At 41.8% G+C, this 69,094-nt stretch overlaps 3 protein-coding genes across 7 annotated transcripts; 2 read left to right on the top strand and 1 right to left on the bottom strand.

Annotated features, from left to right (window-relative positions):
• Window positions 1-15,421: 15,421 nt before the first annotated feature.
• On the bottom strand, window positions 15,422-25,341 carry exd1 (exonuclease 3'-5' domain containing 1). 2 transcript variants are annotated; one of them, XM_063908481.1, is made up of 11 exons: window positions 23,463-25,341; window positions 18,897-18,962; window positions 18,713-18,746; window positions 18,537-18,613; window positions 18,335-18,399; window positions 18,131-18,217; window positions 17,905-18,009; window positions 17,740-17,820; window positions 17,507-17,650; window positions 17,182-17,373; window positions 15,422-16,417 (listed from the first exon to the last, which is right to left on the bottom strand). In XM_063908481.1, the coding sequence occupies exons 1-11, from the start codon at window positions 23,473-23,475 to the stop codon at window positions 15,764-15,766; spliced, it is 1,518 nt and encodes a 505-aa protein (XP_063764551.1). In that variant the 5' UTR covers window positions 23,476-25,341; the 3' UTR covers window positions 15,422-15,763. The 2 variants fall into 2 exon arrangements, with proteins under 2 accessions (XP_063764551.1, XP_063764550.1); XM_063908480.1 differs by lacking the exon at window positions 23,463-25,341 and adding an exon at window positions 19,111-19,504.
• On the top strand, window positions 22,479-37,493 carry LOC134881266 (RAS guanyl-releasing protein 1-like). Of its 4 annotated transcripts, none has more exons than XM_063908477.1 (17): window positions 22,479-22,978; window positions 23,541-23,716; window positions 27,694-27,799; window positions 29,775-29,837; window positions 29,928-30,059; window positions 30,701-30,851; window positions 31,016-31,189; window positions 32,003-32,119; window positions 32,202-32,477; window positions 32,856-32,936; window positions 33,595-33,699; window positions 33,855-33,964; window positions 34,410-34,554; window positions 34,708-34,744; window positions 35,137-35,268; window positions 35,984-36,309; window positions 36,411-37,493. In XM_063908477.1, exons 1-17 carry the CDS (start codon window positions 22,866-22,868, stop codon window positions 36,543-36,545), a joined length of 2,379 nt encoding a protein of 792 aa, XP_063764547.1. In that variant the 5' UTR covers window positions 22,479-22,865; the 3' UTR covers window positions 36,546-37,493. The 4 variants fall into 4 exon arrangements, with proteins under 4 accessions (XP_063764547.1, XP_063764546.1, XP_063764549.1 ...); XM_063908476.1 differs by having other exon boundaries at window positions 22,481-22,978; window positions 30,698-30,851; XM_063908479.1 differs by lacking the exon at window positions 23,541-23,716 and having other exon boundaries at window positions 22,818-22,978; window positions 30,698-30,851.
• Window positions 37,494-56,311: 18,818 nt separating this feature from the next.
• On the top strand, window positions 56,312-64,605 carry LOC134881722 (synapse differentiation-inducing gene protein 1-like). Its single transcript, XM_063909247.1, has 4 exons — window positions 56,312-56,721; window positions 58,518-59,009; window positions 62,891-63,028; window positions 63,703-64,605. The coding sequence occupies exons 2-4, from the start codon at window positions 58,584-58,586 to the stop codon at window positions 63,859-63,861; spliced, it is 723 nt and encodes a 240-aa protein (XP_063765317.1). The 5' UTR covers window positions 56,312-56,721; window positions 58,518-58,583; the 3' UTR covers window positions 63,862-64,605.
• Window positions 64,606-69,094: the final 4,489 nt, after the last annotated feature.

Raw genomic sequence — 69,094 nt, forward strand, 5'->3', positions numbered from 1 at the left:
ATGTATACGTTTCCACCGCCAGTGTTCCTGCGGCCAACGAGAAAGTGGGCTTCATGCCATGTTCACTTAGGCTGCTGTCCATGCATACCCAGCATCGCACTGCGACAACTAGGGCTGACTGCATGTGGTGTGATTAATTCTCTCAGTTGGGAGTCTGGTGGGTGCAACCTGTTTGTCTAGTAAAGGCTCATTGAGGATGGATCTTCACTGGAGTGATGTGTCGCAGGGCTCCGTGTTTACAGGGATGAACATGTTCTCAGAGTTTGACTAGCGGACGGCAGCGGTGATGCATTCAGCCGGATTTCTGAAGTGGGCCCTGAAGCCCAGAAGGAGTTTGCTGGCTGCCAGGCCTCATGGCCGAGGAGTGTTGTTCCAACTTGACCCCACAAGTCCCAAGTTGCCCCAATTTGTACCCCTATGACTTGGCTCTCATGGGCAATTTTCATGTCTCTGTCTAATATTTGACATCTCTCAAGAACTCTGTGCTCTCCAAATCATGCTCATAGACTGGATGTCATAGTTTTAATATTCCCTCATTTCAGAAATGCATCACCCTGCACAGAGTTCACAACCAATTTTTCCTTATGAGGAAAAAAGTGTGGAAAATTAATTTGTAAAAGGAGTGATTCCTCATAGCCGCGCAATGCGTAGTGACATAATAATGCCCGTTATATTTTATGTTTTCTTTAAAGCTGAAGCATTTCTAATGGATTTAGATGAATAGTTAAGTGCCCCATGCAGATTAATCTTTCTGTTCAGCGTTTGTGTTCTCATACACCCCATGATGATTTATTAGCCAGGATGATGAATGATGCCGATAGTAAGGGTGCAGGCCCAGCACATTTTAACAGGGGTAATTTGTTTATCTTGCAGCCCTACACTGTAGAAAAAAAAGTCAGTGCAGTGCAATAATGTGAAGCCAAGCACATTATATAGAACGGTTAGACTTTTGAAGTCTACATGGGAGCTCCAAAAGCAGAAAGTAATGTTTTGCAATGAAGGAAAAACTGTTAATATTGTCAGATTTTCTGTACCTGCAGGGATAGTTAATAATTATGCTATATTTAAACATTATTTAAGAAAAAAATACTTTTGGATCAGTCTCTGCAGGGGCTTTCAAGTTGAGTCAAGCTTCTCAACAAAAATGAACCTGTAGTCTGCATAAAACAAGGCAAGATCATTGTTTTACTTTACTTAATGTGATAAGTGTCTTGAATCTACGCATGTATTATCTTTCCAGTAAATTAACAGCAATCTACCAACTCAGGTTGTCTTATGACACGAACAAAAAATAAGAAAAAAACATGAACTTCAATTATTTTAAAGAATATGCAAACAAAGCATCAAAGTATCAACAAAACTGCAGCAGGAATATAATCCATAAACTAACAGGCTAAGGGACAACACAATCAAGTCCTCAGGTCCCTTCAGCTGAATGTTCGACAAAAATGTTCACTAAGCCTTTCATGTGTGTGGTCACCCTGCCTTTATTCTAAATGCTCAGCTCTGCTTAAGTTTTATGTTGTTTGTAAAGGCTAGGTTGGAAATAAAATGATTGTGTTTATTTTGTTGTTTGTGACTTTAATTTCCCTGGTTGTGATAGTGACAAGTGTCCAGTGGTCACTCTGTGTCACCCGCTCTGCTAACAGCCGTTACCCTCCGCCCTCCACCTCCCGCCCTCTCACCCTCGCCCCATCCTCGGCCTTACCCCGAGCCTGGGAGCGGAATTCTGGGAACATTTTTCCATGTGAAATGCCGAGGTCCAGTCGAGGGGTGTGACGCCAGTGCATTGTTCCAGCGGCAAAAAAAGGAACCGCTTGTGATGAGGCCAATTCCTGTTGGTCCCAAAAAAACAGGCACTTTCTCACACCGACTTCCTTCCTCATTGGACAGCACAAAACAATCCCAGACCAACCAGCAATGCGAAGAGAAAGAAAGAGAAGGGAAAAGAGCAGTTGGAGAGGCGAGCTTGGATTTGAAAGGATATTCTCAGTCGGTGCAGGTTGTGTATCTGCAGCTGGGAACACAGATTGCGTGCAATCTCTAGCTTTCACCTGACTGCCCCTTTCAAATAGGTAAAGGTCCTTTATCTGCAGAGACAGACCCCTGCAAAACCTGCTTCCCCTTATGCACTGTATGCTCTCCCAGTGACAGCAAGCTGCTCTTATCTTTACTGCCTGTACGATCATCACTTCAGTGGTTCTCAAAGCACTCTACTATTTACTGTCTTTGCATGTTTGCTTTTGGCTACAGTGTGAAGACAACAGGCAGTGATTATGTTTTAAACCTATCATGAATTCAAGTTTTAGGTAGACCATTTTGCAGCACATTGAGAAAACCGAGAAAGACTGAGGAAAGCAAGCGAGGAGGGCAGCAAGGCTTTACTGATTGAGCGAGCAGGACTCAGGAAGCACCTGCCTGTGCGGAGTGCTGAGCATTTATCTGACCCCGCTCACATCAGGTGGTTTCCTTGTTTACGTTATCTCCCTGCAGCTCCTGTGGCCCTCGCCACTATTGGCTGCCCTGTGCCACTCCTTTTTTCCACCACATTCATTGATCTGAAGAGGATTCGCCACTTCACCTTTTCTTCTTTCCCATCAGAATGACCTTTTAGGGGAGAAACCTACCAGTAGCTCACTGAAGGATCCCTTTAATAAGCGAAAAACTCAAAGCTCTGATGACCTCTCACCTCTGTCCTAACAACACAAACATGGCAGCCTTGAAGACTGCCTTCCTTTTCCTCCTCATGCCTATACTTGGGCTCAGTGAAAACAAGTAGGCTCATCAATTATCCTGACTGATAACCTTGATCCTGCTGTCCTATGTGTCACCTGTATTGCTCAACCCCAACCCAGCTGGCAAGATTTCAACACAGATCTGCCTGGGGGTCAGGGTCTTCAAATGTTTTCATGTAACAGCTTCTGAAAGTTCCTTATTCCAGGAATCCTGTTGTGCTTTTCCTCTCTACGCAGCAGTATTTTTAATATGAAGTTATTGAGTTGTGCTGCTGCACATGTTTCCTTTTCCCCCTGTTGTTATAATTACGGTGAGATTGCTGCTCTGTGCTAATGACTGCAGGTGGGCCATGCACAGGTGCTGCCTGTAATTACAGAGCACAAGAGATCCAGAAATGATTATCTAGGCTAAATACATGTAATCAACCTCAGCAGATGTGCGTCTAAACTGTTTGATCAAATGTTTATTTTCACCAGGAGGCTCGGCTGAGCATTGTGTGTGTGCATCAGAGACAGAGTGTGTACACATGCACTCGTATGGCTCTCTGATTGGCTGCAGGGGTCGTGGCCTAGCTGCCCCATCATGTTGGAGGAGATGTATTTGTCCTGGCAAGGCTTTAGCCAGTCGGATGTCAGTCTCTGATGTCAGGGAAGTGACTCTGCTGAAGAGAAGCTCGCTTTGTACAACAATTTCTAGAATTTAATAACTCAACCAGGTCAGCTGTGACTCTAAAACTGTATTTCAGAACCAAAGACTATTGGCTTTAACATTGTTCATACAGTTTAAATAAAGGAAATGAGAAGAACATCTGCATGTGATGCTCAGTTTTAGCATTCAGTTTAAAGCGATACCCTCTTCCTCCTCTCCGCATGCCCTTTCGGTGGCCCTGCTTTCCTTACTATCTTGTTATCTCAGCGAGTGTTTCCTGAGAGCACCTCTCTCTTCTCTGGGACATGTGCTACAGCCTGCGGCGTGTTTAGTCCACGGGGTATTGTTCTGCCTCAGTTCTACCACCGTAAATTAGCTGGAAACGATTTGTCAGACATGAAAAGGGGGGGGGGGGGGGGGGGGGGGGGGTTGGGGGAGCCAGGAAAGGGAGAAAAACAACAACAAAATCAGAGCCCTGATGTGGCCCCAGCACTGAACCGTACACTAAACAGATACGTTAATGGTCTCTGTAATTGCTGCAATTCATACTATTTAAAAAGTATTATCCAGAGCGCTTAACTACCGGCTAACTGGAAGACATTTTCTAATTTTACGCTTTGCTCATAATGCTTGATGCTTTGTCAACTCCATGACATTTCCATATTTATCACTTTGTGTCAACATGTACGGTCAAAGTTTTTATATGTACAGTATGAACAGACTACAGTATATGGACTAAATTAAACATACACCAAAAGCAAAGGGGCATAAATTGCCATGTAATGGGAAGGAAACGATGCAAGTATTTGGGCTTCTACAAAGGAAATGTTAAGACATGCGAGTGTGTGACAAACACTTCCATGTTGACTAAATGACAAGTATGTTTATTTGAAGTTGCAGGAGGAACCACCCCTGTTTATTCCGCAGGCTGATTCTACTGACCATCAAAATGACCCACATTAATGAGGGAATTCCTGAACATCAGAGGATGTCTCACGCACATCCTGGCCCTTAATCAGACTTCTCGCTCTCACCTATATCATCAACAGTGACCTATCCCGACACATCCTTCTACCCCTACGTCTCCCGGAAGGAGCACGTGGCCTGTCTGTACAGTGAGCCCAGGCTGGCTGAGAGTCGAGTTTTTAAGAAATGCTTCCCCCTGTAACCTCACAACGCCTCGGTTTGGCTGCAGAAGAGATTTTCTGAACTACAAAACTATGCTTTGCTTTTTCTGTCAAGAATTTCCCTGTACCATCCCCTCCAGGGATCCTGCTGTCACAACCAATGTTCCCATGGATGGGAATGACCCCCGGGGATGCACGGATTGACAGTGAGTGGGACCAGGAATTGAAGGTCTTTCAAGAGTCCAGAGGCTTGCCCGAGGACTACAAAATAAAAACATGCAGTAGAGTAGGTCTACAACATCAGCATGATCTCAGCTGTGACATGGGAACCCCCCCCCCCCACCTCAAACTATTCGTGTACTCATTCCCCCCTGGACAGTGGGGGCAGGTCACACATGTTCGCAGCTGGGACGCGCCCTGCTACCTCATGCCAGGCTGATCTATGCTGGGAACCAAGTATGTTAAGCTCACAACCTTGAGATCAGCCCCCCCGATAAACACAGAACCTCACACGGCTTTTGATATAAAGCCAAATAAGTAACCGTTTTGCAAAACTGCTTTGATAAGGAAATGTTGCACGGCGAGGGAAAAAGGGACCCTGGCAGTCATCAGGAGCGTGAAAAATGACTGCAATTCCGTACAAAAACAACTTCCCCCGCTGTAAAATAACAGTATTCCTGCAAGTGTAGGGGAAACAGAAGAAGGTTCCTCCCTTATAAGAGAGAGGATTGTTCTCCGGTTTTGATTGTTTATGCTAAGCTAAGCATGTTTGCTTTAAATTATGTCACAATGTTTCTGCTTCCAGTTTTGTACAGGAACAAATATGTCAGGCATCATTTGGAATACGTGTGCAATTGTTTAGTCCTCATCTCTAGATTTCCTTATCAGTTATAATGAAGCCGTGGGGACAAATTAAAGCTGATCAACAGTGAGAATACTAGGATCAATTGACTTTTGATCAATACATTTTTGGATCTTTTCTGATCTACTTCTTGCTTTTTATTATTTGGGTGTTTGGCTAGCAGTCTACACAATTTAACCTCAGCGCTCTCATGATGCATGTCACCCTCCTACTGTCAAGTTAATGCAAAATGAAAATTCAGTAAAAATAACTCACAATTTGTGACCTTGTCCTGGAAGTCCCCATGTTTCTTCTCTATATGAAATGGAAATAGTCCAGACTAACCTACCATAGAAGCTGGAATGTCTCCTGTGAGTCTTGATGGCAGAAGGTGGACACACTGGGCCCTCCAGCCAGGCCATTTTTGTCCCATCATCAATCTCATCCTCCTCTTGGCACCCAGTATTCTGCAGGGGAAGATGAAAGGTTGACAACGTTGAAGCTGGTGTAGTTTTGGGGGGAATTCTGGTTAACACTGGAAGCCTCAAAATAACACGTGTTGGGTCACTTTGCTCTAATTGTGTTGGGCTGAGAGCTCTTTGAATATCCCAAGCGTCTGCCGTTAGACATATTGTAAGTTTTAGATCAGGCTGGAAATCAGATGCACTGCACAAGGATGTTGATAAATGATAAAAAAAAAATTGAAAGTTAAATGATCATTTGGGAAGGAGCTGGAGGGAGTAGAGAGTTAAATGACATCGATACAACTTTTGTGCCCATGTGAAGCATACAAAGCTTTTGTGTGCAGTTTAAAAAGAGTATAATGTGTGAGTTAGTGAGCTTGAATGGTGCTGAAAGGCATATGTTGTTAGCTTTGGAAAAAGCCAGGCTACTTGTTTCCGCTTTTTCCCAGTCTAAATGCTAAGCTTACCTACCTGTAGCCTACTGCTTCATATTTATCATAAGGGCAACCAAATCCTCAAATCTAAGTCTGCAGGAAAGCAATAAAAAGAACAAATTCCCTACCAATTTTAGTTCCTGCATAGGCTTTATACAGTCTAATTCAAAGGACTTTCAAAATAGCATAGTGGCATTAATTTCCAGAGCAGTCGTGTGAGAAACAGATAAGCATCGGGGCCACATTCAGGCTGGTTCCTGTTTGTCCTATGTGAGAGAGTGAGTCTTTATTCTATGCTGCTGCTGGTAAACCTATCAGGGCACAAAGGAAAACAGGACCCTCTGTAGACAACGTGGCTCCTCCTCGGACAATAAGGCGGGGGACAACGTGGGAATCCTGCTGGAGGACCCCACCTTGCCTGCTGAGTATGCTGAATTGAAGTTTACACTAGAGTGTTAAATGCACTCCTTCGGGAGATGGTTAGGCCATTAATTTTTCTACAGTATATTGTTTAGCGTTAGGACACCAACAAATAAAAGACCTGAGATAAGGGCAGTACAAATGTATGGTGTAATGACGCCGTTAAAACCGGCTGACATGAAACTTACTGAAAACTCAGAAACCCGGCTGTTGTTTCTCCTGTTACACAACGAAATTTAGACATTGTGTCATTTCCCTTCCTAATCTACACCCATTTCCCCCCATAAACGGGTGTCATCCCCCCGCGTAACTCATAGAATTGCAGGGCTTTGCCACTGTCAGACATCACAATGGTTATTGTTCTAATGGTTGCTTCTTGTAGACAACCTGAGAATAATGAATGAAAGACTGTTGATAAACTGAAAATCTTTATAGGTTAATATGTCCAGTTACTCACAAATACAGTGAATGTGTGATCGTGTGTGTGTGTGTGCGTGTGCAGGACGAGGCAGTGGAGAGCTTTTTTTATGTTTTGAGTCATGTCATTGTGACCCACTTTGTCCTGGTTTCCCAAGTCTGTCTTTGTGGTTGGAGGCGCTACCTGTGGCCGAGACCCTAACCTCCCTTCACCTCTCTCTCTTCAGATTTAACTGAAACCTGGAAACAATTTTCCTATCATTCTTCTCTGGAGCCCTCATAATGACAGAAAAGTGCTCTGGCTCTGCTGCCACAGAGCGCAAAAGCACAGACTTGATGGGAAACTGTGCAAAAATGTCTCCTTTTAGGGCTCTGTTACAGCAACAATCTCCAACCATACATTTTAAAGATGAAATAGAATGTGGCTCTTATCTTATTCTTATTTACACGATATAAAGTTGTTTTATTCTACGTAAGAGAGAATTAAATAAATGACCTCTGCAGTCACAAAGCCCTAACTTATCATTGAGAAAGATAGCTTAATTTAGTTCTGTGATTTCACTATTAAAAAAAAGGGTTTCACGAGGGGTGGAAAGAGTACTCCTTTACTTACGTCAAAGTAGAAACGCCACAGTCTGAATATTCTAAAAACAAGAAAAGTCCTGAACTCAAAATGTTATATACGTGAAAGCATGAATGCATAAACATCAAAATGAACTCAAAGTATCAAAAGTAAAAGTACTCATTATGCAGAATGCTGCTTTTACGTTGTTCTATTCTGGGGGGTTTTATCATCAAAACCTACTTAGTAAGAGCATTTTATTATTGCAGTTCATCAATGTGGAGCCAATTTCAGTAATGCATTATATGAAATAAGCACATGATGTGTTTTTAACTGTCAAATACATACAGTGAGTGAAAAGTATTATATTTGGCAATGCATGGATTAGAAGAGGAAACTGTATAAATGGTAGTACTAGGGTAAAGTTCAAATATATCAGAATTGAGTAGTTGTAAGTATAACTTAAATAAATGTACTTGGTTACATTCCCTCACTGGTCTTCACTTTTAAATAACACATTCCAGTGGAGAAGTTCCTGGTTTTGTAGGTTTATCATGTGCAGACACACTACATGATTTTAAGACGTGTTAATGTTAGTCAAATAAATGATTGTAATTTATGAAATTTTAAAACTGCGTGCCGTCTAAACTGTTTATTTTTCTTATTCTTATTTGCAGTGTCTCCCATGACTCTACACTTAAAATCTCCTACAAGATCATTAAGATGCTCCCTTTGTTTATAAATGAACAGTTTACATGTTGCTTTCTTCAAGGGCAATCACCGCCATCTTGATTCTGCCCGGTCATCAGTACAGCAATCACTACAGCTTGTTGCTGATGAGGAGTGTGTTGCCTATTAAAGGATAGGAACCACTCTGTAATCAGCCAATATTCAATCATGTCCTGGAAAATGCAGCTCCTTATCAGGGGTCATTACAGAGCGATTACACAGGAATGATGTAATGCATCACGGATCGTAAACGAAATTAAGTTTTCTGGATAACGCATTCATATGATCGACGACTAGCAGCAGTGAAATAGTGGTTCACTCAAAGGAGTGGTGGAAAGTACAATTTTGAGGTGCTTGTACTTCATTGTTTTAATGTAATTCTATTTCTGACTATACTACTCCACTACATCTCAGGAGGCTGATCTGATAGCTGGAGTTACAAATTACTTTGCAAAATCATCTTTAAAAAGTACACAAAATGCAATCAATTGTTAAGTGTATGAAAAAAGGGGAATACAAATTATTGATTGCAGTCAATAATAAAATATTTTGAAACATACAAAAAACTCAAGAGCCCATAGTGACTACTTCTACTTTTAGACTTTAAGACCATTTTATATTTTCAATGCAAGACTTGCTTTTTAAATGGTAGTATTAGTACGTTTACCTTTCTATATCTATACTAAAATATCTTATGACTTCTTTAACCACTGCTCAGAAGCATGGAAGTTAATTTAGGGCAGTATCTATTTCTGATGTGCTTTAAAGACACTTGACAGATCCAGCTGTGGGTGAGTAGAGGACACTGGGTATAATGAGAGAGGAACACCCACAGACTACTTCCTCCATAAATTACCAAGACATCCACCAGACAAATATGGCTGCCGTAAAGATGCCCACCGGTGAGAATGACAGCTTTTGCGACCTGTGGGTTTTACAGCCTGCTGCTGTTGTGTCAGCCTGCTGCTGGTTCTCAGGGTCGGCAGGAGGCCAGGCAGCAGATAAGGCTGCATCACACCTGCCTGAGCAAACAAGCTGTACAGCCTGATGCTTTACTATCCTGGGATGGATTAACATACAGTAGACCGCTCATTGAGGTGATAAGAAATCCTTTCAGTTTCTTTTTGCTAATGTATCTCACATTTGTGAAGTGATTCAGAGAAAACAGTTTGGATTCCCAATTATGGTGATTTATAAAATGCTGAAGAATAACGTTTTGTAGCGGAAATAAAATAAAGCTTGTCTGGCTCTGATACCTTCGAATGGTTCCAATAATTAGCTGCCCCACTCCATCCTCATTATACCAGCAGCACCAAAACACTCTGCTCTCATTAGGACCGAGCCATTGTCCGACAGCAGTTAGCAACCATTTTGCCTTCCCCATTATCACACAAAGAGAGGGGAGGTAAAACAGTTTACCCACAAATCTCCCTCTGTGTGCCTACTGGTTCACTCCACCTATTCAGGCAGGGAAGTAAAGACCATCTGCTCATTTTATACAACTCCAGTCTCAAAACACTCACTAATACACATTCACAGAATCTTTTGCTGTCAGCCAGCAGATTATTTGACCACAACCGACCAACTCGCTCCAAAACACATCTCAAAGAAGGCCAAGGTTGACCAAGCCAAGGCTGTGGAAGGCGGCCATTGATTTCAATGTGAGTGTTCGTCTCCTACTGGCGTGAGATGAATGGCATCATCCAAAGGAGATGTTGGACTGAGGCATTACAGCCAAAAGAGTAGCCATGGGTAAAAAAGACGGGCAGCTGCTGTGCGGTTCTCTTATCGCCAGACATAAAATGGCCAAAATATAAACATGATAATGAGCCAACATGCCACGGTAGATAAAATCTGTTTTTGAATTTGATAAACTCATTGCTTTGTAGCCGTATGGGTCGGCTCAGCCCTGATCCATGCTTTTATGGGAACCACCCCACATATTTAACCCCTCTACCCTGGCCCACTCGCTCAGGCAGATGTTAGATTCAGGGATCGTTGGACTTTTCCGTTTTGCCTGCGGTGGGCACACCTATATGACTTCTTTGGTCACTTTCACACTTTGGCGTGTTGGACAGCACACCATGTGGGGCCAAACAAGCACACTTTAATCTGTGCTTTGTATGAATATTCAGATACAGCTGTCTGTCACACAGAGATAGCAGCTGGTGCGTTTGGGCCCCTCAGATACCCCCGTGCCATGCCTGGACAGAAGCCTCTGCATCTGGGCCAAGACAGGCCCAGACGGCCCTGAACATCCCCAAATCCCACCAGTGAGGCCCTCCACACAAGGGTCGTCTATGACTCAATAAACACCTTTAGCAGCCTGCAGCACACATGACACTTTCAGCATGTCACTATAACACTGATATAGTGCGATAAATGGCTTTATTCAAATATGCCAAGCATGCCACCTTAGATTCAACATTGATACAGATTGGATGTTGGATTTGGTTCATTACATCATTTTATCAGGCTTCATTTTTGTAAATCGCTAAAATGGGTACTGTGTACTGGGTTTTATATAACTGCAGTAACAAGTATGTGTTAAAACAGATGGCATTGCTTTGTGTATTGCATTTAACTAACCAATTAGGGCTTTTGTTGAGCACTTCACAAAGCAGTTTACATTTAATTGAATTGCACCTAAGTGAATAACACAGAATTTACGTCAGCCAATCACGGGGCACAGTGCAGTGAACGTGACACCTGACTGTTTTGGCATGCTGCTTAAAACAGCTTAATGGTCACATTTTTCATTATGGTTAAATGTCATAACCGGCTTAGGATGACATTTACATTTTCCCCTGTGACATGATTGTAATTTACCCTTTTTAATTACTCAATATAATCTCATACTAATCCAATGATATTGCCATAACAAGTAACGCAAGTATGGCTGGAAGACAAAGCCTTATATGCTGAGAGGGTTTGTGTTTGGTGGGCCTGGTGTTACCGCCTCCCTAACAGTCTGCTGGTTGGCCCTGACAACCCTTTGCCACGGTGCCAGGCTGACAGCGTGCCAGGCACAGAGAGCAGCTGCCAGGCCAAACCAGCGAGCACTAATTCAGCCAGCCACAGGGAGCCCCCGCCATGCCTTTTTCTTCCAGGCCCGCCCTGTGGCTACAACTACCCCCTCGTCTGTGCGTGCACACCCACACACCTTACACAAGGCTGGCTTTAATTATGACAAACTTGCCAAAAGCTAATCTCCCATCCGTTTTAATCGAAGGCATTTGTAGCTGAGGGGGTTGCCAGTATTCTAATAACTAATAACTAATTACTAAAATTTCTGGTGAATAAACACCTTTCCCTTTGACCAACAATGGCCTTCTCAATCAAGCCAAGCTTGAAATCTCTCAAAGCCACTGATGAAGTAAAATCTGAAAAATAGTCATAGCTACATTGGGATTTTTAGATTTGTCCAAGTGAGCAGGTTTACAACATGTTAATACCCTTATTTAATCAAAATTAAGAATACATTATTTCTGAACATTAAAAGCTTTAAAGGGGGACTTGCGCCATTAATTTGCATGCTTGTCATTGGCACCATGTTCATTGCACAAATCATTAACATCCCGCTTGTTTTGTCTTACTCTCAGTGCAGTCACTGAGCCCCGGGGACTGTGGACAGGCCAGCGTCTCTGTGGTTGGTTAAGTGACGGCCAGACTGCTCAGGAGCGTTCAGCTGCTCTTCTGATGTTTGTTGTTGAATCCTGCTGTTTCCAGAGCCTCTCCCCCCAAAGCTAGGCTTATGGTTGAGAGCACTAACTTTTTTCTCTACATAGTAAAAGTGGTGCTATGAGCTTACTGCTAACAGCGTGCTAACATGCTCACACTGACATTCAGACAGTAATATCGACCTTGTTCACCCATATTAGTTTAGTAGGATAACATTGTAAAAGTATAGCTATGTCTGAAGATAAGGGTATCTTATCAAGGAAAATATTGGACAATTTGGAATTTGGCCTGATTAATATGTTCGATTAAGTTTTAGGGGGTCATTATTTATCCTCTGAGGACCATGAAAGTCCAAATACAATTTCATGGCAATCCATTCACAAGTTCAAATTATTCAGTAACAAAGTGGAGGGACAACCAACTTTTCCATCCATAGAGTGACGCTCCTCCCCAATACAGTTTTGATATGTAGTTATGCGTGCACAGCGAGACCAGCTGAAGTCTGACATTCCTACGGCCCGCTTTCTCAGCATCAAACACATTCTCCTCTGCGCCCTCACCTGTCACTCTATCTGAGCTCTTCTGCCCCAGCTGAAGGTCACAGTATGGCTGGATCCTTTGGAGAGGCCCTTAAGGTCCCGATGCTCCATGCTGCCAGAGTAAACAAAGCGCAGCGGTTTATAAAGATGCATATTGTGTGCCTCCATCTGTTTATAAATGTGTTTGAATGAATGTGTTCATATTGAGGGTGTCTTCCTGAGTTGGGTTTCCTGGCGGCGGGGATACATACTCACTGTAAAGCGGTCTGAAATATTGATGTTGTGTTTTGTTCCTATTTTTGCTGTACTTGAGCGGCCATATGGATAGGTCAGCCTTTCTCACGTAAAATATTAATTCTACCATTGAATACGATCAGGGGAGAGTAAAAGAGGGTCATTTTGTAATGTGAGAAAGAACGAGGGAGAGGTGGTGGTTAGGGGGTGAGGGAGGGGGTGGCTCAGGATTCAACAATAGGTTTTTCCTAACAGATGGAAGATTGGCTACAGGGATATAGTTCAGTGTCATTGTGGAACCTGATATCTGATTATATTCCTCGCGGCTCACGCACACAAAGGGATTACATGTGGTTACATGAATAATGAAATTGAGATTATTTTGTTGACACGCTTCTAATTTGTTGTGCCACAGCAGTAGGGATCTGCTGAATACGGCCCATCAGTCTCTCCCTTTGTGCTGCATTACTCACGTAAGACCTCACAGACAGAGTTTTTCCAACAAGCCAATCAAAGAAGTCTCTTCTGGCCAAGTCTGCCACCTAAACAACTACCAGGTTAAATGAAGCTAGTCATTAGAGAGAACTGTCCATGTGGCAGGATTTAATCATGAGTAAACATTTAAAACGCTCACAAACAATCTGATTAATGACAGTCCAGTGGTCCAAACTGTGTGTTCAGCAAGAGAAATGCACCGTAATCTGAAAGTGCACTTAGTCAGCAGCGATGTATTTTAATTCGGAGTGCTAACCACAAAACAACACAACCATCCAAACACGGTGCAGTTTGAGGGTGTGCTAGTGATAAATTATCCGTTTGTTCTTAATAATTAACAAAAACCTATTAATTATGAACAAATCTGTAGCCTAACACTCAAAGAGGAGGGATGGTTGCCTAGGAGCATTAGGGCTGTTTTGAACACCTTGTTGCTTTGGGTGTCTTGTAACTGCAGCCCTGTGAGTATGACAGTAATATGGTGGAAAGTAAATAACGTGGTGGTGTATGGGGGGGGGGGGGGGACACAATACCTTTTTTTGGAGGTTCAATAATGCAGTTTGGTACATGTCCCAGTGGCCTTGATGACTGTTGATACTGTGTAGTGGGAAAAGTACAGAAATATAAAATACAGTTAAGAGTAACCGGTGTCTTCCTTTAAAGTGATAAATATTGTTTATGACCTATTTCCATTACACCTTGAGCAAAACCACAGGCCTGCAGGTTCCCACTGTTCAGTCAAAACAATAATGGGCCTTACACAGTTGAGCAACCATTTTCGGATGCTAAATCAACACAGCTGGACATCCTAAAGGTTGTGTTTATGTCTGTGCACTACCTTTCCGACTGGAGTCCAAATATAGCTCTGCAGCATCCTGCTGTGATGCTGGAGGTGCAGTCATCTTTCCCCTCTGAAGGACACAACACTGTCTGAAGTTTGGGAGCAGGGGGAGTGGGGGAGGGAGGGGAGGAAGCGGTGACTACCGTGTGACAAGCGCCCTGTTCCTTCCTCCCAAGCTTGAGAAACAGGAAGTGCTGCACATAAGGCATTATTGTGACGGAGAGGAAATGCAATGTCCTCTAAAATAAGAGCCCCAATCTGGTTGTCAATGACAGGAGCCTGTCCTCCAGAGAGACCCCCAACACACACACATTACCCCCCTTCACAACTTCACTGTTGAGTGACGCACGTGTATAAAACAAGCTCCTACTCTGTAACTGTACAAGACTCCCAAATGAAATGCATACTCCACAGAGTCATCAGAAGGAATTAACTTTTGGAGGACTTTAGTGCAGCAGCTTAAAGATAACATCAAGTGAATCAGCTTTAGGATGATGTCTTTCCTCCCATACTGAACCCAACCACGTACAGATTGAGCAACAGCAGCATTTCAAAGGGTTAAAGGTGGCATATGGGTAGGATCCATCCTGTTTGTGTTTAGCAGAAACTGAGGAGGATCTGGTTGCTAAGAGAGATGCAAGGCTTTGTGCTGGGCTGTTTCCCAGTTAATTAAAATCCTACCTTATCCTTTTCACGCTTTCAATTAGAAAGCTTTGGAAAGGGTCCAAGCCTCTGCAGGAAGATAACCATTGCAATAAGATGTGATTAATACGGGGGGGGGGGCATTTGCGCAGAGGCAAGGCCCTGCTGTTGTGTCCATGCCTTGTTTTGATCCCAGGCACCGACCTCTGATGATCCAGGCAAAAATGGCTGAACGGTGCCTCTGCAAAGTCTGCATGGCACCTCCAGCAGCAAATTAAATGGATAAGATCTGCTTTTGTAGAACATGGCAGGTGATGGCCACCTGTGATCATGTACATCTGAACTGCAGAGTCTCACGGTTAGGTCTGTGCCAAGACTAATGGTTTTTCTTGTGTTAGCTAACAATGTTTTTGCTCAATCGCTGCTTTTTCACAAACAATTCATTTTAACACAGAAGACAAGCTGTACCAGCAATAAATCACACTAAGCGCACGCTCGTATGGTTCAATGGGCATGTGGAGCAGTTTTTGGTTGTAGTTTTAGTTACAACAGCCAAGGCTATTATTTTTGTTGTCATTTTCTCCAAGATAAAAATAAACAATAATAAATACTTGACTTTTACAGATTTTTTATACATTACAGTCAACAGTGCAATCAATTATCACTAATTCAAAAATAAACTGAGAAGGATTTAGGGGCTAAACCCTTATAAAATACAACACAAAAGAAACTTACGTTCTGTCACAAACAATACAAACATGTTTGAATGAACTGACATGCAACTTCCAAACTAAATAGTTGTGTCTTTTTTTCTAAAGACTTTTAACAACATCACCTGGCATCAGACAAACCTGTCCAAAAACTAATATTTACTGCCACCTACTGGTCTCTTTAAGAAACAACAAACAATGGAACTAAACTTCTCTGAAACATGTCCTTATAGGGCTTCCGGGTTATGATCTGAACGACCGGAAGGACTGCAAGAGTGAAGGTGAGAGGGACTTGGGTGTAAGATGTTCTCCAAAAGTGTTCTCTGGCTGCCAAGCACTGTGGCCCGGCAGGGGCATCACCTCTTGGTTGGGGCACAAAGGAGCCGTCACCGTCCAACCAGGCGTTACGTTGCTCTTTCTGGGGGATTGATCTCGTGCCATTTGAAGAAGTAAGCCTCTTCCTATGGCAGGTAAAGCTGGGATGGATGACTGCTCTTTTCCAAATGGCATTCCTCTACCCATTGTGTCCATCGGCACATCCATTCGCCCTCTGCCCACACCGAGGGACAGGGGACTGTTGACAGACATTTGTTTATTTATGTCTGGAGCCTGAGCTGAGTCAGCGGAAACACTGTCCACTATCGGAGGGCTCTTGGGTGGCTCGTGAAGGAGAGGATCAGCTTGTGGAGGTGACTCCTCAGCTTCGGGTTCAAAGGAATCTGCCTGTTTCTGCCCATGCTCCTCCGCTGCAGGTGAGGTCTGGGATGGAGTTTGAGGGTTGAAGCGAGCCAGCAGTCCCTGCTCTGTGGTGGGGAAACGGTCTGCAGCCCACTTCTGTCGCTCAATACGCATTTGCTCTAGCTGTCTGAGCTCTTTAGGCAGCTCCAACGCACTCTCCTGAGGATGCAAAAGGGTAGACTTAAGACTAGTGTTTTTTCTAAGGCTGGATTCAGATTTTCTTCCAAGTGTGAAACAATCCAAACAGGGAAAAAAGTTCTGGTTGCTGTTTTTTTTTTTTTACTTACAACATTTCAATGCAAAAGATGTGGGGCAAAATCAAGAGTCCTCATTCATTGGATAAATAAAAACTAAAAATGTGAGACACAAGCACTCAAATCACACAAGGAAGTGTTCTGTGGACAGCCAGTAGCGAGGGACGATAACAGTGACACAATGTAATTTTTGGCATGTGAACATTTGCTTTGATAAACTTGAAAACTCTGCATGATGTCTTTTGTCTTTTAAATTTGCTTTTTTTATGAAAGCATCATTTTTTACCATCCTGCAACAGCCACACATAGCAGAATTTTGTCTTTCTTTTGTCAGGGAATTTCATTTATTTATCATTCTCTGGATGTGAAGAGTATTTTAACAATTGTAACAAAAATCTCATTATTATTGTGAGACATAATTTGGATGATATTTTTCAAAAACTGAAGACAATTTTCCCCTCACTACTCGTGTCTGATATAGTGCCTGTGTTGCTTGATCAGGCACGCCCATACATAGGAATATTTCTCCAGATGTTTGGCAGCATGCTCTCATTGTTTTGAAACAGGATCATTCAAAGTCTACGGCAGGTCTTAAAGGAGAAGTCGGCAGCAGACGCTTATGAATAACTCTGTATGCACTGGACAAGTTCTCATCTGTGAACTACCCACCATGCTGACATGCTCCAGTTCATCGGGCTGGTATTGGCTGCTGCTCAGGTAGGAATCCACCAGGGTCATGTAGTCCGTCATGAGAGTATCCAGCAGCAAGAATCTGAGAGTCTGGAGGTGGATCACTGACAGAGCCATCACCTTGAGCAGGGGAACAGGACAGGGCCGCTTGTACCACATCTCCCTTTCTTCCTGTAGAGAAGAAACACACACCAGTGATTACAGTACATACAGATGCAGCTTATATATTTGGAAAAATATCTAATTATGATTATTTTTTAATGATATCGAAATTGTGATGTCAGAGGGGATTGGGTTACTGTGCCTTTGTGAGCTGTGACATCATCTGAAGGGACAGGAGTTGGTAGGACGGCACCTTCAGGTGGAGACTAACCACCTCCTGCAGGGTACTGACTCTGTTCGGGAGAAGACCTCCTGTGTTGGAGTAGAAGCACATGACATCTGCTACCTAAACACAAACAGGAAAAGAGCTGGTTAAAAGCAAGGTACATTAAACATACAGAAGAGAAAGTAGGCCATTGTACACTGCACATGTACCTGCGTATCAAATACGTTGGTAAGCTTTACCCCAAACTGAGCAATCAGACATCCAGCAAGGGCTCTGCAATCATGAATGACCTGTACAAAATGCACGCCATAAATGTAATGTTAATAATTAGAACTTTAACTGAATAGTATATCTAGCGTGTTTATAATGATTACCTTCAGCGTGTGCTTCTTTTCGAGGATCATGGCAAGACCGTTCTTAAAGGCCCGAGGTCCCAGTACCAATATATCGAACAGGTACACCTTGCTTTTAGTGGCAATCTAAATGAATAAAGACGCGTTCAGTTTAAAATATTCATATTTATTATTTTCAAGGAGAGAAAACAAAGCAGCTAGGGACAGAGGGAAGGATTAAAAAAAGCAGGAATGCAGAACTTCTCACCTGCAGCCAACACAGTCTCCCGTGTTCAAATACCCCGACTCCATTAGCTCCCACACCTATCACATGCTGCGCCTTGATGTCCATCACCTGACAGATAGGGACATGTAAAGATATGCCTTGAAGATTTGCTCTCAACGACTTGGAAGGGGGAATGTGCAGTTTAAGTTATCTTTGCAACAGAAAATGAACCTAAAATCAACTTACAGCAGACAGAAACTTCTCATGAAACTCATCTATGACTACAAAGTTTATAAACTCCTCTTCATCATCTGTAAAAAGGAAAGGATCAAAATCAGATTGAAGTTTATTGCCAGGTACGTTTACACATACAAGGAATTTGATTAGGATTCACTCAATAGCTTTAGCAAAAAACACCATCTGTACGCCAAATTATTTGGATACTCACCCAATGTGATAGTCTTCCTGTATGGTTGAAACTTTTCCACATTCAAATGCTCTTCACAGCTGGACTGTTGGACATTGCTGTGCAACACCATCACCACATTGCATGTTACTGTTAAATAGCCAGTTAAAGCCAGCACAGAGTGTTTTCACCATAGACTGTATGACACGATTACATACCCGCTGCCAGTGTTTGCGCCATCGGTCAATTCCACTGTTAATTAAATTATACAAAGACACCATGTTAGATGTCAAAACTTTAAGACATTTCTTATTCGTAATATGTTAAGTTCAGCTTTCTACGGTGGCCCTGAGTACGTAGCTTTCCCTTTCCAGATATCAACGTTTTCCAGAGTGAACTCACCATTCAAAATCTCATGGCCGAAGAACACTTTAGAGCCAGGGATTTTACAGCCATTACTGCCACGAACTGAAACGACACACACAAGTTAACCAAGAGTTATTTATTTGCCATCATACAGCGAATACATTTAAAACTGAAATAATTATTCAGTCTAATCCTCAACAATATTGTGCTGACTTCACAAAATAAACCTAATAAAAACATTTTTACCGACCGTCGGCCAAAACCAACGTTTTGTTGGGGTTTATGCGCTGGATGACGCCGAGGAAAGTTGAGTTCCTGAGGGTCAGTTTGACGCGTTTTCCTTGGATATTCAACCGCTGGATGTAGTCAATGACCATTTTGAAGTCACCTAGGTTATGAATTGTTTCAAGCAGTAACAAACAACGAAGCTGCTACTTGAGAAAGCCGGTGTAACATTAGCCAGCTAGCAACATTGTGGTTTAACTTCACTGCGCTAGCTAGCCTGTCAGAGCTAACCTTACATCCACCAGGCGGGGAGCGACCTCTGAGGTCAATGCTGCGTTCGAAAGCTTCACGTGAATTTCGACATCGATTTCCTCGTCCTTCACTAACACTAGCATATACAAGGTTTTATCAGCGATATATAATATCAGGGTGCGATTTGACAAAAAAACAGAGGGGGGGATGTTTTTTTTAAATTTATTCATAGACAAGAACATTGGACTTTTAACTTGCATAACTAGGGAGAAAAAAACGCAAAAAGTAGACAGGCCCTTTTTTCGGGTCCGTGGATTAGTCCCCATCACAACATGGCAAAACTTTTAATAACCCATACATGTTTCTATTCAACGTCACAAAAACATGCGTACGCACTAACAGGCAGAAAGCACCATAGAACAGCATCAATGCTCTCCATGAAAAGACCCTCCAATTAACTTAAATCAAACACTCAAAATAATTCACTAAATAGCACAACGTGCTGTCAACACTCAGGGACAGGTCTGGAAAACTAGACAAAGTAAACAGTCGGCTCTGGTGACAAATTTGTGGTGGCTTTTTCGTTTTTCCTATCGGGGCATTGTCTGCAGCATTTCGGCCCTCTTCTATCCACAATTCTGCAAATGGGTCCTGTAAAGTAAGATGATATGCTGCTCTGAACGCGTTTCATGTTTGGTTCAGCGCTGTTTTTCCTGCGAAGTTCCCGCACAAAAATGTTACAATGTTTTTGTGTTCGATGACGTTCAGAAATATGCACCGTCTGCCAGAAGGCTGCTGAATAGCCTACTCTGATGTAAAGACACTGAAGATCGTTAGATTTCAAGAGTTTAAGTAGGCTAGCAGTTAAGTTGCATTCATCGCTATCAAGGGGGGGAAATCCTTGTCCCCACCGGAGATAAAAATAATTTAGCAGAGGTAGGGATAGGAAAACCAGAGGGGGGGAAATCCTCACCATCCCCCCCTACAAATCGCACCCTGTATAATATGTATCATTATATACTTGCCGCTATATAAACACCATATCTCTTTTTTTATGTACCTCTCTGTTTTATGAAGTAATATGAAAATGTGTGGCTGTGGTGCTCCCCAGTGAAACAAAAAGCGACTGTCATATGGGGGGGGGGGGGGGGGAAAGATAAATGGTATTAACAAGGCTATATCAGCAATTATATATAAAGCAGAAATACTTTCTGCTTTACAATTTGTAAAGCAGAAAGTATTTGTATAACAAACAAGCTGATATCAATATGTTTGTAAATTACAAACATATTGATATCAGCTTGTTTGTTTTTTAAAGTATATTATATAAAAATGTGAAGCTTTGGTGCCCCCAAAGATTAGAGATTAGAGATTTTGGCAGACAGTAATGTATTTTGCTTAGTGTAGAATTGTCAGTGTTGTAGTGGAACAACAACAACAACAACAACAACAACAACAACAACATGTAGAGCTTATACATTATGTAATATTTACACTTTAAACATGATCACATATTTGTAAAGTATTTCTTTATAAAATGCAGCAATTCTTTCTCAATAACCACAGAAGGTCAGTATACTCAAAATATCCACCAGGGGGTGGAATGAGTCCAACACTTTGTTTCTTAATATCAAGATCATTTTCAATCTGATAAAAAACACTAAACATAAAAGCAGCCCCAATCCCTATGCTTCTGCTGTAACTGAATGAAAATTAATATTTCAGCAAAGTCTGACCACAAGGTTGATGTCTTAACTGGTACTGCTCATCTGATCTGCATCCATGTGTGCATCACCTGATATCATAATAGAAAATGCAAATCAACATACTAATATAAAGCTAATGCACGCATATTAGTTTTAAACACGTGCAAAATGACAAGAAACGTAAAATGAGCAACCCAAACGTCACTGACTCATGTTTACAATTTTTAAAGAGATTATAACTTCAAATATCATATCATACGTCAAATGGGTTTAACTTGAATCAAGTCCCCACTGTTTTGGAGGTGCATGTCTTAAAGTGTTTCTTTTTTTCTTTTTCTTTTTAACCAATATGTGTTTGCTGTTTGTCTAAGGTTGGGTGAGGACCATGGACTATTTAGTGGAGACACACCAAGAGGCAACAGTCGTGTATGCTGCTTTACTTGTTCCTAGAAAAAGAAAAAGAAAATCATTACAAATAGGCCAGTTGTTATTTTTGTATCATTTCATTTCTGTCAGCAGAACTGGGTTCAATGTCATGACAAAACATTAACATCAGATTTATGTATACCTATAGACACATAAGGGCAGGCTACAGGTATCACTGATAACATCATTGACACAATGGGTGCAGACAATCTATCTTATCAGAAGCAGCCAGCTGCGAATACACAGCGTCTCACAATTTCACTCTGTCTGTGAAAACATGTGAACTCATACTGCTCGTCTGTGGACAGCACGAAGAGAGGCACCACGTCAAAGGGAGGACACTCACTATATGCACCTTAAAAGGATTTGTGCTGTGTTGTTCCTCCTGCGCTCAGTTAAAGTGAAGTGCATAAGGGGCAAACGCAAAGCTTCAGCGCTAATTAAACAGCTTCCCATTTGCTTAAACTGGATGTTTAAAGAAGTGCTTTGATTAATTGCTTTTCCAATTATATCCTAAGGTTCTCACATGATCTCTGCTCATACTCTGGTGTGTTTGCATGCCATTTCACTTGTGGAAAGACCTTTAAATACACAAGAACTCGTTTTAAATCATTGTAATGTGCAAATGTTCAGAATAATCATGTTAAATCCCTTAAATCAAATGTCCAATGGCCATTTGATGTCAGAGTTATCAAATGTCAGCACACGCTGTTATTCTTAATATCTATGAATCAATTCTGAGCTCTGTTCTCCATCCAAAAAAGTGTGATAAGACTCTTCTTAAAGTTAAAAGAAGTCAGGAAACACTCTCTGGACCACCTACATAAATGTACAACCACATTATCACCCCTTATAAGCCTAATGGAAGCTACGGTTATCTTTAGAGGAAGGTCCACCCTGTTCCTGTTCGGCAGTCTGAATAAACAAAAAGGTTCCAGTAAACTAGAAGACATCCCTTTTCACAGATTTTCCAAAACGAATTAATGTCAAGGACGCCCAAAAGATTATCTGTATTAAGTTTTGGGGCTGAAATAGGATCAACATAGGAACTTTTGAAAGTTTCAAATGAGTAAAATCACAAAAAAATGTATTAACTGCCTCTAATTTAGTTGGATTGTATATTAAAAGAGATCCTTTACCAGCCAAACTAATTCTTTATTTAAAGTTGTAAAGTGAAAAACCTGTAGGATCACGACTTTTTACGCAAGTGGTCACGCCTGGTGAAGCTCAGAGGCTGCTGTGAGTGAGTGACTGACAGCCCGGCTCCACGGCCGCCCACTCACACACAGGCTGGGTGACTCTTAATTGTGTAACGTTCATTGACGAGTCAGCACAATGCTGCCGAGACCGCGGAGCCCAGCAGAGCGATGAGATACTCCCATCGAGGAGAACACAGATGGACAGCCTAGTTCAGCCGCTCGTCGCCCAGTACCTCGCCATGGGATGTCAATCAAAAGAAAACAGCCAAAACGAAAGTATAACGTCGGACGAAAAGGGAAAGGACGATGCGTAAGTCTGATAATCTTGTCGTGGTTTTTAAACAGAGGACTTTCTGGCGTGGCTTTGCCAAAACTGTGCGCATATGTTCAACAGTTTCTTAATTATTTGCAGTTATCGGAGTTGTGTGACTGTTCTTTGTTGTTAATAAACGGGCGGCTGTTTATTTTCGTGCGTAAAACTAAATTGATGCTACCCAATTATTTTACGCACAGGTTCTATCAATTGTTGTTAGTTTGTCACCTGCTGCATTTAAAACGGACATTTTCTTACACATTGTTTTTTACTGGTAACACAACAGTTTAAACTGGATGTCCGCAATCAACCGGTATTTCCCCAAGTTAAAGGAAGGAAATGAGAACAATGAAAAGCTAAATTCCAGGAGGGGGTTCTTAAATTCAAACAATGGGTCCAATTTCTTGTGATAATTATGCAGATCGTAATGTGTCATAACCTGTGGTCTCAGAAGATTATGGTTTGAAACTGCTGCACATACCATACGTCCTCATAGGCAAAAAGAGAAAGGCCCACTTTCATTACAACAAGCTCTCCTGTTGTGTTGGTGTTTCTTAAGGAGGGCGACTCCAGGATGCAGCTCCAGGTCTAGAGTTTCTCCTCCGGGCCGACCTCACAGGTTTCACAAACCCAGCCCGGCCCAGCCTGTGCCCAGTAAATCAATGGTGTCCCTGGGTCCCCTCACCAAAGGGGGGAGCTGGGAGGAGCTCATCCAGGCCTGTCTGCAGTCCTTCGGTAAGTCGTTCTGACCTGACTTGGCACTTGTGTTGACTTTTGGCTCACAGGTGTTTGTGCTCCATGTTTATGCAACACCAAAATCTCCTTAGCCTTTGGTATGTTCTGTTTGACTCATGCTTTCCTGGAGTACTTGACTCTGTTATTAAGAAACAATAAGATAATAAGCCCTAATTTACGTGAGAACACATTTTGTTGTGGTTTCCCAGGAGACTCTGTTTTCCCCACTACTTTTCTTATATACCTTCAACAAGTTTGGGCAGGCCTCTAAAGAAAAGGAGTGGGAAGCTTTGAATCTGAAAATGAAATAGGATTCCTTAGAACTGCTGAATTTATTTGTGTATATGTAGGATTTTATGTTTTGAAGATCTTACTCATGCTTGTCAGTCAGATTTAGTTTTATTTTACTTATAACATATCAAGGAAAACAGCATTTGATTATGATATAATTTCCTATGTTTACAGTCACTGTATTATGATGATAAAAGTATCATTGATTTATTGTAAGCAAATGATATGGAGGTTTCTTTAAATGAGAAAAACAGTGATTGAGTAGGCTGTAGATGGATCAATCAAGCAATGATCATTGGCTTCATCAAGTTGACTAGAGTGCTCTCAGAGTTATGGTGATTGCATCTCTGAAGAGACAAGCTTTCAAATTGCCGTTGCCTGGATACACAAATGGAACAGGAGCAATGGAGAGGCGTTACAATGGGCTGCGCATAAAACGACATCCCGTGACTGCATTTATCTGTGAAGCGGTAAACCCAGTAGCAATGACAGCCGGATGCTCATTTCAGATTCACGAAGGGAAGAGAGTTAATCAGAGGTAGAAGACTTAAAATCCAGGATCAGTGTCAAAGCATATTGATGCTTCAATAAGTGATTTCAGTGCCACTGCAAAATGTGAAATCCACACACACATGATGGTATCTGCTGAGTACAGTGTGTGTTGACTGGGGATGTCCTTGAACAGCTTCTCCTGATAAAATAGAACATAACCTCGCTTCTCTTGGCCCACATCACAGGCGAACCCCTAAGGTCCGCGAGTCCTGATGCCACCTTTTCAAATGTGAGAGTGCACGTAAGAGCTATTTGAAGGATTACCTGATGGCAGCTTCAAGCCTCGCTAAGCCAAAAGGTCACTCCCCTAACAGTGGTCCTCAGATGCTGACCAGCCTTTGAAATGCACAGCGCTATGAGGTGCGGATCAATAGCAGTTGACATCATCACCATCGCACCTCCCAGACCCCACTGCACCGCTGCACGCTCTGAACAGGCAGTGTTGACCCAATGTATGTTTATATGTATTCAATTCCTTTGTATTCATGAAGTTTTTCTTTTTTTTTAGATGACATTTTTCATACATGAAACATATCATGTTCATTTAAAGTGTTTCTGCGTTGAATAATATTGATGATGACAATAGAATAAATTAATCTAAAATTAAATTCAGGCCATGATTGGTATTAAAATATCATAAATCAATCTTTTGACAGTCTTGAAAATGCCAACACAAGAGAAGAAACTTGAACATTCTGACATTTTGATTTACAATCTCAAATTAATAGGTCACATCTATTTTATAACTGAAAGCTTTTAGCATTATCGTCAAACAGATAAACCACTACGAAGCTAGCAATGATACATTTTTTAATTTAATTTTGGTTTACGTGTAGTATTCTTGAATGTCATTACCAATGGCATTAAAAAATGTCATAAAATCTTAAATCTAACTTGCCTCAAGCTGTAGGAACCCTGCTTCTATCTGTCATGTAGCAAAAAAGTTAGCTATTAGTTAATTTTTTGCTTGCTTTTTTAACTAGTTTTCAAATACTTCTTCATGTCGTGTCAAGGTGTCGTAGGCCACTTGAATAGTGGATACATTTCTCAAATCAAATCATGAATTCCTGTTTTATAAAATAATTCAGGATTCTCCACAATCCACAACAACGCTCTAAAGTATAAATTCAATCAAAAGTCTGAATATTATAGAGACGTTTTTACAGAGAACCCAGAGATAACCATCATTCTCTATCTGACTTGGATTCCCTCTGAAACAAAGAGACCATCCAGTCTGTTAGGCTCTGTCAAAACAAGGAAAAGAGACACAGGGCTTGGATAGGGTGATAAATGTCCAAGATAACCTTAGAAGTGGGCCGGGTGCTGCGTGCCCTGGCTGTGTTTATCACCAGAGAGTATCACACAGATCCAGTGAAGCGGTGGAAGCTTTCCTAATTTTCCAGTCAGGAACAGACAGTCCGGAGGGGATTTCCTCCTGCAATTAACCCTGCGCAGAGAGGGTTAGTGGTCGGAAAGTTGTGAAAAAAAGGATGAAGCAATTGTTTACCTGATGGAGAGTCATGACTTCCTGTTGTGCATTTGCCATAGGATTGACTTTGAACTGAGGAGTGTAAGTTCATAATTTAGGTAAAACAGCCTTATGGCCGAGCCCACCACAAATGTGAAGATGAAGAGAGTATTGCTTTATATACATATTTCTTCACTGCATCAAAGCATTACCAACCATGTTATTTTAACTGCTAGAAATTGTTTCACTTCCTTCTCGTTTACTCTCTTAATGACTTGACGGGTGAGGTAATGATATCTACTGGGTTTGTCTGGTAGTGGCTGTGTGTTACAAACAAAAACACACCCCATGCAGGCTATGATGGCTGGATTAGTCAGCTGCGGCTGGAGTGGTGAGTTGCTTACAGATAACAAAGATTAGAAAACATGTTGCCATGGTGTCCGAGGTATTTCCAAGGTGATATGGTTTAAAAGTGGGTCCATAGACGCCTGATGTCCTTGATGGTGTCAAGATACTGCTAAAGCTTAAAGGAAAACAATTCTCAGCTGGAGAAAAACTCACAAATGTTTCTTGGGCTTTCAATTTTCAGCACAGTGTGTTCTCTATATATTGTAGGATTAATATGTTAACAGGAATCATTTCCCATGATGTACAAACAATATTTTCAAAGATTTAAATCCAGTGCTCTTCCTTTTTATGTCAGCAACTAATTCACTGCACGTAGCTGTGGTTTTAAGTTTACTGGAAGAGAAGTGGCCCTGTTACTTCGCTTATGCGGGAAGGCAAATGCTTTTTGCTGCAACTAAAGGTCAGACCTGACATTGTGATGTTAAGTAATATTTTGAACACATGTAAGCTCATTTTTTAATGGTCAACAGGGAAGTTTCTTTCTCTGTGAGTCTCAAGATGTCAGTTGTTCAGTAAAATAAACTTATCGAGATAAGAAAAGGTGGTCTGGTTACAAAGAGAGGAAGTGAGACATATGCAAGGAAAAAGGAAGCAAGAAAGGTGGTGAGACGAGCAAGCTGCAGAGGTTCACACAATCAGAGGAAAAGGGGTCTATGGATAGTATGATGAAGTGTGTTAGAGTATTCATCATGCATTCATAACCATGTGTTATCCATTGATGGAAATGTTTACGTTGTGGTTTTCACAGGTTATAGTTGTGACACATAATACGTTTTAATCAGCGTGGAACGTCATATAGAAGAACAATTATTACTTTCATTAGGTGTCCTCTACCTGACCCACATTTTAAAATAAAATAATCTATTATGTAATCCAAAAAAAATCTAAAATGATCTTTAACAATCTCCAATCCATAGGTTTATTTGCAAAGAGTGGTTTACCCATCAATTTATCACAAAAAAGTAATTCATCATAAAAATAATCCTGAACAAAAGCACCTTTTTTTCCTGTTTTGGGAAAAGAAATCTACTAGTACTACTGGTAGTACTGAAAACTACAGCGGCTAGCCGTTTGAGAATATTATTTAGCCTGTTTTCTTTAAAATAAGTTAGATGCCACGGATTCTGGTTCCATAAACAACTGAATTACCTTTAATGCAACATTTATATTAGGTGGATGCATTGTGTGACTCGTGTTGCAGTTGTTTCCTTATTGGAGCAATGAGGGTAAATTTAGGTGTGTGCATTTTGTCTTGCAGACTCGGACGGTTGTGTGTGTGGGAGCAGCCACCTGTTGAACATCACCCTGACCATGCACCGTATCCACATCTCCTCCAGTGACCTGCTGGACAAGCTCACTACTCGATATCCTTTCAGCATTCCAACATAAGGCTAAAACTGCTTTCTATTTCATTAAAATCAATCTTAATATACAACTTTTACTACATAATATGCAGAATTCCCCAAAAATGAGAAAGGCTGTTTAAGAAGTTGTCCTCTAGAAAAGCCTACATGCCTCCATCACCACATTGCTTATAATGCCAATCTTTTGGGCACAAAATCCAACATTGGATCTTTTTTGTGCTGCTTTTCTTTGGTTGTCAACAGCAACGGGCAATCAAGCTTGTACTTGGCTCACAATGCAGCCTTTAGCTGTCAGTATAAATGTGATAGGCAAGTGGCAGCTCATGTTTACTCCTGCTCTCAGTCGCTGTAGACCATTTACATCTCTCTCTTTATAAATTCCCTCTACCCTCTGCCCTGTATACCATGCACTTAATAATAGTCTATTATCATAATGTCAATCTACATTTACATATCTTGGATTCATTTGCATAATTTATAGGAAAAGGGATTTTCGATCGGAAATGTTCTAGTTCAAGTTTGTAGTCTGAGTTGTATTGAGATTTGTATTTGAGTAGGCTTTGGTTGATTGCATGTAAACTGTCAGTGTGGAGAGCAAAAGAGGCAGAATTCACAGACCATGCAATCTCTAGACCTATTGCCTGTCGTCTGACAATGGACCACCTCTCTATTAGCTTAACAAATCGTAAGTATAATTATCAGCATAGGAATAGGAAGCCTCGGTCCAGATATCTGCTGGCTACACCTGAACACCAAACATATTATTCACCCTTAAGGTTGAAATGACGTCAGCCCAATAGTGGATGGCTTCCAAGAAAGGCCTTTGTGTACTAGGACTCTTTCAAAATGTTCGATTCTGTCCCTTTCATTTCCCCCTATTCACACCCAGAAAATGTTTTCCTTTTGTTGGCCTTGTGACTTGAGTTAAGTGCCTGTAATCTAGTCTTCCATTAAGGAAACAGCAGTGGCGTCACAAAGCCTCTCAGAGGAGCCTACTGGCCCCGGTGATCAACCTTGGCGTTTCAGGTGTTAATTACCTCTGCCTCGTCACATACAGGTCCACTTCAGCTATATATAAACCCTGACCCTCTATTGCTTAAAGAGGCCCTTGCTCACACAAACCCACTTCAGAGCATGCAACGCAGAATGCCCCTTGCTATTTTTAACCCTCTCTTTCTGAACCGAAGACCCAAAAGGACATCAAATAAATTCATTGAGTGGGTTAGGATGAGGGAAGAGACACGGGGACCATTAACAGCCTTCTTCACAGTCTGGCTTTGGGATTGCGTGGGCAGTTCTTCTGCTCCCATGACGCAATTAGCCTTTTTATGTGCATCACTACTGATTTCTGCCAATTGAGATCTAAAGTGTCAGTCTGCTTCGTATCATAAGGACATGCGTTTGTGTGTACTGTCTATAGATTGGTACGGCACGGGTGTTTTTGTGGCAATATGTATGGCAGTGCCACCATATGAGTGAATATTATTGTTCTGCGCTGACGACATTGATAAAGGCATCTCCCACCTCCAAACAATGCACATTAATCAACAGTTGTTCCCCTGTATACAAGGCATTGATTGTGTCTTCTCTTTGTACATTTTGTTTTTCACTTTCTCCTGTATGCCAGAATGATTCATTCTGTGATGCTCATCAGAGTTTTTTTTCCATGCAGTCGCCTCCTCCCACATCACCAAATGCCACTTCTGTTCGCCTTTTAGTTTAGTTGCTGTATTTTTTTTATTAATGAGCTGTTTGTACAAAAGAAGCCCTGCAGTCGAATAACCCATATGTTAATTATGTTCTGCCCTTAACAATGTCAGGGATCAGCAGATACAATTTTCTATTTTCTTCTCAAAAAGTGTTGCTGACTCCTGATGTAAATCCTAGCCTTACCTAACAGACACTATAAAAACATAGTTTTCTCAGATAATAATCACAATCAGTCAACATCAGATTCTTAACCAAAAGCCCTCACATTTAAAACAGCGATGGACAATGAGCAGCCGATGGAGTGCCAAAGGATATGCTACCTTATCAGGTCAGTATAACGGACTGAGTCATTGTAAGACTCTAACTGTAGTTGTATGTTCAGAGTCACTCACATAATGGTATCCTCTCTGACCTCCAGGCATTGGATCCAGGAATTCTGGATGATGTTCCGGTTAAACCACAGCTTGTCCGACAGCCTGGATGAGTTCCGTGAGATGATCCGAGAGCAGGGCCAAGAGCATCTTTGCTCACTCCTAGAGACCAAATGGATGTAAGTGTTAATCTCTGACCAGCTGGCAACTGCGAAATAAGGCCTACACGACACTCACGGAAAATACTGGAGTCAGTCACGATCAAGAGTACAGACTTTGAACTGTGCACTGTATAACTTCAAGGCTGCTAATGTAGCTTCGAGTTAGATCAAATATAACTGTATGTTTGTTTTTCATGGTTTTAAAAGTCAAAAACACAGTAGATGTGTCTCCAACAACACTTGACAGCTTGGCTACGTGTGCTGTACCCATTGACTGTAGATCAGTTATCAGTTAATCTGTCCATTTTTTTCTCAATGAATAAATTGATTGCTCAGTCTAGAAAATGAAACAAAAAAGTCCATCACAAATTCTAAGAGTAAATGTCTTGTGTTCTCTGACCAATGGCCTATAACCAAAAATATATTCAACTCACTGTAAAAGATAAAGTCTAAAAGTCTGAAAATATTCACTTTTGAGATGTTGGAATGTTTTTTGTCGTATTGTTGGAGATGTTTTCTTTTTGACGAAAAGCTTGAAATAATGAGAAAAGTCAGGCCACATTACCATTTCAATTCTGATAACTAAAACTATAATTATCCAATTTAAGAAGTCATGCTATCCTTTGCTGATAGTAATGTTCAATGATGTGTACTAGAAGTGAGCGGGACTGGTCGTGGAAGGCTAGCCAGAAGATCAAAGCTATCAGCAGCAAAAAGAGGAAGGTCTCTCTTCTTTTTGATCACCTGGAGCCCATCGAGCTGGCTGAGCATCTCACCTTCCTGGAATTCAAGTCATTCTGCAGGATATCAGTGAGTATATTCCAGTGTATATAGATTGTCTTTTGCACATTGATGATTTGTTTATTTGTCATGCATCTCTTTGATCTCAAAACCGTAGTTATTTCCTCCCCACGGGAAATACCTTGCAGTTTCCGTGCAGCAGTTAATGCTCCTCTCTCTGCTCTCTCTGCCAGTTTATAGACTATCAGAACTACATTCGAAGCTGCTGCATGAAGGACATCCCTGTGATGGAGCGTTCCATCGCCCTGTGTAATGGTGTCTCCCAGTGGGTTCAGCTGATGGTGCTGAGCAGGCCGACCGCTCAGCTGAGAGCTGAGGTTTTCACCAAGTTTATCCACGTAGCACAGGTAGTGGTTTTATCAAGCCCTCAATGCTACTCTTACACTTTCTGTTCCTGGTTTAACAACAAAATGGAACTCGGTTTGACACGTTTCCTCTTTGCTAGCATCTACGTGCTATTGTTCACACACCTTATCTAACTAATGACAGTCTATTGTCACACTCTGAACAGCGCTATAGATGCTACATAATTGGCAGTTGCATCATGAATATTCACAGAGCTGGTGATGATTCTCAAGAGCTCTGAAGCAGGCTTTTAGCAAACCCAAAGATTTTTCCAATAGAAAAATATTAACTGAATGCAGGCTAATGGAGTCATCAAGTGGAACACACTTAGATGGCGAAGAGTTTGAGGAAGTGGGAAAAAAAGACATGACTCGTGAGTGCAGACCCAGCTTGTTAAAACCATTTCATTGTAAAGCTGCATGCAGCCTGCTGGGGAGAGGTGCACCGGCTTCAGGGAGCCGTTAAGCAGGCTTGTACTCTGAAGGACCTATTGCACTGTTACACTAATGCACCAGTCTGCTGCTGCTCACTGCTGTCAACCATAAAACCCAAGGGTGTGGAAAAAGAATTTCACACCATAATGCTCCAGTGACAGCACGAATTAGAGAACTGAAAAGAGAGGGGAAAGCACTTCCAAAAAGAGTGAGATATCAGAGCGCAGTAAGAAAAAGCCAACAATGTAAGTGGCTTATGTAACCGCAATGAGGTGGATTATATAACCAGGCCTACCTGGAACAAGTTTAATTGTGCGTGTTTATGTGAGTGCGCAGATAGACTGATATATGTGTGCTCTTTTTTTTGTGTGCATCCACTAGAGTCTACATCTTATGCACAATTACAACACACTAATGGCAGTAGTGGGAGGGCTTTGTCACAGCTCGATATCCAGACTGAAGGACACCACCTCACATGTATCCAGTGAGGTCACCAAGGTAAAGTGAAACCAACTAACATAAAATCCAGCTGATAACAGAGCCAAACCATTTTAACAAAAACAATATTTTCACTCCCCAGGAATTGAATGAGATGACAGACCTGCTATCCTCTTGCAGAAACTATGACAACTACCGACAAGCTTACAACAGGTGTACAGGTTTTAAAATCCCTATACTAGGGGTCCACCTCAAAGATCTGATTTCAGTCAATGAAGCCATGTCAGACTATGTGGAAGACAACAAGGTGAATGTCCAGAAACTCCAGGCACTCTACAGCCACATTAATGAGCTGATCCAGCTCCAGCAAATCCCTCCCAGGTTGGATGCTAACAAGGACCTAGTCCACCTGTTGACGGTAATGCAACATTTCTTTAAGATTCCATAAAAAAATCTATTTAGCTTCATGTAATTCACTAGATTGTATTGAATGCAAGCACAGATGCAAATGAGTGCATTACAGCATGTGGATTGTCCCTGCTCCTGTGGGTGTGATGAGAGTCTATGATCTATGAGTGTGTGGGTGATGAACTGAGTGTGATTGAGAGCGAGTTCAAATTGTTATATTGTTGTTCTATCTGTGTGCAGGTGCTTTAGCTGTAACAGAATGCCCATGAAAAGACAATCGTTAAACTGTGACCTAATATTGCACTCATCAAAACATGTTTCAAGGTTAATAATTTACAAAAAAACTTTACTTCCAAAGTGCTTACATGTGTCCTTTCCTTCCCTGCAGCTGTCCTTGGACCTTTACTACACTGAGGATGAGATCTATGAACTGTCTTACACCAGGGAACCCAAGAACAGTAAAGCACCTGTGAGTTATAGAAGCAGAGACATTCAAATTAACAACCAACTGAGAGTTAGATGGATAGACCAGTACCACTTTCATGTTAATATGTTGTTAATGTATGTGTAGCCGACAGCCGGTTAGTTTAGCTTAAGACTGGAAACTGGGGGAAACAGCTAGCCTGTCAACTACCTAGAAGTCAAATTAAATCACCCCCCAAAAGCTTAATGCTTAACTGAATACATGTGGGGAAACTTTTCTCCTCCTTTCTGTCAGTTAGTTAAGAATTAGATAATAAGATGATACCGCTCTCATGTCTGTATGCTAAATAAGAAGCTAACAGCCTGTTTGCCAAGCTTAAAGACAGGAAATGGGAAAACAAAGCAAAGTTAGCTTTTACCCCGTTTTCCATTCATTCTGCTAAGCTAAGCTAACCGGCTTCTGGTTCCACCTTAAAAATCATTTTAATTTAATCCTCATTTTACTCTCTGCCGGATATAAAATAAGCCAAAATAAACAAAAAACATTTATGTCATGAGTCAGCTTTTCTAATTTATTATAAAATGCTAGTATTGTGTCTGAAAGCCTTTCTTAGATTTGGAGTAACAGAGCTGCTCACATACCATTTTTCATGTTTATGTGCCTACTCAGGCTTGTTTTTTAATGACAAATTCATTTCTATCAGCCAGCCACCCCTTCAAGACCTCCAGTGGGTGTGGACTGGGCATCAGGAGTGGCTCCTAAACCCGACCCACGAACCATCAGCAAACATGTGCAGAGAATGGTGGACGTAAGTGCTTCCTATTTTCAAGTGTAGTCTTCACATAGCTACTAAGCAAGGCTGTTTTATAACAACTATCATTTATTCTAACCATTCTTCTAGATGCTGCCATTTTGTCAGCCTGCTCTTGCACCTATTGTACATTTGCCTCTTGTCTTTCACAGTCCGTGTTTAAGAACTACGATCACGATGAGAACGGCTTCATATCTCATGTGGAATTTGAGAAAATTGCTGCTAGCTTTCCGTTTTCCTTCTGTGTCATGGACAAAGAGAAGTAAGTTTTCTTCTGACAGGTCGAGCATGCACACTCTCAGCTCATTTATGACTTCAGAGGAGGGGAAGGTATTTGTAGTGATGAGTGTAGCACAGGAAACATAAAATAGCTGCAGATCTAACCATAAACCTCACCTTCATATTTCCCGTCTTATTTCTCACGTACATCCAATGGTACATGACTCTCACAAGCCACAGAAGAACATGTGATCCGTCAAGTAAACCTTAATATGAGAACCACTATAGTTGATACTGTTTTGCATTACACAAAGACAGATAACTATGGTGTTTACCCATGTGGCATGAGAGTGAAATCAGGTCAGACATGACCAAACATCAAACTGTGAAGTTAAGATATGAAAGTGTTTATTTCCTATTCATTCTGTATCATTTACAGCTCAATTTATTCTGTTAAGTTATAATGTGTATGTGTTGTGGTTGTTCAGGGAAGGCCTTATCAGCAGAGAGGAGATCACGGCATATTTCATGCGGGCCAGTGTCATCTGCTCCAAACTGGGTCTTGGCTTTGTCCACAACTTCCAGGAGACCACTTACATGAAACCCACTTTCTGTGACAACTGCTCAGGATTTGTAAGTCAGCATACACATTTGGTGTATGATTATATATAGAAACTGCTTAACAAGCTATATCAAAATCTAAAGCTCTTCAACAACATGTGACCTTGTTCTTTAGTTGTGCTTAGGCTTCAATGATGCAAATACAGTTATCTTTTTTCTTCACAGTTGTGGGGTGTTATCAAGCAAGGCTACAGATGCAAAGGTGATCATTTCATTCTACATTGTGCAACTTAAGCACCTCTATCTTTGGCCACATGTCAGTGTAATGTGTAAAAATGAGTAGAGGTACACACAGTGTCTCGTGGCAAGCAGGTAATGTGAAGCTATCTGAAGAAGGTGTAGTGTGGTTTTCTTTGTTGCACACAGCTAGCTGAACTTGCAGCAAATGAAAAAAAGAGAGGCTGCAGCCTGAACCACAGTGTTTCCCCCTCCCCCACCCCTCAAAAGATCTGAAAGTTGTTTGTTTGCCTGACAGTTATCATGCAGAGGTCTAAGATTTGCATTTTATAGAAGAGAGAGTGTTCACAGAAAAGTCAGTTTGTCAAAGTTAGACTAACGCTAGTTCCTGCTCTGACATGTTGTGTGCTTTCTCAGACTGCGGGATGAACTGCCATAAGCTGTGCAAGGACCAGGTGGCGTTTGAGTGCAAGAAAAATGCCAAAATGACCAACGCCATGGACAGTCCGACACCAAGCTCCACGCCTGTCACCATGGGCCCCTCAGAGGGTGGGTTGAGTGATGGGGTTCATTACCGGCATTACCAGTCGTATTGAAACACACACACACACACACACACACACACACACACACACACACACACACACACACACACACACACACACACACACACACACACACACACACACACACACACACACACACACACACACACACACACACACCCCAATCAGTAAGTCCTTATAACAGGTGCCACCTGGCAGTTTTATTTCTTGTAATCACTGCCTGCCACTTTGCAATGAAAACAATATAAGTCATAATTTACCGGATTTCTCTTCAGTTTTCTGCAGTCTAGGACACAGGGTCTATTGTCAGGGTGATTTCCCTTCAGCTGTCAGAAGGAACCGTTTCACTTACAGTAAAACTGAAGCTACCCACCTGCCATGAGAAACCTGCTCTATCAGAACAGAAAAACTTTCGATTTTACTTTTGAATTTATACGCCGATACATAACTGAAAAACATGGGGGCTATATTAGCCCAGCCCCTCTTTAAATGAGTCTGTGTGACATGCTAATCCTCATATGATTTATTTGACCTTTCACATGAGACTGAGTTGAGTCATTTTGTTTTGTGGTTGTTGATTGTATAACTCTAGTGAGCTTATTCTCCTTCAATAAAGGGTTCCAAAAAAGGCTGAGAAGTGAAGACAGTCAAGTACATTTTCCATATGAAATGATTACTAATAATGTTTTGCTCTCCAGGTTCAGATGAATGTCCTTTCCCCTACCCGCCAGATGAAAGCAAAGACTGGAGCCCAGACTTTCCAGTTATCTCCCATTTGAGGCCTCAGAGGGTCCATAGTGGCACCCAGACAGATGGACCTCAACTGTCCTCTGCAGCCCCTGAGGCCGTCGGTCTTCAGCCTTGTCTGCTGGTCCCAGTGGCCCCCACGCTCACCTCGTGTCCCAGCCCTGTGCCCCAGAGGAAACTGCGACACTGTGCCAAGTGGGAAAACAGAGCGTCCATTGCTTTAAAGCATAAAGAGCCAGAAGAGGAAAACAAACCCAACTATGAATCTCTGGAAACAGTAAGTGTCAGGACAACTTTTTTGTTTCTCATAACAAATGCACAATACTTTAAAGCACCACAGTAACTGTGCTTCTTAAACATATTCTGTGTCTTTCGCAGGACAACCAGAGGCTCCAGAGGGCCAACGAGACACTACGTAAGAAGCTGAGAAAGGCCGAGCGGGAGGTGGAAAACCTAAAGACACTGCTCAAGAGGCACTCTCTCCACCCTGTGGAGGAGGACTCCTCCTCCTAGAACCACACATACACTGGACCTCCGTAGGGAGACTGGTGCTGCCCCCCTATGGCAGCATGTATAAATCTAGCTTCAATGTTTCAGTTATTGGTTAAAAAAAGTGAGTATTTTACCAGTATCATGCCAGTCAAGGTGTTTTAATGCTAATGTTAGAGAGTCAGTCAAAAAAAGCCTGTGAGTATGCCAACAAATATGAGGACATTTGTGACGTGTGTATGGATATTTCCAACCAGCTACAATACACAAAGAAAATGTAAAAAATAGCATTGTTATATTTATGAGTTTTAATTAAGCAAAAGGAGCCCATTTACTGTAACCTACCGTTCACAAAATACTGAATCTCATTGCAATGAGCATTATTCACTTTTTTTAGTGAACCGTTTAGTTGTTGAAGTTGGAAGGGTTTCCCTATTTCAAAGTTCACCATTTAAAACAAAGTAAATGAAAGAGTGCCATATATATTTGAGAAAATAATGCTTAATGTGTTGGATCATTTCTTGATCAATAATGAGACTAAATATTTATGTTAAACATAAAATGGAAAACAAGAAGTTCAATGTGTTCATCACAGGTGCATCATCATTATTATTTTTAAATAATACGGCTGGCTGATAAAACAGCAGAAGAAAGGTTAGAGGCCTCAGATATTGCTCTGCATCATTGTTCATATAAATGCACAAGATGTTATCAGTGCTCCTGTTAATATTTATTTTGTTATACACTACAGAGTTCACATAGAGAGTAACAGATGAACATTTTGTATAGCTTATGGGTACTTTCAGTGAAATATTTATGCTTTTGTGTGTGTTGGCATCATATTGATACTATTGTGCAGCCATGTAATGTTACGTGGTCCCTTGTAGCAGTGTTGTACTGTAAGTCAAGATACATGTGTTTGTAATATGTGTAATTTACTTTAAATACAAAGTATACACAGTGCTATCTTAATTAAGACAAGATTGATCCTTTTTCTCAGTATTGTTCTTTTATTGTAACAATAAATACTGTATTATATATAAAAGCATTGCTTGTGTTACTCAATCAGAGCACTGGGGGTCACTAAAGCATCATAATATTTCTTTATCCTCTCAGTAATGATTATTGACTCGGTTTAAGACTGCAATTTGTTCTATAAATGTTTGCTTTCTTGGTTTTACCTCAGACATGTTTGTTACATTAAATACAAAAAAAATTACCCTTATCTGATCATTTTCTCCCTTCTTGTAAGGGTGTGTTAGGAAAGCAGAGTTTCAAATTATAAAAGTATTTATGTTTATTTATTTAGGTAATCTTCAACTATACAACCCAAATACACATCAAGTCATAAACACAAATAAGTCATTGATTCTAAAATAATGGCCAACCAAACTACAGATTTGTACTGACCAAAAGGATGTAAGCTAAAGCCTTTTTGCTTATTAAACCTACCATATGTACTTGAATAATTTGTGTGGTTTCCTTTAGATTTAAATTGTCTAGAAAATGGTGTAATGATGAATTGGGAAACCCTTAAAGCCAGCTGTGTCACCCTGTTGTCTGAATCTGCCCTGCCCCTTGGGCTTTGCTTCTGGTAATGATTCCGTCCACACACACACACACACACACACACACACACACACACACACACACACACACACACACACACACACACACACACACACACACACACACACACACACACACACACACACACACACACACACACACACACACACACACACACACACACACACACACACACACACACACAGCCTGTAGATAATGAGAGAGGAACTGTCTGCTGTTGGAGAAACAGAGACTTAAATCACACCTAATGCTACTGCTTTCTATGAGCACTAGTGCACACAGCAGGTGATGTTACCCTGGTGCTGTGATCCAGTATGTGAATCTCTATAGTGGTAATTCATTTTCAGATAAAGAAAGCCATTTCAATCAAATTATAGTGTGCTTTTTTATTTATTGCAGCTATAATGACTTGTTGCCTTGCATCAACTTGGCAGCGAGAAGAGACCCTGTGAAAAAAGGGATATTCTCTGAGGCATAGCAGCAGATCCCAAGCCGAGCCTCTGTGACAGCTAATTTACTTCTATTTGAATGTGACACCCCGCTGCAAGGGAGTAACACCCCAAGTCTACCGGGCTCTGTGCACACTAATGCTGAATAATTTCCAATATCATTGCTGGCTGGGGGAAAGTGACAGAGGGACCATGTGTTAACCTCCAGGGATGATGCCCTAGAAAAGGCTGCTTGTTTTCATCAAGACTGTGAGCTTGAAATGAGAAATGTATGTACTCTGACATGTTAAAGCAGTCATCACAGACATCAGTCTAAACAAATCTACAAACCCAAAAATGTAAACATAATTAATTGTGGTGCGTGTCAACCTGAAGGATATTGCAAAACATGTGGGCTACACTGCATTTACCTAATTTCTCCATACATTAAGAGCAACTCATGACTCTTAAAAAGTCCTCATTACTCTGTGCAGACTGAGATGATTAATCACCCAGACATCAGTGTACTTGGGGGAATTGGGCCATTGTGAGATGCCGATAAGTTAACTAAATCTGCTAAGTCTAATGAACACACTCTCCGAAACTAATTAGGGAAAGATGTGGAACATCCCATTATGTCCCACTGATAGTGGGGAGTCGGACGCAATAAGAACACAACACATTTAACACACACTCATTTTAACACAAGGAAGAGCTAGCAACACAATGCCTGTAGGATACGGCAATGCTGATCTACACTAATTCCCTGGATTATTAAACTGAGTTCATTAAGTTCTAACGATGGCCAAAGGACCCTTTGTGGGAGAGCAGAAGAAAAGAGAGAAACTGTAATGGAGTTTGAGGGAAAACAGAGGAAGATACACAATTTGTGAAAGTTTTCTGGAGGTGACTTGAAAACTGTGTGAAGCCATGGTGAAATTTTTAATTAACCTTGATGATGGTGGAGGAGTGTAACAAGAGAGGGGCTGTACAGGAGTTTGCCAAGACAAACATAATTGCTCAGTAGTGCCACATTTTGGCCTTCAACAATCACATAGGTTTGCTTTGTAATACAGACCAAATCCATTAATCAGCTCCTGGTAAATGCAAAATAGAGAGAGAAAAGGCAGCGCCTGAAGCTCATACAGGGATAATGAATTTGTGGGCTACATTCTTGCTTTTGGAAGTACGCACAAAGAAACATCAGTTGACATTTTCTGGCTCTGAATTTCTCAGAATCAGGCAGCACAGTAAAGCCTTAAAGCAAACAATGCGTCCAGAATTTTGATATCCTGTAAATATCCAATGAAGTGGCTATTTCTCTGGCTGGCATACCAAACAAGGCAACATGTCTTCTTGTAGTAATAGCTCCCAGCTTGGGATGCCACAGGAGTATGTATTTGGCAGGATACAAAGTAGAATCTTACAATACCACATCCCATATTTAGGTTGTTTTTTGTATATTGTCGGAATAGGAGCTGTTTGTTCCTGCGACTTGTTAGACACAGTTCACTACACATCATGAGAAGAGGGAACAGGATACAGCCTGAATTTACATTTTGCAAAGGTAAGGTGATATTTATGTCTGAAATTCACAAGTGTAGCTATCAGGTTGATTTGTGGTTGATTTTCACGTCCTGTAATCGCTCCTTGAGGTGTACTTTAGTGGAAAGCGGTGGCCGATTAAACAAAAAATCTGCTCTAAATGTTGCAAATGCACTTTTTGTACATCTGAGTTGTATTGAAAAGGACATCACAAGACCTGGTCTCACTGTCGTTTTAAGCCAAGAAGTTGTACATCATGAAACTGCCAAGTTACATTATGGCATTGATGTAAAGTACTCACCCATGCCAAGAATTGAAGGCTAACAAAACAAGTACTGCACAGACAGACTGCAGAAGAGGAAGATTTATTGATGAAAAAGAGAAAGAAGGCGGGTGAGAAATAGAAGAAAAAAACTGAGACAAAAAGGCTAAAAGAAGAGCCGATGCTGCAATTCCGGAGAAACCAAAGCGCCTGAATATCCGCAGAACCTTCTGAAACAACACAATGTCAAGATGAAGGAAAGGGAATCAAAGCAGTGCACTAAAAGAGCATTTATAGAGCGAGGAGGGGAGGAACAAGTAGGAGTTGGTTATCCCACAGTGAGAATTCGTGATAAAGGTGAGTATCACTGAGAAAATCAAGCACTTGACTGAGCCGATCTCTATCTGACCCCTCTTAACTCAACATCTGTTTCCACGTAGCAGTGCGTCACAGTTGGACTCCTCTACCTGTCTTAAGGGAACCACAGTCTGCTGCTTACACCAACACAGAAACAGCACTCTCTGAAATGAGAGATTGTCTATGGTGTGTACCCGTTTGTTTGGATCCTCAATAAAGATCTTTATTTGACAAAGACATATTAAGATGCTGCAAAACTGTTTAAGTGCAGTTACTCTAACTTATTGTATAAGAAATGTAAAGAAGATAAAAAGAAAAGGCTAAATGAGGGACTATTATTACACCTGCAGGAAACTAGGAAGCTGGTGCATACGTAACACATTGAATTTAACTAAATGAAATGAAATTTTCAGCTCAGTTTGGGGCTCTACCAATTCCTCATAGGAATATCTAGTTTACTTACTGTGTCTTTCTGTCGTGTGGTGCTCAGCAGATAGTATATAAGAGCTTTTCCCATTAAAGTGATGGACCTGAACAAGACATTTAAAGCAACACCTGCAGCAGGCATTTGAGCTGAAGGTTATGATACTCGCAATGACATGGCTACAATGCTGATGTTAAGCTGGTATTGTACCATGTCAACAACTTATTTTAGCATGTTACCTAATAAGCACTAACCACAAAGTACAGCTGGTAATGCCACTCATTTTACAGATCGTCATGTACCAACACAATATTAATTTCCCTTTTTGACCTGAGATGACGCAGATAAAAGGTCAGTAGGATTTATCCTATGGGGAGTAAGAAGATATGCTCAGAATTGAATGAAAATCCATCCAATGGTTGTTGAGGTATTTCCATCAAGTGAAAAGCTTGTTCTTGTCTCTTCTGTGATTTTGCATTCCCAATAAATTACGTAAGCTTTTAGCGTTTCTCTTTCTCTTATTGCAAAGTAATAAAAGGTACAATTATGCCTTTGATTCATTTCTCCTCTCATACTCTTCTTGCTCTGGCAGTATTTGATTGTTTTTCTGAAGGTAAGCCTTCCTCAGCTACTGCAGCTTGTTTACATAGACCAGTCTGTACACAGTATGTTTGCACAGTGTATCCAAGCTATCATAGTTTGCTTTAATATGTGAGTTCCAGTAGGAGCAGATTCATTGTGCATTTTATAGGAGTAGACGGAAAATAAAAACTGAGATCAAATGTAATAACCAATATTTTTACATTAATACATTGTTCTTCTGGCAATAGCACATACAATGGATCATCTATAATAACGGCTGCATGTCCACTAAAATGTGCCTCTATAAAATGTGAAAATATAAATGACATGTTATAGTATGCTATTAGTGAAAGGATACACAATGACAGGGATCTGAGTATCCAATCATGTTACTTCTCTCTGATGGATTCATTTTTTAATCAGGTCTTAGTTTGGAGGGGGACAGTATTTCCAGGCTTTTGATTTGCATTGTGTCCGAGGAACCTTACTGATATATACTCCAGCACATGGTGTGTTAAAGGTACAATCAAATCAAATCATGCTCACATTTCAGGGATTTCTAACTCAATCACTCTGCTGAGTTGTGGTAATTTGTTAAATGGAGCTTGAGTTTGCCTCAGCAGTGCATGTAAAATGATACGTTGTTCTTTGCAGCAATGACACAGAGGGAGTGTGAGACTGTCCATTTACTCACAGCATCAGTCACACACCTATCCATCACGGATGGATGAAATAGCCACAGGGCTTTAATGAAGGCTAGCGGGCTGTTCCAGAGTCTGCTAGCTGCTAGGTGGTCTACCACCCTCTGTTGCTTTCTCAAATGACCCAGGACAGAAGGTGATGTCCACGTGTCCACCACAGTCTACCTAAAATGCCTGGAGGCGGGAACAGTGACATATGTACTTGGCACATCATAACGACACAAAACCATTGATATCACTTACTGCTCCATGGTGATACATCACTGAAAGGTCAGAAGCAGAGATAGTTTTATCTTTCCTTCCTCAAGTCAACTCACTATTCTCTTTGAAGGTCAGATCTCAAGACGACAAAGTGGAAAAGAGAAGCTGTATGGTCACTGCATGATGGAACAATTAGATGGTAATGCAGCACTGTTTCTGCGTTGATGCTATTGCACATTTGTACTGACAGTATATTACAGGCACATGAGCAAAACTACTTACTTACTACTTTCAACTGCTCACTGTTTAGGAGATCGAAGGAGAGTTGCATCTTGTATAAACCAGTTAAAGGTTTAGTTCCACATTTTGAGTTAGATAAGCAGATCTCATTGGTATGGTAAATATTGTTCATGAAATTACTGCCAAAATAGAAAACTTCATAAGGGCTCTTCAGAAAACTATTGGTGCATCACAGAGTCAACATCTGTTGTCCCTATACAAAGTATGTCCAATGCATTATGGCAAAAATATCAGGATTTCCTACTTCAATCTGACAACCCTTTGTACAGCAGATATGAGTAAGATGGTCAAAGTTCAAGATGCAATGTTATGACAAAATTGTATGCCCACATTTTATGCATACTGTGTGATAAAAAGTATGCAGGTGGAAGGAGGCCATATCCTTTTTACTATCACTGTGTATAGTGGGCACAAAACTAGACAATTCCAAGATTTCTGTTCATTTTACTTTTTGGAAAAAAAACCACAATGGCTGTAATTTTAGCAGTTAGACGTCACATTCTTCAGTATATATATTTTGCCACAAAATATTATATTTATACCAAAAATGGCAGATCATAGTTTTCATTGTTCTCCTATCAAGTTTTGGGGAAGGTAAGTCACAGTTCGACCCAGTACAAGTAAAGAATAAATACCTTCAGTTGCATCATTATCAAAGGGATATTGGTTTAAATGGTGAAGCCTTTGAAATTAAGATGAAATACTATGCTAAGATAAAAGTATAAATTCTATATTTCATATCAATTGCCTCTAATGGTAAAATAATTTGGTTTAGGCCTTCTTACAATGGATTTATATTTCTTATTCACTTTTAAAGGGGACCAAAAATATGAATTAAAACCCTATGGTTGAGGATCTGTTCCTGATTCATTTTGCAAAATGCAATTATCTTTATCTTTTATTGCTATTTCTTAGGGCTATAGGTATATGTTTAAGTTGCTAAGAAGAAGAAGTCTAAGTGACACCGACGATTCACCTTTCGTATCATGATGAATTAACAAAATTGCATGTTGCATTACTATTTTCTCCAACCAATATTTTTCACTGCTATCATGGTGCATCACCTTGCTGATTCCTGGAGTCAGTAGTGTGATTGACACAAGTTAATTTGGGTCAACTTGAGAGAAGTTCAACACATCACACACAACTCTCCGCCATCTGTCTGCAGCCCCCCCACAGGGAACGGCCAAATGTTCAGATTAATGTGATTTGATGCTTATCTCTGTGCAGAAATCCCTGGAAAATGACCACACTTGATTCAGTAGAAAATAGGAACTGATATATGATCCTCCTGCTTTGTTTTTCAATACTGAAAATGAAAGAATGTTTCACCAACAGACACAACAGAGACATACCTGTACTGCTCATCAGTCATTTATGTGAAATTGCTGCAGTGAGGTAATGACCGTACCGGCCGCTTGCAAGGTCTAATCTTTCAGTCAACCCACAAGGTCCAGAAATACAACTGACTCCTGACCTTCCTGGTGCCAACTGCATGAGAGGAGGAAGCCTGCAGATAATATGAGTAGACAGCTCAGACCTCTGCAGCCACTGCTCTTCATTTATACATCACATCGCCTGGGAACCTATCTCCTGGCATGTCATAAAGCCTCAAACTCTCACACCCCGTGGAATCAGCGAGCAGGCCAATGTACTGCACAAATTGAGCGACAGATAATATTGTCTCCTGAAGATGTGGGTATTTGATGAGGATAGATATGTTGGTGAGAGCAAACTTCTCCACACCAGTATATTTCCTATAGCCGCAGCACTTCTTATTGTAGCATGGTACAAAAGCATGCTGTCCACAACTATTTCTATGTGTCACTTTGAACTGAAGCACTGTGAGCTGTGTTGCAATTACTTGCTAAAGTTCCTCACACTTAAAAGTGGAGTGGGAAGTGGACAGGGAGAGATGAAAACAGAAATAATGAGCGAAAACAAGGTCACAATGCAGCCGCTACGGTTCACATTATTATTTTTAATTCAGCACTGTGTATTCATTTCTAAACTACATACAGTATATCATTAGATATTTTTCACATATAGATACTTTTTAAAAACTGTTTCCAACTATTGATGAACCTAATTTATCTAATACACTTAAAAAAAATAACAGGATTTGTTTTTAAACTTGCTTCATGTTATCATTTGAGAATCCTTAAAAAATATATTCAAGGGTAAGAATCTACTGTGAAAACATACAGCATTTATTTTTCATCTCTTATCGTTGGTCTGAGATCAACAGTCATACTGTTTAGAGTTGTACTTGCATCATCTTTTCCTCCCTTTTTACAAAATCAAACAGTTATTTGTCCAAAGAAATGAAATACTTTTGGTGAACTAGTGTCTTTTCCCTGCACGTCTGTCTCTGGGATTTCCTGTTTGTCACTCATTTGCTTGCCAACCAAACTTGGCAAACAAGCCTGCAGTTACAGGAACCTTTAAATGGGGCTAACGCTTTTAGTAGCTTTAATTAAACTATTATTCGCACTCTCCCATGACAATCTGCACAGGTATACAAACATACGCACACATTGTGTCTATAGAACATATAAAAATGCCCAAGTCTAATATTTAATAAGTTAACTCACCCTATAGCCCACGGCTCCCTTCCTCTTTCCTCGGCCTCGCACTTGGTAACTATGGTTGCCTTAGGTGTCAAACTATTTTAAGAAACTGTCATCTGTTATCATCTCTTGTATAGAGCCAGACACACACACAAACACGCACACACACACACACACACACACACACACACACACACACACACACACACACACACACACACACACACACACACACACACACACACACACACACACACACACACACACACACACACACACACACACACACACACACACACACACACACACACACACTTTTTAGCAGGAAGCTTCTCTAACTGTCATGCAGATAGTTTCAGTTATTAAATGTTCAACTCGTGATGTTCTCTTTTTAGCACAAGCAGATGAAAGAAGGCAGTTTGAAGTTCCCAGTGGGTCAGTTTGTTCAGTTTGTCTCTCCCCCACAGACTGAAATACAGTATATCAACTATGGATTGCCCTGAATACAGATATGTAACATAATGAATGAAATTTCTGAACTTGTTAGATAAATCTTTTGTTTGCAAATCTTTATAGGTAATAGGTGGGGGTGACCTCATAGTCTCGAGCACTGAAACTATAGTTCCTTTTTCAGAAAAAAATACATTCAGATGTCTTGAAAATGTTTGGATCACTATGAAAGTTGATATGCATGTCACTCCAGATAAAAAGTAATAACATTGGCAATCCATTATGTAGCACCACCCTCATAGCTTACTTGAGTTACAGCTATACAGTCACGCCAAATTAATGAAATGTAATGTTAGTGCTAAAAAATGTTAACATGCTGACACACTAAACTGAGATATTAAACATACCAGCTAAACATATCAGCATTACTATTGTTAGCATGTGGTTGTTAGCATTTTGCTCAAATTAGCATAGTAGCCTACAACTTCAGAAGAGCCTTAGAGCTGTTAACATATAGCTGTATAGTCTTGATTAATCTTGACTGCCATATAACAGATGATGGAAGACTTAAAACAGGATCAAATCAAACAGCAACAAAAAATTCCCCAACAATTTTAGTTAGCACCAGAGAAAAACATTATCTGACTAAGACGACTTGATATTCTGTAACTGAGAAGTCTCATCTGTACTCAATTTCAGGCTTGAAATGAAGAAATCCCTTGAGGTATCCAGATATCAATGAAAACACATCAGAATTGGACTTTATCGTTTCCATTTCTAGCTTGCCATGTGGAGTTTTACACATAACCTTCTTACTGACAGTTTTCAGTGCCTTAGTTAAATAGCTCGTCCACCTTTGACTCAATGTCAAGTGAGAAATAGGTCATTATGAAATGAATGGGAGATTAAAAAGGATCTGATTAAATCTCCATCTGAACCATCACTCATCATAATGAGAACTGCAATAAAATATGGATATGCCACTAAAATATGTATACTTCCAGCTCTCCCCAGTGTTAAAATGACTCAACTTCAGGGTCCAGCATCTCTAGAGTCACACTTAGTTTGTTTTCAATCTTATTACATCCTGCATCCCATTTCTCTCTTGATGTTAAGAATTAACAACTGACGCATTGACAGTGGCTGGGACGACTCTCGCCTTGAACTCAAAAAAAGAAAAACCCACAAATACTGCATTTCAGATCAGTTACACATAGAGAGGCATCTATTATTCAGCTTAACAAGGAAAAGCAATGTCAATGTTGCCAAGTATTATCCATAATCAGATCCACAGAGAGTCTTTCTTATCCATCCTCACAATGAACACATCTTCTCATTCTTCAGCAACTGTTTTAATGAATTGTTGATCTTTTTGATTGCTTTACATTAACTGAATTGTTATTCTCTAACGTAAGAGAGCAGGGACTATTGCTGTCATGAAATAAGATAACCTAATGACCCAGTTGGGATGAGCTATACGAACATCTGCTTTTATGAGGATCACTCTATTGCAGAAGACAGCTGTCCAGGGATAGATGACCAAACTAATAAAGCAGAGCAGAGCCTTGGACCAGAGTGCTCGAACAGATGAGCAGCTACAGAAACCTTTCTTAATCTTGGATCCCGATGATTACTCCTCTCCAAGGGGTTACAACATGCGAGTATTGATTCTCTTTAAAAGCTGTCCAAGTCAACACATATCCCGTGGAGCAGTTGTGAGCAGCCATTGACACAGAAAACGATCGAGTGGCAGAGCATCATGGATTTCTGTCGGGTTGTAATTATATCCTGATTGGCCCTTCACTGTGGAACATTTTGCATCTCTCTGTGGGTCCATCTGAGGCTTTAGAAAATGAGAGGAAGGATTACGCACACAAACAAGTAGTCCTTCCTGACCTTTTGACACCCGCAGGAATCCCAGGGTGTCCTATTGTTTATACGGCACAGCACCACCCCATCTGTGACAGTGTGCACTGAAAATATCTTTTTAAATAAGGGCCAACACGGGAGCCTGCCAAACCTCAGATAATAAAGCAACCTGAAATTACAGCTCAGAGAAGGACATTAAAGGAGGAACATTAGGGAACGTGTGGCTATTGATTCAAATCAGATGGGGAAGCAGAACAGGAGTTTTAGAGCGCATACATAATGCAAGCTTCAGCATGTGGTTTGCAAATATATTACACAGAGGATTATGTATCTGCTACAATCTGTACATCAGCATTTTTGTTTATCATCAAAGTATATAATTATGTTGTGCTCAACAAAAACTGATAAAGAACTTTTGTGCCGGCCTAAATGCCACAGCAGCAAGATGCACAAAGGTATTAGACTTTTACAAATAAACCACAATCTCTGAGGAAGCACTGCAAATAGGGCTGGAGAGCTAAGCAAGCAAAACTATATTTAAGACCAAGCAATCTTTGTTTACCTTTCCGAGAACCAGCACCTTATCGTGGTGGAGAGGTTTGTGTGCCCCGATGAACCTGGGGGCTGTGTTGTCTGGAACCTTGTGTTCCTGGTAGGGTCTCCCATGGCAAATTGGTCTCAGGTAAGGGGCCATACTAAGATTGGTTCAAAAAGACTCCATGAATAACACAATTGGAAGCGAGGATACCCGGCCCGGAGGAAGCCCAGGGTCCCCTTCTGGAGCCAGGCCCAGAAGGAGGACTCGTCAGCGAGCTTCTGGTGGCCGGGCTTGCCACGGAGCCCGGCCGGGCACAGCACGAAAAAGCAACGTGGGCAACACCTCCGCTTCTCCGTCCCGCGGGCCCACCACCTACGGGAAACAACGATGGGGTCGGGTGCGCTGCCAGAAGGGTGGCAGTGAAAGCAGAGGGTCTCTACGGACCAGACTCAAGCGACAGAAGCTGGCTTTGGGGATGTGGAATGTCACCTCTCTGGGGGGGAAGGAGCCGGAGCTTGTGCGGGAGGTGGAGCGTTACCAGTTTGATCTGGTGGGGCTCACCTCTACGCACAGCGTCGGCTCTGGAACCTTATTTCTGGATAAGGGTTGGACTCTATTCTTCTCCGGAGTGGCCCAAGGTGTGAGGCGCCGAGCGGGTGTGGGGATACTCACAAGCCCCCGGTTGAGTGCCGCTTTGTTTGAGTTTAACCCAGTGGACGAGAGGGTCGCCTCCCTACGCCTGCGGGTCATGGGGGGGAAAACTCTGACTGTTGTGTGTGCTTATGCACCAAACAGCAGTTCAGAGTATTCGGCCTTCTTGGAGACCCTGAAAGAAGTCCTGTATGGGGCTCCTGAAGGGGACTCCTTACTCTTGCTGGGAGACTTCAACCCACACGTGGGCAATGATGGAGACACTTGGAGGGGCGTGATTGGGAGGAACGGCCCCCCTGTTCTGAACCGGAGTAGTGGTTTGCTACTGGACTTCTGTGCTAGTCATGGATTGGCCATAACAAACACCATGTTCGAACATAAGGATGCTCATAAGTGTACGTGGTACCAGAGCACCCTAGGCAGAAGGTCCATGACCGATTTTGTTATCGTATCATCGGACCTGAGGCCGCATGTTTTGGACACTCGGGTGAAGAGAGGGGCGGAGTTGTCAACTGATCACCACCTGGTGGTGAGTTGGGTCGAGTGGCGGGGGAAGCCTCTGGACAGATCTGGTAAGCCCAAACGTGTAGTGCGGGTGAACTGGGAACGTCTGGAGGAGTCCCATGTCCAGGAGGCCTTCAACTCACACCTCCGGCGGAGCTTTTCAGGCATCCCTGTGGAGGCTGGGGACATTGAACCAGAGTGGGCGGTGTTCAAAGCCTCTATTGCCGAAGCTGCGGCAGGGAGCTGTGGTCTCAAGGTCTTAGGTGCCTCAAGGGGCGGTAACCCTCGAACCTCGTGGTGGACACCGGTGGTCAGCGAAGCCGTCCGACTGAAGAAGGAGGCCTTCCAGGATATGTTATCCCTGGGTACTCCTGACGCAGTTGCAAGGTATCGACAGGCCCGAAGGGCAGCAGCCTCAGCCGTGGCCGAGGCAAAGCAGCGGGTGTGGGAGAAGTTAGGAGAAGCCATGGAAAAGGACTTTCGGTCGGCACCAAAGTTGTTCTGGAAAACCGTCCGATACCTCAGGAGGGGGAAGCAGGGTACCATCCAAGGTGTGTACAGTAAGGATGGGGTGCTGTTGACCTCAACTGATAGTGTGTTAGGGCGGTGGAAGGAACACTTGGAGGAACTCCTGAATCCGACAACTCCGCACTCTATGTTAGAGGCGGAGCTGGAGTATGAAGGGGGATCAATTCCAATCTCACAGGGGGAATTCACTGAGGTAGTTAAACAGCTCCACAGTGGCAAAGCCCCGGGGGTGGATGAGATCCACCCAGAAATGCTGAAGGCTCTGGGTGTTGAGGGACTGTCATGGTTGACACGTCTCATCAACATTGCGTGGAAGTCGGAAACAGTACCGAAGGAGTGGCAGACCGGGGTGGTGGTTCCTTTGTTTAAAAAGGGGGATCAGAGGGTGTGTGCCAATTACAGAGGCATCACATTACTCAGCCTCCCCGGGAAAGTTTACTCTAAGGTGCTGGAAAGGAGGGTCGGCCGATTGTCGAACCTCAGATTGAAGAGGAACAATGAGGTTTTCGTCCTGGTCGTGGAACGACGGACCAGCTTTTCACTCTCGCAAGGATCCTGGAGGGGGCCTGGGAGTACGCTCATCCGGTCTACATGTGCTTTGTGGATTTGGAGAAGGCGTATGGACCATCCAATCTCTGTACTCTCAAAGCAAGAGCTGTGTCCGGGTCCTCGGCAGCACGTTGGACCGATTTCCGGTGAGGGTTGGCCTCCGCCAGGGCTGCGCTTTGTCACCAATCCTGTTTGTGATATTCATGGCCAGGATTTCGAGGTGTAGTCGTGGGGGAGGGGGTTTGCAGTTCGGTGGGCTAAGGATTGCACCACTGCTTTTTGCAGATGATGTGGTCCTAATGGCTTCATTGGTCTGTGACGTTCAGCACTCACTGGATCGGTTCGCGGCCGAGTGTGAAGCGGCTGGGATGAGGATCAGCACCTCCAAATCTGAGGCCATGGTTCTCAGCAGGAAACCGATGGATTGCCCACTCCAGGTAGGGAATGAAGCCTTACCCCAAGTGAAGGAGTTCAAGTATCTTGGGGTCTTGTTCTCGAGTGAGGGAACAATGGAGCGTGAGATGGGCCGGAGAATTGGAGCAGCGGGAGCGGTACTGCAGTCGCTTTGCCGCACCGTTGTGACGAAAAGAGAGCTGAGCCAGAAGGCAAAGCTCTCTGTCTACCGGGCCATCTTCGTTCCTACCCTCACCTATGGTCATGAAGGATGGGTCATGACCGAAAGAACGAGATCGCGGATACAAGCGGCCAAAATGGGATTTCTCCGCAGGGTGGCTGGCATCTCCCTTAGGGATAAGGTGAGAAGTTCAGTCATCCGGGAGGGACTCGGAGTAGAACCGCTGCTCCTTCGCGTTGAAAGGAGCCAGTTGAGGTGGTTCGGACACCTAGTGAGGATGCCACCTGGGCGCCTCCCTAGGGAGGTGTTCCAGGCACGTCCAGCTGGGAAGAGACCGAGGGGTAGATCTAGGACCAGGTGGAGGGATTATATCTCTTGGCTGGCCTGGGAGCGCCTTGGAATCCCCCAGTCAGAGCTGGTTGATGTGGCCAGGGAAAGGAAAGTTTGGGGCTCTCTGCTGGAGCTGTTACCTCCGCGACCCTGACGGAAAAGCGGGAGAAGATGGATGGATGGAATCTTTGTTTAATCTGCTATGGTAGACTCGTAGACTATTTAACACCTATTTACCTTTTTCACACACAGTTAAGTCAGATTTTCTTAAGTGGTAAAGCAAACGTAATCCATCGATTACAAAAACATTTAATTAATTAATTAATTAATTTTTTATGCTGTTTTTAATCAAAGGCCACATGGAGGAGTACAAGACAACAATAAAAATCCAAATGTCCATCTTCCATGTGAAATGTGTCAATAAATAATAATAATAATAATAATAATAATAATAATAATAATAATAATAATACTAATAATGAACACAAAACATGAAATAAATCAAAATAAATAAATGTTAAGGCGGCTTTAATTTTTCTTATTCCAATGACATAATCCTAATTACATGTAATTCATTACTACCAAACCCTACTAACACATGCTGCAAACACACAGCGACACAAGCATTCATGTGGAGTCGCTTAATGTGTTTTGGAGGTGGTGGTGGGGGGTACCGGTGACAGGTGCAGTCTCCAGGTATCTGACATGATGCAGAGAGACAGGGCCATGAGTCACCCCGGCCCACAGTGAGCTCCTTTGCTTAACCTGCAGCCACTACTATACAATTACCTATTTATAACCCTTCCACAGCGGTCCCAAAACTACAGATGGAAGAGGAATCTGCCTTCGCCTGTTTTGCTTACAAGCATATTGAAGGCACAATGCTAAATCCTCTGGTGCGTAATAAAAGCTCTGATGGTTTAGTGGAGATTCTTAGAGCAGAGAGCTCAACATATGCAGGCAGACACATCAGGGACTGCAGCTCTGGCAGGGTTGGGCACACTTAATTGTTAATTCCTTTTTTTTGGACTGATGGGAAAGACTGTGAATAAAACCCTATCCCTGCAAGTCGCTCAGCAGACTGTTATGGCTGGCTGACTCATCACCTGGTATACCTGCATTCATTCTCCATAGGATTAACTCATTAGCATTATTATGTTTCAAATGGTAATCCTCCAAGGTAATATTTCTTTTAAAAATTCTCAATCCTATTGAAGAAGGGTAAAGTATTAAATAAATAACACAAACGACATCCACAGCTAGTATTTTATGTTTAAAATTGTGTTTTTACAGCTAGGACCTCTGGCTCAGCATCCCTACATTAGAGGAAATCCATCATATTAATGATCCCGGGGCCACTTCATTATTCACACAGAAGCCGCTCGGCTGTCCAAATAAATTATCATTGGTGTTCCATTAATGGAAGTTTTCAAATCTCGCCACGGAGGATGCCATTAATCTGCACACAGTGTTTCTCCAGAGTGGAACGATCTGTGCAGATGAGAAGCTCCCCACTGTCCTCATTCCCTTTCCTTCTGTGGGAGGAAGCCTAATTATGATTGACGTTAACTACTGAGGCTCCAGCCTGGATGGTGTCCCAAGTCGCACACATTGCCTTTGCTTTGCACTACTAAAGAGATATGTGTTTAGGGTACAGCTTCAAAGTGGTGTCTGGAACTGTAGATGACAAACTCCGACCTCTCCCCTCCTGATGGAGCGCTTCCAGCTAATTCGATACATATTGCAATTGTGTGTTAGATAATTGCAAAGCCAGAAAGCCTCTGCTGCTCCCTCGGGACTCCCCCGCACATCCATCCCACTGCAGCCCCAGCACACAGACGTGCATGGGCCCACTTCCAGACTCGTACTGTTAATATTCTGATTGGACATTTGTGGAAGAACCTTGAAGAGTCACTCACTGTGCAACTTTCTAACACTCTAATGAAATTGCTTCTCATAATGTTGGCATTCACCGACTATTATGTTTTTCATTATGACAGACTACTGTAGGAGTCAAACACATTTTCATTTTTCCCTGGATATAAAAGGGTAATAAATCAATTTCTTTTAATGCTGTGCAGACCGACTGGCTTCACTATCAAACCTAAGCAAATAACTAAAGTCAGGCTCTGTAATACAGATCGCTGGGTTTAATTTAGTAGCCTGATAGCAGTGTTTACGGTAAACAAAAGGGGCTTTATAAAAGAGCTTTAGTTGTCGCGTCGGGTCTTAAGCTCAACTTGCTTCTTTCCCAAAAGAAATCCACTGCCTGAAACCACCCAGCTCATTTCCCACCTACATGTCATCTACTTGATCACCAACTGTAATTTACATACTCTCTGCACAGGACATGACTCAGTCATCCGCTTCCTAGCCAGCTCATCAGTGAATATGATGCAAATTTAGCTGTGGCCGTCTTACTGAGAGTTTTCAGTTGGAGGTATACAGCATGCCTCCAGGTCTGGAAGAAGCCCTGGTTTCTATTACTGCCAAAAACCTATCCCATATGCTCAGCCTCCTCCTGCTCTTGCACCTGAACCTGTCGCCGCAAGGATTGAAGTCCCACTGTTTTCTGCAAACTGACCTCTTTTGCCAAAAAGATGCAACACCTGCTGTCTGCAATGAACACCAGCTGCAGGAAAAATAAGGTTTGATGGACTCCTTTGCTGTAAACACACAAATGTGTCAAAATGTGAACTTCCAAGCATCCAGAGAGATATAAAAGTGTATTTTTGCTCCTGTTTCCTCAGTCCCATGGGCTGATTCAATGGTCAGAGGTCCTCTGTTGGCATACGCCTCGTTAAAGTGTTTAATCAAACAGGAAAAAATGCACAGCACGGCCATGTGGGAAAAGCTGCTTAAATCTCCCCTTTCTTTGCAAAAGCCGCCTAGGCCAGATCAAATTAAGTGGTTTGATACCTTCTCTGCCAATCCGATTAGGGTGATTAATTCCCAAAAGTGTTCAAATGATTAAAGCCGGTTAATGGGCCTGAGGAAAGTTCATGTTGTCAAGAGTTGGCTGCAATACCAAACATGGGGAGGAGAGTCAATCAGTGGTAACTGTAAAAACATATCCCACTTTCCTTTTGTTCTTTGTCCATCTCAATCAGCTTTGATGATCTTTTTTGTTTTAAAAATGACAAGGCTCCGTGGGGAAAAGGCTTAACAAATTGTGCATCTGCTATGTAGTGACACCGTGCCTAAATATAGAGTGGAAAATGGAGCAGAAGAAAGGGACACAGTGAGGACCATAAATATTCACAGTGAAGCTACCGAAGCCTGGACCAAGAAAAAATCTTTACTTTTCACAAATGATGCTTAATGTGGCACCACTGAGTTCGACTGGGTTTACTTTCATGGTGCGACATTTCAAATTTGAATGTATTGCAGATGTTCCTTTGCTATTTTGACAAATATCCTCAGTAAAACATGTTGCTCTGAATACTGTTTGGAAGGCTGACAGAGAGAGAGTAAGACAGATGAGTAATGGATACACGGTGACAGAATCTGGCCCTCTCCTCACTCCTCCCCTCCAACCCCAATATACTCGTCTCGTCAGGGAGAAGTATCTATCAACAGGGACGATCGGGATAATATGCCATGTCGCATCGTGCATGTGAACACAAGGTGACTCTTGGAGGGACCATCTCATGTTTGCCGAGTCTTATAAATGCGGCTCCATGTTTCTTCCATAAAATGTTCATCAGCGCCTTAATGCATTTCCCAGTGAAAGTGACAGAGCCTGGGCTTGCACATTATTAACTCCAGACATTTTTATGAGCCTGTGGAACAGAGTGCTCCTTCTGAATAAGATATGTGTCCAGTGTTCAGTGGCCATAAATCAATCTTTTAGTTTTGGCCATGGAATTACAGCCTCTGATAAGTTTAAGTGTGTTTTTACGTGAGTCTAAATCACAGAGCCCATAAAAACTGTTATGTCATTATTATTCTAGTGGGATCAAAACAAATGAGGCTTAGTTTTGCAGTGTTAAATCCATCATGTCAGCCATTTCCTAACATGTGAAATACATCCATATTAATGTTATGTAAACAGTGTTTACAATGATAAATGGAGACATGGAATCATAAGCAGCTTAGAACAGTGGAGCTAAGGCACCACCAAATTGGCAGGCTCATGATAAATGCATGGGATTTGTCTAAAATATTAATCAAATATAAATGTGCAATGAATTTATTAGTGGCTTCTATATTTGGAACCAATTCAAAGCCAAGCACACGGCAGGGACCATGGTCAAGGAGATGAATCTGCTAATTTTTCTGTAATATTTTTGATATCATTTGAAGGGGAATCCTAACATTTATGTAGACGAGCTTTAAAAGACTGTTCTGTGAAGATTTCCTGTTGTGTGTTCAACATTTAGTGGGCGTTCTCAGTAGGGAGCAATATGGAGCCCCCCTTGAGTCACATGGTGGGAAAAAACGTGTGCAGACAACCATTGGGTTTGTAATTATAGCCTAATATGCTTCACAGTAGGATCTGTACTAGTACACTAGCACAGAACTTATTTACAAATCCAGGTCTTTCTTCTGGTAACTGACCCCAGAGGGGATTCATGAAATGATAATACAACAACAACAACAACAACAACAACAACAACAACAACAACAACAACAACAACTTTAAGACATTAAGTTGAGAAAGTAATACCAAAACAATGCAATCGCACCAGGAAACTAATCTTGTGAGAATGCAACCTGGGAATGCTGTCTCGTGTGATCCCAACTATATGTCATGTGCTCAACACTTTCCTTCTGCTATGCAAACGAGCCAAAATAACTCTTCTGTGTGGGCGATAAACCGCAGCCAGCACATAAGACACTGAGCTGGATGAAGACGCCCAGGCAAGGCATGAAGTGTTTGGAAATGTCAAATTCGTGGTAGGTGTTAAGAGTTTATCGCGCGCCTCACGCAGCCAATCAGCTGGCTGGAGTCGGCTCAGCCTCAGCCGGAGTTGTACTGGAGAGCCAGAGCTCAATGTGATCGCCTGCTGTGCGTAAAATCTACCTGTCAGACGCAGCCGCGGTGCCATGGCAGGCAGAGCTCAGCGAGTAAAGTCCGGTCTTTCACACACGGAATAAGTTGCCTTTAAACGGATGTTGCACTGCGATGGCAGTTATGCCAAAACTGATGATGTGAAGTGGAAAGGTGCGTCCGTCCGTCTCCATCGAATCAGTTGCGCCGAGGAACGATGCTGAAAAAAGCTGCGGGACGATTTTCCACAAGAGGTAAGATGATTATTGGAGTTATTTATAGCCACTAAAAGATATATTCTTCGCACACAAATCCAGGGTAAATAGGAGATCGTATATAATACAAGACAACAACCCAGTAAAGATATGAAGATGTCCTTCATGATCAGATACAACAATTGTATATGAAGTATGTGCCTTTTAAATGACAGGTAAGAAAATATAAATGCGATGTAATCAATATAAGAAAAGTGTGTTTGTGTGTGTGTACTGTGTATGTGAGAGAGTGACATGTGTGAATAAATTATGGTTAAAAAAAAAAAGACAATGACAGACAGAGAAAGAGAAGATGTATGTTCTGTTAATAATTGATTCTAAGCACACACTCGCATGTGCTAAGTGCACATCTTCATGGTGTGAGATAAATTATTTGTTGGATGTGTTTTTTGTTGTCTAATGTAGTGTGTAATGGAATTCACCGTTATCTGGAGAGAGGCTCAGCCGCATGTGAGAATGAAGACCGCAAGACACGGTGGTGAAGATACTGAACCTTTGGTGTGTGTGTGGGCTCAGATTCAGCCACTAGCCCACATTATTCATGCTTCTTCACACCCAGCTCCGACTCTGACTGCATGGGTTTCTGGTCTCAGGGGGTCACAAGGCCAAAGGTCTGCTGCAGATTTACATGTCTCCTCTGCAGGCCGGGAAGCTGTTGCATATGCAGATATATGCAAACAAATACAGCACTCTGAAATAAATATTAGCTAATTACTGGTTCCTACTTTGCAGGTTTCTTGTGAAACTGTGTCAGAGGCACTGCTGCAATTCTTGATGCTATTTGCAAGGTTGTTGAACTACAGAAGGCATTTCATTTTTGTGTCTTATTTTGCCCAGCCTAGTTTGTTTGTGTCCAGGTGTGTGCGACTCAATCGCCTCCAGAAGCTCATAAATCAAGCCCTGGCATACCTCTTTTTTTCCTAATGTCCAAAAATCTCTCAATTTATTCTTGTATTCCCACTAGCTGATTTCTCACAACAGCAGTTTCAACAACAAAAAGCGTGAAATGAGTCTGAACTGAATTGCTACTTTCTACAAATACCAAAACATGATGCAGTTGCTTCTGTGGCTTTTATCTTGTTTCATCGTCACACATTAATTTGATGGATGAGTTCTTTGTTTGCCAAAAGGGACTTGCCATTGGTGCTGGAATTGAAAAACAAAGTAGTGTTTTGGGATTTTCTAAATCTGGACATGCTCAGATTTCACAGCCCTACACTGGCGGACGTGTTGCCTTAGAGACGGCCTCTCCTGACATTGTTACTGGGCGCTTTTTATAACATAAAACACTCATTTTTTAAACTGTTCTTCAAATCATTTGAAAACATACAGCAAGACTCTGAGAAGCCAGTTAGCAGACAGTCAAAGTAATCAGTATGCAGTGCAAAAAACTGCAGGAACTGCATCCCTTTTTTTTGTTTTTTTTAATATAAGCAGCCGTGACATGTGGAAGATATATTCCCCCCTACATGTTTGCCTGGATCCGAGGGTGTGATATGCAACAGTTGAACGTACAGCAGATGGTGATTTTATGGCCCAGACTGGTGAAGAGCTTGTGAGAGCAATGCTGATTGCCATGCAATATAAAATACTTCCTGTCCTGAATTCATGTCCTAGATTATCACATTACTGGAAACACAAATATTGGTTCTGACTGGAAAGCTATTGGATGAAACTGCATTTCCCCAACTATATAAACCATCATTTAATTGAAATCCTTTTTGCTTTTAACGTAATTATCAATCACACTTAACTTTAACTGTTCTTGTTTCCAGCTACCAGACTGGCACATCTTTTTTGGACTCCCTTCTGTGATCTATAAGACGTTTGAACCTGACAAGATGGAGAGCCTCAGCGAGCTCCAGAACCCTCTGCTAGACAAAACCAGCAGACAAGCGGTGCACAATGATTACCAGCGTTACCAGTGTGACTACCCAGGCCAGCCTTACCAGGACGGCCTCATTGGCTACTACTACACTGGGACTAATGGCAAGCATAAGACTCAGCAGTTCCTGGATGCCACATCTCTGCATCTGGCTGTGGAGGCCTTTTATAGGCCCAACTTTATCTTGTATAAGGACGATGTGAGCCTTCACAGCAAGGACTCCAAGAGCGAGAGCTTTGAGACCACGTTCACAGAGAGTAAGGACACTGTGTTGGATGGAGTTGCCATAGAGAACCCCCTGGATAGCATACAAGGAGAGAAGGATGCTAAGATACAGACGGTGTCATACGACGTGGAGGAGGAGCAGGGTCCCGAGTATGAGGTCAGAGGTCACACTAAAGAATAATGCATGTTGCTTTGCAGCTTTAGTGGTATTATATTTTATGATGAGTCTCTACAAGCAGTATATTTGCTTTGTAGCCTGATACATCATTATAAAAGTTTTCTTACTCCTGCTACAGACTATATGGGAATAATGACTATGCTGCTTAAAGAGCAAATTGATGCAAGTAAGGGCAATTTAGAAGTGTTTGAGCTATTCCATTGTGTTATATGAAATTAAAGGCTTTTCATGCAAACTCCTAACTGTCGGGGACATCTTTCAGCAGAAAGTGAGTCATGGCGTGTGTAGTGATTCCTATTATTTAATTTTCCATTCTAATGGACTGCCAGTGTGTTTCACGCTCATTTCTCATCTCTAAATGGTCAATTTACTGGAGTCTTTCAAATCTAATGCAGGGTAATTGTCCGCTCTTTTTTGTTATAATTACATTCTTTAAACAAAATGACACATCTGAGTTTATATACTCTACTCAATCTATTTTAGAACTGTAACTATACTCTCCAAAGTAAAGTGAGACTGCAAAAGACCAAAGTCTTTTCAGAGGTGGTAAAAATCTAATTTCATCCAGGGACGCTTGTGAAGTACCCAAGGCTCTGAGCTGGCAGAGGAAGACGTATAGCACCCTAACTGGGCTGATGATAGCGCCAATGCTTGTCACTCGGAGGCCTGGCAGATAGATAGAGACGTGGCAGCGACTGCCATTATTGCTATAAGTAAGGCCATGCTGTGAGGCTATTAGGTGGGACTGATGCATGGCTTTTGGAGCAGGTGAGCCTGGAGCTAAAGTTATTCTAAGTCAATTCAAAAGGGCAAATGAATCTGATGATCAGTGCTCAGCTGAAAGTTGAATTTCTCAACTGCAATATGAGACTTCTTTCTCAGCAGCTGCGTTTCTTTACTTTCCTTTTCTGCACGTCTGTATGTGTGTACGTTTGTGTTTTTCCGTCTATTCTTCGCAAGTTCGTGACTCATGAAAATCACACAAACAGTGCCAGATGTGTGTTGATGCATCACATAAAAATATTCAGAGGACTTTTATAGAAATAGAAACTTTAAAATAAAAAGGAACAGATCATAGCCGGTGAAGGCAAGACTTAAACTCCAGTAACACATTTATGCACTAGCACTGACATGACAACATGAAAGAAAGAAAAGATTACAACTTCACGTAAACCTCAATGACCAGAGTTGGATTTAATGGATGGATTACACTAGGCAGACAGTATTTTTTTGAAGGGTAATTGGAAAAAAACCATGTTTAACAACCACATGAGAATGTTTACATCATGTGTTAAAGAATACAACAATAAAAACTACTTCTTCAACAGAAACACTTTTTCAATACTAACAGGCTTATATGCTACACAATTGAAATGCAGGTACCTGATGTCTAGCCAACATACACCAACATAAATTAGGTAATTTAGAAAACAAAAACTGAAATAACTGTTCCCACATGCACCACCTGCTTATTTTGATATGAATGAAGAAACCTTTAGCGTCCTGGTAATGCTACGTTCTCATGCCAGTCCTCCAACTCATGAATGTATTCTTCAATTTAAAACAGTAGCCTTGTTATGTTGTTACAGGCTGCAATGCTTAACTTAACAATTGCATACAAGACTTTTAAGAAGCAACAGTAAAAAGCAGCACCTACCAATAGTCTACACAGGCCAGTCAAATGTCCTCATATGGCCTACATATATTATAGTTTTTATGACAATATTTTCATTATGTAGACAGTTGATGTTCTTTACCCCTCTGTTTGGGCCCCCCATATACAAAGACCATCTGCCATTGACTTGTGTTTACTTTGGCTTCAGCTTTTTGAGTGGAAGATGCTTTATACCTTTCTCCAAGCCCAATGGTTGAAAATACGTCTTTTTAAGTCATTAGTATTTCTTTTCATTTTCTGAAAAAACAAATGTTACCGCTTCACTCCCCGATATTCAAAAGTTAATTTCCCAGATCCACTCAATCAACGTAATATATTATATCTCTGATGTTCAAATGGCATTGCAATTGGTGAAGAGGAAAAAGAAAAAAAACTTTAGACTTGACTTGCAAAACACAACACCACAACTCAACCCCACCCCTGCTTCTTTCTTAAATGCTAATATTGGCGGATATGGTCTGCGGCTGTTCCATCATAATACTGGGTTTTTCGTCAGCAGGTTTCTCCTTACTGCAACTCTTACTATTCGTGTACATTCCCATGGTGCCCCCGTCCCTTTTTAGGACTCAGAAACACAAAAAAACCCCCACCTCTTATAACTTTACAATAGTTATTCCAAAGCTAGGTTGTCAGCAGATGTTTGACATCTGTGTGACACAGCAAAAATAAATTGCAGGTAACAAAGTAACAAGGGCGAGTGTGTGATTTCCACAACTAACAGGGTGTAGGGGGCCTGTGTGTGCCATGCTGTGGTGTCGACTGTCCCCTGCAGACTCTAACGAGGTCTCAGAGTACTGTGACAGGGTTGTTAAGGCACTGGGTCTCCGCGGAGCCACATCACTTATACTGGCAGGAGAGCACACTGTGAGTGCATCCCCAGCCAGTTGGACTCAGTGCCAGGCAGACTGTCAGTGGGCCCGAATGCACCAGTCACTCACAACTCTTATCAGGTCTTGCTACAAAGATAAAAGGAGATTACTGCTGTTTATACCTACGGGTTTAATCATGTGATGTCAGATTATGTGGTTATGACCAGCTGCTGTGTTGATGGATCACGCCCGGCTGTCCAGGTGGAGAGCGTTCATAAAGCAGATAACAGCGAGCTTCATAATCTTCTTTTGGCCAAGGTAGCTGTTTGGATAGCACAGCACTGCTATCCTGCACTTCAACATCTAAATAAGGTTTCAAGACAGACAAGTCCAAAAATAGCACAATAATTACATTAGATCAAGTGGTTTTGTGCATCTAGATCAGATTAGAAGCCAAGAAAGAAAATTGTGCTCAACTTGTTAAACAATAAAGAGCGGTCCTCTGTATGGTTCTTTTCTGCTTGGCACACCTCTTCTTTAATTACCTCTAAAATGGCTGTTTCAGTTCCTGCCTTACATATTGATTTTTGTTTTGTGCCTTCCTTTTCCCTGCTTTGATTGATCCCTGCAGGCAGCAAGATTAACAAATGAAACCTGCTCCTTATGGGGGCTATTTATTTAGACAAACATCAACTATGTCGCCAGGACAGCCGAGAGAAGTACGGTAGCGTCCTCTTAAAAGGTCACCCATGCAGTCACATTGCCATCCTCGCTGCAGGGGTGTTGTGCCAATGCAGTCTGAATGTCGTTCGGATCTATCATGCACCCAGTCAGCCCTTTTGGCCCAGATTAAGGAGACCCAGTATTGGGTGTCTTTTGAACATTTGCTGTATTGTAAGATGCCATGTGTATTGAGGAGAGATGGTGGAGGTCTCTCATGCTGTAGAAGCAATTTAGTACATAAATGACACTGTCTTCTTGCTGTTTCCCCCGTCACCTCGCAATGATGGAACAATCCATTAATCCTGTGTCATCTGTCAGGCTGCTCATGGGTGTTGACAGAGGCACAAAATCCTTTCTGGAGGGCTGAGCACATCCTGTCCTGGGTGGTGGTGGAACAAGGGTAGACACACTGGCCTAGAGGGGAGGAGGGTGGAGGTACAAAATGTCAAGCTAAACCACATTGAAGATGTCCAAAACACACCTGATATATACGCATGTCAACCGTGCCCCCCTATTATGAAGGTGTCAGCTTCAAGATCACTGCACTCAACTTCTGTTTTTCAATGTTTGTCTCAAAAATTGTCATGATGTCACAAAAGTGCAACATCCTCTCGTTTTCTGACAGCTAATGATTCTTCATTAACCTCTTTCAGAGTGACAGCTCCAGTGACAGTGAAAGTGAGGACAACTTCATGGTGCTGCCTCCTCGCGATTACCTGGGCCTCGCCATCTTCTCCATGCTCTGCTGCTTCTGGCCCTTGGGCATCGTTGCCTTTTACTACTCTCACAAGGTAAAGGCCCAGTGACCTCAAGCCTGTCATTAACTTCCATTACACTGCATCCCGTTTAAGGTCAGCGAACACAAGCACTCAGACAAGTGCATACCGCAGCCCATTTTCCATCCCATGACCCTCCATGCAGTTGTTTCAGATGATTGACGATGATGTAAATTCAGCAGGTTCAGACCACTTGTCATACCTCTTTTTTCACTTTTAAACCATTAACATTGAGGTGTTGGTTCGCAGTATGTTCTGTGTGAGCAGAGCACTGCCATTACATTATGTTAAATTGTTGCATCCATAGCCTATAGCCTATAGTCAGCATCTTTCTGCTCTGAAAAGCTTAGACCGCATCTTCTGACCTCAAGCAAAGCGAAGCATTATCTTAATGGTTTCGCAACATCCTACACAATTATTTTCCGAAGCAATTATAACATGGCAGAAAATAATGTGTCAGAAGAATAAATAAAAAGCCTGGACTAATTTTTTTTCATCGGAAACCAAAACACCCAAATAACACATTTGTCACCGTCAGAGGGATAATGACCCTAATTGCCATGGTTACTAATGGCTTCCCGAGAGCATTTCTTGTTTTCTCTCTTAACTGTGGTTATAACACCTACTCATACATTCTGTGCTGATGAGTAACACAACGGCTCATTTCACTCTCTGCTTTGTTTTGTCAGACAGGCAAGGCCATCGCTAAGGGAGACTTCTCCAGAGCGGGGATGAGCTCCAGGAGAGCCCTATTCCTGGCAGCTCTTTCCATCACCATTGGAACAGGGATGTATGTGGGGGTGGTTGTTGCCCTCATAGCCTACCTGTCAAAGGCTGGACACGTATAGCACTGGGTTTGCTTAGAGGGAGAAATAGAGAAAAAGGAGGCAAGATGGGAGGAAGGGAAATAGTAAGTTTGGACACCTCCTGAAGGCGTGTGCCTGTGCTGCGAAGCTATATGAAGAAAAGAGACTTTACCAAAAGAAGATAACAAGAGGTGTGGATGGAATATGATTTGGACGGCGTTTTTATTAAACTAAATCTTTACTCCTGGGATGTACCACCACAAGGAGATAAGCGGAGCAGGATGACTACTTCCATAAAGACTGAGCTGTACTAATACGTCAGAAAAAAAACTGAGCTCATATCAGTAAAGAGCTACTTACCTTTTAACACATTAGTAATTTACAGCAGCTTTATTTTTGACTTTATAGTAGATGTCTTCTCTGCCGGTACTATTGCAGGTTGTGTATTGTCTACCGTAAATTAATTTATTGGGAAAACTGTCAGCCATCAGTAGGCTTTAATGTGGTTGTTTGTTCAAGGATTACACAGTCAATTGATCCAGGCAGTAAACAAAGAAGCAGACTGATGATAGAAAGAACAACATGTACACAACGTTTCAAAGCAGTGGACGAGAGAGTGTTTTGTGTTTATTGTGTGCTGTAAAATTCAATAAATACATTTGGCATGAATAATGAAAAATCCTCCGCCATGTCTCTCAGGCACTTATTGTCTCTACGAGAAAAGAGTCTTACAGCAGTGATTACCAATCAGGAGAGCGTTTACTTCAGGGGGTATTCATGCAGTCACCAGGGGGCATGTGGAAAGATTAATCAACTAAAAATAAAAATGGCAAAATATGCTAACAAATTGGTGTGATGCTAATCTCTGCTCTGCCCACGGACCAGATTAAGTTGTAACACATTGACATCATGGCTTCGAATTTTCTAAATGTTCTAAAATAGAAGGATCCTTTCTCATCATTATGCACATCATGTAAATAATGTCACAAGTTGCAAAAAATGGTATGGTTTTCCTTTAGGTTAACTTGTTGAATGTTACACTACAAATAAAGGTAACAATTCCCCACAGGCCAAGCAAGGACTGTAGTAAGGAAAAAGCAGCTACTTGGCATTTAAAGTCATGCAAAAGGCAATAGGGGCCCGATTTAACCTCCCACCCCTGTTGCCAAAAGCTTTGGTGACACACGATGGACAGACTACTGCTGAAGCCTTATCTCTTGGCCCCCTTAAATGTCCCTCTGAGGCACACACCTTAAGGAGGAGTCCATGTCCTCTTGTGAAATACAAATCCCTTCCGTGGCAGAGTGAGTGAAATAGTATTGAACAGCGCATTTCTTTGATAATACTTTTTTGACAATTCATACAAAAAGAAAATGCAGCAAAGAGTTATTTACACTCACTCTACTGCAAACCCCCCATCCTCCCACAAGATGCCCACAGCAGATATGTTTTCATTTATTTTGTATTTCCAACATTTTGTATCTTTTTTTTACTGTAATGAAGATTTACATTTTCTTAACACAAGGACATTGCTGTTGAGTGTCAGTGATATCAACTGAACGCAAAGTGATGTCTTACAATGAAATATAACAGCCAAATAAAATGAACACACAGATTTTACATAGAAAGGAATAATGAAACATGTAGGCCATAAATACAAGACAGAGCCATCAAGTAATACTCACTAAATTATTTCATTAGGACATGTTATGTTTAAGAATAGTTTGACCAAATGGAAGTGCTTTTCAGATTAATGATTTAAGCAGCCCATGGTATTTGCCTCTCTCACAGAAAGATTAACTGTAAAAAAAGATATACCAAACACTGTGTGAAGGAAAAGACAATTTCTTGATTTATTTACTGTATGTGCAAACAATGACGCAGAGAAAACATTATTTTGACTCAAATGAAATAATCCTGGGGTACCCTTGTGCTGCCAGTCAGTCCATGTGATGCTGACCTCCATCTTCATACCTTTGCACAGGTTAAGGTGGTAGCACTGGTTCTTCTTCCAAGATGTCCCTTGCAGTGATGCAAATATTATGGAGCACTGCACACCCTGCAGCGATCCCAGGGGCAAAGGTATGATCCACTTCCAGAGCATTGCAGAAGATGCCTCGCCAACGTGCCTTCATCCTGCCAAAGGCCGTCTCTGGATGATGAGTGCTGAAGTGCTTATTTTTCTTCTCCTCTCGGGTTCCCAGTATGGAGTAATGAGGTTAATTGGTGCACTCAGGTATCCTCCATATGCAAACATAAACGAACCAGCTGGTGGGTAACAGCGCCTCACTAGAAATGTACTATTTCTTAGCACCCTGGGGTTGTAGACTGAAGCAGGGTAACCCACAGATAAGTGGAGATATGTGCCAGTGCTGTCACAGATTGCCTGAAGCATGACAGAGAGAATGAGTTCCCTGTTCAGGTAATCTTATGCATGTGGACCATGGGGAGCCTTGCTGCTGACGTGGCAGCCATCATTGGCTCCCAAACAGTTCTAAAGAACAGGATGTAAGGAAGGCTTTGAAAGCCATGGACAACTTCCACAAGCTGACTGGCTGAGGGGAGGTGGATATTTTTTTCTAGGAGAGACAGGACTGATTTAGGCATTCTATGTGGGACACAGTGTAAGATCATCCATGTGCAAGTCAGCCACAGCCAGCCACCACGGGGAATCACCATATACTTAGTATTCTCCTTTCAGAAAAGACCCATGGCTGTGCCTCATTTTCCTAAGCATTTTTCGCCTTTCGTCTACACCCAGAAGCATTTAAAAATCACTGAAATCAGAGCTTTTGTAAAACTCAAGGGTGCAGATTTTCATACACTCAGTTTTCAGAGCGTGTGAGCTACTATTTCTTTTGTTGGGCATCACTACTGAGACACAAGTTTGTGCAAAGGCGGCACATTAATGTACAGTTTACCTTCCACTATCAGGATGAACAGTGCTTAATGAAAATGTATTCATAGTTTAAATATCCAGTTCAGGTATAAATGGTTGAAATTTCAACACATTCCTGCCTCTCCTATAGTTCACACTGCAAATCGGAGCAAGTGACACTGTATCATTCATTCACAAAATCCCTCCATTTCATTATCCATACAGTACGTTTTTGACATGATGGCTTGGCTCGATGAAAGGGTAATCGAGCTCAACTTAAAGGCTGTCAGGGTACATCTGACAACAAAGGTCTGGAACCAGTGAACAAGCCATGGAAGACATGAAGTAGAGAAGCCTGTCAGAGTGTATTGTCATCCACAGAGCATTATATTGACAATTCGCCATTGCTGGCACGAGCCTTCGTTGTAACTGGCATGGCTCCTCATTGTCTTTCGGCATATCTCACTGTCTGGCCTTGTCGTGACTTTACCTGTCACAGTACTTGTGAATGTCAGGAACCATGCCTGCTCTCTAAAGTCAGCATGTGTGGACAAAATGGGAGCAGCACTTAATTCCCCTCCAGGGTTTGGAAGGACCATCGTGTACATCCTGTTCTATTGCCCCACCTGCCATCCAATCAGAACAATGACCTGCAGAGCCATAGCTTCCTAAACCACTCCATGCCCTTCAGGTTTAACGTGCAGACAGCTTTGATAGCTCGAGAAGCCGATATTTACAACACCTATATACACACACATACACGTACACACACCCCACATAATTTACTCAACCAGCAAACATGGAGCAGATAGCAAGATAAGCACGTTTACAGGAAGGCTTGCACAGCCTGACCTCTGTTATATTTGTCTGCTTCCACTTTTGCAGCTTCTCTTCAAGCAAGTCTCTAATGCATGAAATGTGGCTCGATGGGGAGACGGGGGCGAAAGTGCCGCTCTCATCAATGGCAGCTGTATGGGGTGCTGAAGTGGGCTCACTCTGTGAGCGAGTGCAGCGCTGCATGTGTTTTCTCTCCCTCAATAGATAGGGAGCTTCACCCACGCTGCTCGCTCGCTCACTCACTCACAGCATCCATAGCTAGCTCAGACCACCAGAAGCAAACTGATTTTATTAGTCATCCACCCACACATGAATTAAAACTTTCCAAGAGGCAGCATCAGGTTGTATATAAACTTCTGCAAATAATTGATTATGTATTTTCGTACAATATATGGACAACTCAAGTCGATTCTAAATATAACCCTTGTGACTAAATTTATCTAAAGTCTGTTTATGTCGGGGGTATACCCTAAAAATGTCACATCTAGCAAATGACAAAAAAATAAAATGGATGGTCTTGCACTGAGAACAGAAGTGAGAAGCATTTCAGAGGAAAACCAGTGATGAATGGGATAAACAAAATGGAAAGAAGCTGAAAGTGGAAAGACAAAAAGACATTAGAGCCGAGTGCCACATTAATAAGGAGCATGATGCTCTGACTGTTCATGCGACTGAAAGCCATTTTCAGATTCTTATCGTTGCTTTGATGAAATACCTGTCAACACTACTCTCTGCCTGTGGACAACCGACGTGCAAATCTTCAGTTTGTGCCATGCCTCTCCAAAAGAGGATTTATGAAACAAATAAGCTTTGAATGAACACATTGTATTTTTTCATTTGATTGACATTTGATAGAAACAAATAGAACATTTTTTTTTTCCTTTAAAAGCTGTCAAAGAATTATCCCAGTAAAATAATACAAAAAATCTATTGGAAAAGTTGAAAACAAGACACATTTTCAACTTGCCAACCAAAACCACAATGGGAGGATGTGAATGTGGAGAATGGAAACTGTGTCCTGAATTTCCAAGCTGTTGAGGAAACAGTATTTATGTTGCTAACCTCTAGGCACTGTATTGTAGAACAGATATTAAATCAGAACAACACAGTTCATTTGGTAGATTAGAGACACTTGTATGCTGTTTGAAGTTCAGATATCATTTCTCATGCCGGCAGAGTCATTTAATGTATTTTTGATTATTCCAGAGACACTTTCTGGGTCAACAGCAGCACCAATAACACCTCTGGCAATGGATGAAACTAAATTAAGCCTGGCACCGACTGAGGTTTCAACAGTTTAAACGCAGATATGAAAAGCAATTAGCATATAATAGCACTAGCTCAGCATTTTAACACACCAGGAGTTTCAGACACTGGTTCACATCCAGAGCCAAACTTAGCTGCTTTTTACTGCAGCCAGTGGGTGGACTTTACTTTAGAAGGGCTTAAATTGATATCTAGTGACCGTCCTCCCACATGTACAGAAAAAAGGATGGATTTTACAAGTTGTTAGTAAGCATGTCTTTTTTGCAGTGATAGATAGAAGTGATACATATACAT

The sequence above is a fragment of the Eleginops maclovinus genome, chromosome 19 (assembly GCF_036324505.1).
Source record: "Eleginops maclovinus isolate JMC-PN-2008 ecotype Puerto Natales chromosome 19, JC_Emac_rtc_rv5, whole genome shotgun sequence".
NCBI lineage: Eukaryota > Metazoa > Chordata > Actinopteri > Perciformes > Eleginopidae > Eleginops > Eleginops maclovinus.

Bases quoted from the DNA above. Each gene is read 5' to 3' on its own strand.
- exd1 (XM_063908480.1), bottom strand. From the start codon at position 19,237: ATGGTCATTGACTACATCCAGCGGTTGAATATCCAAGGAAAACGCGTC. The intron at 18,963-19,110 runs GTCGGTAAAAAT...GTGTCGTTTCAG, and splicing joins AACGTTGGTTTTGGCCGACG to TTCGTGGCAGTAATGGCTGT. The intron at 17,821-17,904 runs GTAATCATTATA...CATTTTGTACAG, and splicing joins AAAAGAAGCACACGCTGAAG to GTCATTCATGATTGCAGAGC.
- LOC134881266 (XM_063908476.1), top strand. From the start codon at position 22,866: ATGGACAGCCTAGTTCAGCCGCTCGTCGCCCAGTACCTCGCCATGGGA. The intron at 22,979-23,540 runs GTAAGTCTGATA...GTGTTTCTTAAG, and splicing joins GAAAAGGGAAAGGACGATGC to GAGGGCGACTCCAGGATGCA. The intron at 31,190-32,002 runs GTAGTGGTTTTA...TGCATCCACTAG, and splicing joins AGTTTATCCACGTAGCACAG to AGTCTACATCTTATGCACAA.
- LOC134881722 (XM_063909247.1), top strand. From the start codon at position 58,584: ATGGAGAGCCTCAGCGAGCTCCAGAACCCTCTGCTAGACAAAACCAGC. The intron at 59,010-62,890 runs GTCAGAGGTCAC...AACCTCTTTCAG, and splicing joins AGCAGGGTCCCGAGTATGAG to AGTGACAGCTCCAGTGACAG. The intron at 63,029-63,702 runs GTAAAGGCCCAG...TTGTTTTGTCAG, and splicing joins CCTTTTACTACTCTCACAAG to ACAGGCAAGGCCATCGCTAA.